The sequence below is a fragment of the Macaca mulatta genome, chromosome 17 (assembly GCF_049350105.2).
Source record: "Macaca mulatta isolate MMU2019108-1 chromosome 17, T2T-MMU8v2.0, whole genome shotgun sequence".
NCBI classification, from domain to species: domain Eukaryota; kingdom Metazoa; phylum Chordata; class Mammalia; order Primates; family Cercopithecidae; genus Macaca; species Macaca mulatta.
Window position 1 is genome coordinate 105,361,923 of NC_133422.1, and position 72,089 is coordinate 105,434,011.

At 44.1% G+C, this 72,089-nt stretch overlaps 1 long non-coding RNA gene across 1 annotated transcript; it reads left to right on the top strand.

The window, feature by feature from the left end:
- Positions 1-1,206: 1,206 nt before the first annotated feature.
- On the top strand, positions 1,207-24,943 carry LOC106994391 (uncharacterized). Its single transcript, XR_001440955.2, has 2 exons — positions 1,207-1,298; positions 24,323-24,943. It is a non-coding gene; the product is annotated as an uncharacterized LOC106994391 (long non-coding RNA).
- Positions 24,944-72,089: the final 47,146 nt, after the last annotated feature.

Below are 72,089 nucleotides of genomic sequence, written 5' to 3' on the forward strand. Positions count from 1 at the left end.
CCTTCCCTTTCTGAGTGCACAGAGCTTTCCAGTGGTGTCTTCTAGGATGTGAAGTTTCAACACTAAACCAGTGACGAAGCTGATTTCCAAATGGCTTTAATGACAGACAATCTGCATACCAATCGACTCGTCTGCGCACATGCAGGCTCAGAACAATGTGGAAAAATATGCAAAAAGGTCTGAGATGTGATGACAATTGCTTCCAGTATACTGACCTTCAGTAAATGAAACAAACAAAGTACAGTTCTCTTTGGATAAGACATTAATGATCATTAAGAATGGGTATGGCTGCATCGTGCAAGTGCTTTGTTAAAAATATTCTTTTCATTTTGTGTCTGTCCCATAATTATAATGGAAGTATTGTGCAAATCAGCCAATAAGCATGTGCGGTAAAATATTTGGGTTTTATATCATCAGTGTGGTTTTTAAAGTGCATTGTCAAGTGGAGTGGCTTTGCCATATCCTTCCTCTGTCACCTCTGACTTCAGCCTCACAGTTTTAAGATGCCGCATGCCGTATAATCATGATGTTAAATATGAATTACAAATTTCTCTTCAAAGAATTAATATGAGAGTGTGTTCAATTATTTGCCTTCTACTTTTAAACTTAACTTCCTTGTAAAGCAACCTTTTCTGATTACCTACTCCACCATGACTCATTTTCCACCGTGACTCATTCTGATTACTTACTCTACCCTGACTCATTCTCCACCCTGACTCATTCTCCACCTTGACTCATTTCATAACCATTTTTACCACCAAATCACTCACTCTGTCACTCTCTTTAAATTACTCAATCGGAATTAGTTAACCTATGCGGTCTAACCCTAGCCAATGGGGGAGTGACAAAGCAGTAGGGACCACGTGCATAAGGAATAAGAACCCCTTTCCCTCCCTTGTCCAGATGTGTACTCACCATTACTCCATCTGTAAGGGTGCACCCTTGCCTTGCTGAGAATTAAAAAGAAAATTTTGTATTCAAGTGCTATTTCTTTTGCGGCACCAAAACTTTACTTATAACAATTTGGGGGCTTGTCCGGGATTACATTCCCCTCCGAGGGTGGTCTCTGGTTCTCTCTTGTGAGGACGTGTACCCCGCCCCACTGTGGTGGCCTCAGGGGTGAGAAATCAAGACCCACCCAGTGAGAACAATAACCCGAGCTCTCAGCAACATGGACAGAAACTGGCCAGCAACCTAGCTTAAAGGATCCTCCATAACAGCCATGCAAGTCTGTGCAGGGACCAAGGAAAAGATACCAAGGGAGCCGGTAAAGTATTTCCTTGGTGGTCGGGACCAAGGTAAGAAAGCCATGAGGGGGTGGTGAAGTACTCCTTGGTTGGGGTGGCTTAGAGGTTAAAAAGAGAAGAGACATCCCCATTGTGGGAGGGGATTGAACCTCACAGAAACCTCCAGTAGTAGAAAAGGCAAGTAATTTCTGGTGGGGGAAATTGAACCTCACCCCAAAAGGCAAGAGATTTCCAGTGGGGAAAGTTGAGCCTCCCCCCAAAAGGCGAGAAATTTCCAGTAAGGGAAATTGAACCTTGAACTTTACCCCAAAACCATCAGGCTGCTTGGGGGAAATACCCCAAGCAAGACAGGGAGCAAGAGGGATAAAGATGGTAACAAAGATATCCCCCCAGATAGCCCCCTAGGTCTCATGCTAAAATACTGGAAGGATAATGAAAGGACTAAACATAGGAAAAAGCAACAAATGATAAAATGCTGTTTTATTTGGACTCAGGGACTCATCCTCAAACCCTCAATCTTCTGGCCAAAGTTTGGTTTGAATGAAGATGTAATGTGTCAGCTTCTAATCTGATATGTTAATGATAAAAGTTCAGTGTCTCAAGAAAAACTAGGCTATGCCCTTTGTTGGAGGCAAGGACCTGCCCTCCTTTTTCCCTTAAAAACAAATAGGGAAGAACCCAATCTAGCACACCAAAATGAAAAGTCAGAGGAGCCAGCTCTCATGCCTAAAGACTCCAGTGCATGGGATCCCCTAGACTATCTTCCTCCATTCAGTGTCCTCAGTCTTTTCCCTCAGACAGCCATTTCCACCTCAGATCCCTTTCCAAATTTCCCCTCTACTCATGCTATCCCTCCTCCTTATAACCCTGAATCTTGGGAATTACTGTCCCACCAGCCTGTTCCCTTCCAAATCTAAATTCCCCTGTCTAAAAGGACTCCAGTGTGAGGTAGAACAATGTAAAAAAGATATTCAGAATTTCCCATTTCCCTCTGTACCTAAGAGGTCAACCCTGACCCTCTTCCCTTTGAAAGAGATACCATAAGCGGGGGGAGGGCCATTAGCTTTGTAAATACTCCCTTAACCAGTTCAGAAGTCCAGAATTTTTAAAAGGAGCTTAAACCACTACTAGATGACCCTTATGGAGTGGCAGACCAAACCAACCAATACTTAGGACCTCAGTTATACACTTAGGTCGAGTTAATGTCCATCTTGGGCATCCTCTTTTCAGGGGAAGAAAGGACTATGATTTGTAGGGTTGCTATGGTAGTTTAGGAATGTGAGCACCCTCCTGGTGAAAAAACTTTCCTACCGCGGACCAGAAATTCCCTGCCCGAGACCCCTGGTGGGACAATAACAATGCAGGTCACCGGGAAAATATGCAGCATCTAAGGGAGATGATAATAAAAGGAATTTGGGAATCAGTACCCCGAACCCAAAATCTTTCTAAAGCATTTGATATACAACAGAAAAAGAATGAAGGGCCTATGAGATTCCTAGACAGACTGAGGGAGCAAATGAGGCAATATGCAGGCCTCAATTTGGGTGATCCGTTTGGGCAAGGAATGTTGAAGCTCCAATTTGTCACTAAAAGTTGGCCAGACATTTCAAAAAAGTTACAAAGGATAGACAATTGGAAAGACCGTCTGCTAAATGAGCTCCTCAGGGAAGCTCAGAAAGTATATGTGAAAAGGGATGAAGAAAAACAGAAACAAAAGACAAAACTTATGTTTTCCACCTTCCAACAGATGGCTCCAAACCCAGGTACTTCTAGACAGAGTTTCCAGGGAGCCAGAAACTATAAAGGGTCCGAATCCTCTTTTAAATGACCCCAGCCTCCATCTGGAGGATCGAGGTCCTCATCTGCCAGGCCCCCTAAAGAGTATGGGGGAGCAGGATTAAAGAATCCCAGAACTAAGAGGAAGGAAGGACAAGATAGGTGCTATAGCTGTGGAAGAACTGGCCACTTCAAGGGAGGATGTCCTGAGCTAAGAAAGGAGAAAGAAGCCCTTCCACTCATGTCTTCTGAGGAAGATAGTGAGGTCAGGGGCTGTCTCTTTTATCTTGAGTCCCACCAGGAGCCCTTGATAAATTTGGAGGTGGGACCTAAATATGAGCTTATCACCTTTTTAGTCGATTCAGGGGCTGCTGACTCCTCTGTTTGTTTCCCCCCGTCTAATGTTGTCTCTTCCTCAGAGGAACTTTTAGTTTCCAGGGTAAAAGGGGAAGGATTTAGAGCAAAAATTATAGAAAGCCCAGAAGTTAGATACCAGGATCATTCAGCTCATATTTAGTTATTGTTAATCCCTGAAGCAGGAACTAATTTACTGGGCAAGGGTTTAATGTTAATATTGGGCATGGGTCTACAAGTCAGCCCAAGAGGATTCCTCACTTCATGAAACCTACTCACCACTGCAGATGAAAAATGTATTAATCCTAATGTCTGGTCCAAAGAAGGAAACTGAGGGAAACTCCAAGTCCCTCTGATCCACATCATGCTAAAAACCCCAGGAGAAGTAACAAGAAGGAAGCAATATCCTATTCCCCTAGAAGGTAGGATGGGGTTGAAACCTATAATCAAAGACTTTATTAAGGACAGGCTTCTCAAGCCCTGTATGTCCCCATATAACACTCCAATACTGCCAGTCAAGAAAACAGATAGGTCATACCTACTAGTACAGGACCTTAGAGCTATCAACCAAATAGTCCAGACTACCCACCCCATTGTCCCCAGTCCTTATACCATTCTTAGCAAGATTCCATATAATCATCAATGGTTTACTGTAATAGATTTGAAGGATGCTTTTTGGGTGTGTCCCCTGGCTGAAAATAGCCGAGATATATTTACTTTTGAATAGGAGGATCTCCACTCAGGGCGGAAACAACAATATTGATGGACAGTCTTGCCCCAAGGGTTCACAGACTGCCCTGATCTTTTTGGTCAAATTTTAGACCAAGTACTAGAAAAAAGTTGTCATCCCAGAACAAATATGCCTTCTTCAGTACGTGGATAACATTCTTATACCTGGTGAAGGTACAGAGAAGGTAACTGACTTCTCTACACATATTCTTAACCATCTGCAGTTTGAGGGGCTATGAGTCTCAAAAAGAAAGCTTCAGTATGTAGAGCTCAAAGTTAAATATTTAGGCCACTTGATAAGTGTAGGCAAGCAAAGAATAGGGCCTAAATGAATTGAGGGAATCGTGTCCCTACCCTTGCCTCAAACTAACAAGAACTCAGGAAATTTTTAGGATTAGTCTGATACTGCCACTTGTGAATTGACTCATATGCACTACACAGTAAACTGTTATATCAAAAACTTGCCCAGGAGAAGCCTAACCGTCTCCTGTGGACTTCTGAGGAAGTTGATCAAGTCAAGGAGCTGAAGGAAAGGCTCATAACTGCCCCTGTTTTAGCCTTACCCTCCCTAGAAAAGCCATTCCACCTTTGTGTTAATGTGGACAGTAGGGTAGCTTTAGGAGTGCTGACTCAAGAACATGGAGGCCACTGGCAGCCTGTAGCCTTCCTATCAAAGGTCTTAGACCCAGTCACTTGTGGATGGCCTCAATGCATCCAGTCCATCGTGGCTACAGCAATACTAGTCCAGGAAAGCAGAAAGTTAATGTTTGGAGGCAAATTGACAGTAAGCATACCTCACCGAGCTAGAACTATCTTAAACCAGAGAGCAGGGAGATGGCTTACTGACTCAAGAATCTTAAAGTATGAGGCCATTCTGTTAGAAAAGGATGATTTAACATTGACCACTGATTATTCACTCAACCCAGCAGGTTTCCTAACAGGGAATCCAAATCTAGGGAGGGAACACACATGTTTAGATTTAATTGATTACCGTACAAAGGTTAGACCAGATCTAGGAGAAACCCCCTTCCTGATGGCATTTATTCATAGATGGTTCCTCCCAGGTAATTGAGGGAGAAAGACACAATGGGTATTCAGTGATTGATGGAGAAACTCTTGTGGAAATAGAATTGGAAGGCCGGGCGCGGTGGCTCACGCTTGTAATCCCAGCACTTTGGGAGGCTGAGATGGGTGGATCATGAGGTCAGGAGTTCGAGACCAGCCTGGCCAACACAGTGAAACCCCATCTCTACTAAAAAAATACAAAAATTAGCTGGGTGTGGTGGTGGGCGCCTGTAATCCCAGTTATTCAGGAGGCTGAGGCAGGAGAATCACTTGAACCCGGGAGGTGAAGGTTGCAGTGATCCGAGATTGTGCCACTGCACTCTAGCTTGGGTGACAGAGCTAAACTCGATCTCAAAAAAAAAAAAAAAAAAAAAAGAAATAGAATCAGGAAAATTGCCCAACAGTTGGTCTGCTCAAATGTGTGAGCTGTTTGCACTCAGTCAACCCTTAAAGTACTTGCAGAACCAGGAAGGAACCATCTATACAGATTCCAGGTATGCCTTTGGAGTGGCCTATACATTTGGGAAAATTTGGACTGAACGAGGTCTTATTAATAGTAAAGGTCAAGACCTCATTCACAAGGAGCTGATCACTCAAGTATTGAATAATCTTCAGTTGCCAGAAAAAATAGCTATTGTCCATGTTCCCGGACACCAGAAAAGCCTTTCTTTTGAAAGTCGAGGAAATAACCTAGCAGATCAGATAGCCAAGCAGGCTGCTGTGTCTTCCGAAATGCGTATTTTTCACTTAACTCCCTGCCTCCCTCCTCTTACCATAATCCCCATTTTCTCTTCCACTGAAAAAGAAAAACTAATAAAAATAGGCGCTAAAAAGAATTCAGAAGGAAAATGGGTACTGCCAGACCAGAGAGAAATGTTGAATAAACCCCTTATGAGGGAATTCTTACCCCAACTACATCAGAGGACCCATTGGGGGCCCCAGGCCATGTGTGATGCAGTTCTCAGAGTTTATGGTTGTATAGGGACTTTGTATGTCTAAGGGACAGAGATGGGGGAGAAATTAAAATGTGGACTGAGTGTTAGCTGCTATAAGGATTTTTGTTGATTTTGTTAGTGTGATTATGTCATTGTGGATACATAAAAACAGTGCTTTAATCTGTTAGCAAGAAAACATTTTACATGAAGTGATAAGACACCTGGGACAGTGCTAAAATATTCCTGATAACAACAAAAGTGTGTGTGTGTGTGTAGAAAAAGCAAGACGGAAAAAAGTGCACAATTATTGAAACTGAAGGATGACTACGTGGTTGTTCATGGTATTCTTCCTTGACTTCCTGCAAGTTAGAACATTTCCATAAATTAACAAAAGGTTAAAATATATAATGTATGCATGGAGTTCTGAAATTATAAAGGGCTTCAAAAACAGAAAAACTTCTTAAATTCCTCCATTGCCCAAGGAATAAATGTCCAATGGTAACAAATTCAGGGAGATAGGGAAGGATGGTGTCTTAGTCTGTTTGTTCTGCTATAACAAAATACCTGAGACTGGGTAATTTAAAAATGACATAAATTTATGTCACATAGTTCTGGAGGTTGGGAAGTCCAAGATCAAGCCACTGGCTTGTTTGGTGTCTTGCAAAGGCTGCTCTAAGCTTCCACGATGGCGCCTTGTTGATGAGTCCTCTGGAGGGGAGGAACCCTGTGTCCTCACGTGGTGAAAGGCAAGAGAGCCAAATGCTGCACAAAGCCTCTTTCATAAGGGCCTTAATCCCATTCATGAGGAAGCACCCTTTTGACCAATCACCTCTTAAAACTCTCACCTCTTAATACTATCACTATCAGTTTCAATACCTGAATTTTTGAGGGGACACATTCAAACCACAGCAGAGAAGGACTCAAGGGAGAAAAGACTATCATCTACCTGATTCAGACCCATGGTTTTCTGTTTGCCCAACCATCTACTTGGGACTCTATCTGAATTCATTCTTATTGGTCAGGTCTTCACTTCCTGCCAGCAGCACAGCAGGAGGACAAAGCAGAGGGTCCTGTCTTCTTGGCTTACTGCCATGCTCCCTCCAGCTGAGGGAGAAGGACCTTATAGAAGTCTTCAGCTTCCCAGCCTTGGTCTCCAGGACAGTGTGGAATGTCAGGGCCTGTGACATTATGACCAGGAAGGTAGCTGCTGGCATCTTGCCTGGGGTGAGCAGAGTTTCCATCCAGTCTGTGACTGGGAAGGAGGAAGGAGGTTGGTAGTGGTCTTAAGGTAACAGATGCCCTCTCTCCCATTGCTTTTTATGGTGACTTCCTCCATCCTGAGGACCCTGAGGACTGAAGGGGTAGATACTAATTAGAACTCTAAGTGCCGGTGGCTAAAAGCCAACAAAATCTGCTCCCATGGAAAGAGGCATAGTGGAAGGATGCTGGAGAGGTCATTGAGTTACAGAGCAAGTGCCAGAACCAACAGATCCAGAGGGTCTAATCACCTCTTAAAGGCCCCTTGAGGAACAGAGCCTTGAAGAACAGAGGCCTATGGCCCCATATCCCCTCCCACTCTCTCCCACCCTCAGAGTTCCATGGTGGTAAAGAACAGGAGACAGATGACCCAGGTTTCAGCATCCTTTCCCCCAAACCTTCTTTCCCAGCATCAGCCCCAATCTCTCTCTGGCAGTGAGACTTTCATCATAAGAGGAGAACATGGCTGCATTTCCATGTTATCATCCTCCCAGCTCGATCTCCTAGACTTTCTAGAGCTTTCTCCATCAGCAAATGACAAAACCCCAAAGGAGTCACTTTGGTTGGCTCCCCTGGATCCTATCACACCCCTGGACTGACTCCTATGTCCAGGGCTCACAGTGGGGCACCTGGTTTGAACTGGGCCAGCAGTGGGGTCCCAGGTGAACAGCCCTCAAATCTTAGCTCCGTGGTAGAGAGAGACAAAGAAGTGGTCCTGAACTTACAACAGTGCCTCCTGAGACCAGGTCAGGACGCTAAGGATGGCTTGACCATCAGGGATCTTTGACTCTATTTTTTAATTGCTGATATGGGGGTATGAAAAGACTTTCCCACTTTAAACATTATTTCTCACCTCGAAATTCTTGTTTGATTCAATTTCAATTAGCTAGGTTTTATGTTTTATTATTATGTTTTCATTTCCCTTAAAATGAGCTCATGGATATTATAATCTGTGACTTCATTGATGCTTGAGAGTTCAGGTCTATTGAGTTTTTATTCTAACAACTAAATGATTGGGAATGATACACTTGACTCAGGCTGTGTTTTCCTCAGAATTTCTTAAACATAGTATTTTATTTTTTGGAGTGGTTTTAGGTTAACAGAAAAATTGATCAATATATTGTGTTTTGTTCATCTTTGGGCTTTTTGTAATATGTCAATTTTTCCATCCCATGAAGAGTTGAGAGGACTTTCCTCTGTCTTTTGTATTGTGTTTCCTCTGTGTTGTTGTTTTGGTTGGCCTTTTGCCTGGTATTCTTTTTCTTTGATTGCTATTGTTTTAATAAGTTTGTGCTATTCCGTGTATTTCTTTTCACCTTGCTTGTATTTGGGCAGGTCTCTCAGATGTTATTATGATAAACAGTGAATGACTATTTGATCCCCTTCCAATCTTCTTTAAGTCATATTTGTTTTCTCCTCACATTCCCATACCCTGTTCTAAGCAAGAGTTTGAGGACTGGGTTGTGTAGGCTGCCTCATTTTCTATGGCCTAAAGAAATGGAGTTGAGGAAAGAGGGTGGAACAAAGAAGGTTCTGTAATAATGTCACATATTTTTGAATTTCTAAGTTCGTAGAACAAATCTCTGCTCCCGAAAAATGTGATAAGAAAAAATAGAGGGTTTCAAACCACTGGGAAGAGATGAGATCATTAGACTCTTCATCTTTATGTAACCAGACTCCTCAGTTAAACATCATTTTCAAAGCACATTTGCACTTGTTTTTGCTTACAAAAACATCCTGTAGATCCTTAATTTGGCACTGTAAATGTGACCAATTGTTTTAAAAACAGAAGTGATGCTGGCTATTATAATGTAAACTGTTTTCTAAATGAAGAACTTAAAGGAATGTAATTAGAGAAGCATAAACAGTGGTTAATATGCTGCTTCTTGAAAAGACATATTACAACTTACAATCTTTCTTTATAAGTGTATGTTGTTACTGTTTAATCAGGCGTGTGAATGTATTCAGCTGTTAAGCAATCCTATTAGCTGGGAAATTGCATTATTATTTGCTCGTCTGTTTATGTTATATTGTTGTTGGCACTCTAAGTTTCTCTTTTTTCTCCAAGTTTCTCTTACTCTGGTCTCTGTAATCTGTATAATTGTCTTTTTTTTTTTTTTTTTTTTTGAGATGGAGTCTCGCTCTGTCGCCCGGGCTGGAGTGCAGTGGCCGGATCTCAGCTCACTGCAAGCTCCACCTCCCGGGTTTACGCCATTCTCCTGCCTCAGCCTCCTGAGTAGCTGGGACTACGGGCACCCGCCACCATGCCGGGCTATTTTTTTGTATTTTTTTAGTAGAGACAGGGTTTCACCGTGTTAGCCAGGATGGTCTCGATCTCCTGACCTCGTGATCCGCCCATCTCGGCCTCCCAAAGCGCTGGGATTACAGGCTTGAGCCACCACGCCCGGCCTAATTGTCTTTTTTAAGTTTTGTCTTTAGAAAATATTGAATACAGATACTGGGAGTGATTAACTGTGTCAGAATCGCAAAGTTCTAGTGCTTTTCAGATTAATCGTAGAGATATTATGCTGCTGTTTTAAAAGACAGAAGGACCTAGATCCATCATGGAGAGCCACAGTAGGGTTGTGGCCAATGGTCCTTCCTGCCCAGGAGAATCCACAAATGCTATCTAGGAAGACCTGCTATTGACCAGACCAAGGCCACTTCAGTGCATGACATCTTCTTGGACTCATCAACCTTGACCTCAGTGGTCAGAGATCTCTCTACTAGTAATTCTAAGTGTTAGCGACAAAAGTGAAGAGGGCAAAATTGGGAATGCTCTCCATTCTGGGGAAGCAACAGTGGAAGATTTGCCTGAGTAAGAAAATCTCCTAAAAGCTTTCTGTGTCCATCCAAACATTCATACATTCATACATGAAACATTCCTACATTCATACATACTTCCTTCCTTTGTTCATTCATTTATTTTCCTTGTTTTCTCATAGAATATGTTTTCTGAGATCAGGTTACCATGTTGCTGTTACAGGAAATCAGATTAATTTTAAATTTCTATATGCAATAAAAGAAAAGCCTTTGACATCTCCCTTTTATTCTCAACAGTAAGTTTAGAAGCTCAGTGATACGGTTTGGCTGTGTCCCCACCAAAATCTCATATTGAATTCCCACGCGTTGTGGGAGGGACTCAGTGGGAGGTAATTGAATTATGGGGGCAGGTCTTTCCCATGCTGTTCTTGTGGTAGTGAATAAGTCTCTTGAGGTCTGATGGTTTTATGAGGGGGAGTTTCCCTGCATGAGCTCTCTCTCCTTTTGCCTGTCACCAGCCATGTAAGACAGGACTTGCTCCTCCTTGCCTTCCACCATGATTGTGAGGCCTCCCCAGCCACGTGGAACTGTGAGTTCATTAAACCTCTTTTTCTGTATAAATTACCAAGTCTCTGGTATGTCTTTATCGGCAGTGTGAAAATGAACTCATACACTCAGTATTAAAACAAGTTACGTGCAGTTGCAGAACTCTAAGAAAGCCGTGACTTACCCAGACAAATCAGTACTGGTGTGTTAACTGAACTCAGTTTGATTTTTCTGGGCTTTGTTTTGTATTGGCCTCTTCTTGTTAAATACAAATAAGAAATTCAATAAAAATGTTAACAAATAGTTTTGACAAAACCAAATATAATACACAAAACATATTGTGATGCAGCTTAAAATTTAAAAAGAAAAAAGAGATTTAAGTACTAATTAAGTGCTAAGAGAACAATCATCAGAACTAGATACAAAACATCTAATATCTTTCGAGAAACATTACTTATGTTACCCAATTCTTCCTTATACATCTTACCGGCTAATTGAGAAAGCAATGCATTAAAATCACATTGAAATGAATTAATATGGTAACTGGAGGCAACGAGAGGTAACTGAGACATAATTGCAAATGCAGAATTTTTTTCAATTTGAAATTGAACATTTAACAACCGATTTGGAATTTTCTATTTTTGAAAATCCGGTAGCTCTTGGAGTGAATAGACCAAGTGACTCCATTTTAATAGGTCTCATCATTAATCTCTGCTTATAAAATTTGCTTCTTTGCCTTTGTGTACCTGAGACTGAAATGCAGGCTGTTCCGGAGTCTCCAGGTAGTCCAGGAGTTCAATGCAAACTTGTCTTACACAAAGAAGTCTGTAAAAATAATCTGGTTGCTATGGTTTCAATGTCCTCTCCAAAACTCATGTTACAGTTTAATTGTCATTGTGATGGTATTAAGAGATGGGACCTCTAAGAGTTAATTAGGCTCTGCCTTCATGAATAAGTTAATGCCGTTATCAAAGGAGTAAGTTTGTTATCGCGAGAATTCAGCCCCTTTCTCTCTCTGTCTTGCACCCTGCCTCGCCATGTGATGCCTTCTGCCGTGTTAGGATGTAGCAAGAAGGCCCTGACCACCTGTGGCCCCAGTCTTGGACCTTCCAGCCTGCAGGACCTTGACAGAAACAAATCTCTCTTCTGTATAAATTACCTAGTCCATAGTGTTCTATTATAGCAGCAAAAACAGACTAAGACACTGGCCTTTTACTTTTGATTTTCTTTCTATTGATTTTTACCAGGTACATCTAATTTCAGCTCTTGGAGATGGCTGATGTGGTCATTGAACTGAAGCTTTGCGGTGAAGAAACTATTAAGCAAATGGGGAGGAAGACCCATACAACTTCACTTTACTGAGGAGCAAAGAACTAATTTTATTCCAAAATCAAACTCATGCCAAAAACAGGCCAATGCAGTCATTTAGGGATAAAGAACCTGGAGTTTCAGGCATGAGGGGAAAGGTGTTGAAGGGTCCAGAACATGCTGCTCCACAAAAAACCCTCTTTGGCATAAGGATTGTTTTGAGCTGAGGGCAACTGAGAATCAACAGATGCAGGAAAAATTCTCTACCCTTTCTTTTGTGCCTAAAAGCGATGCATAAACTTATCTTTGTGAAAACGACATGAATTTTTCCCTCTCCTGAACCAGGATGAAGAGAGCTACCCTTGTCACCACAGATGGAGAGCCAGCACCAAGATGTGTCAGTATAAAAAGACCTTACTAAAATAACCCTTACTTTCATTAGTTCCCTGATATATTTGCTAATCACTTTCCCATAAGTCATCACCCCTTGAAGCCTAAAACCCCTCTCCTTTGTCTAGTCTCTTATTTGAAATGCATTGCCTTTTGTTAAAATGGTATGTAATCTCTCAAGTCTAACTGCTTATTTTTTTTTATTTTTTACTTCTTTTTTTGTGAAGCCCTTGTGCACACAAAATTCAAAAGATTAATACTATTTCTATGCCTTTTCTCCTGTTAATCTGACTTTTGTCAGTTGTGTCCACAGGTTCCAGCCACTGAACAAAAGAAGGTGGAGAAAATGTTTTCCGACCCTACGATGCACACTGTATCTGTGTTTGTGTAGCATCCACCTCTGTATGACAATTTCCCTTGTTGTTTGCCACAGGACACATGAGCTGCAACTGTGAATCGGGAAATAGAACTTTACTCACTTTTGTGGAGCAACTGGGGAATGAAACAACCTTGCATGCCCCTTTGAGGAGTACGCCGTGAGAGCTCAGAGACTACTATTATTGGCTGAGCATTGATGTCAAAATCTTGATTGATGTCCAAATGCTTCTAGTCTCATCCTAGACTCGCGAGGTGTGATCTCCATAGGTCTGTTCCCATCCCCTTCCTCCCCATCACGCCCATTTTCTGCATGCTGGGCAGTGTGCTCTGCTTTATTGATCACCTTAACCCAGCTGTGTGCACTCTTCCACTTGTCCTGAACACAGCACACCCAGGTAGCCTTCTTCTTCAGTGATGTCTGGGTCGTGTGTTGGTATTGTGCACACTCTCATTTTGACTATTTGAACTCTTATAACACATTGTTTAACACATGTGAAAACGTAAGACAAACTTTCAGGTTTCAGTTATTTAACGATAAACCACTATATAAATGTTCATATCTATTCAATATAATATTAAGATAAGCACTTCAAATTCTCAATTAAATATCTTAATCTTGCTTCATCTGTAAAGTCATAACTTTATTAGTTAAAATGCTTATTTGGATAATTTCAGAATTTCACAAAGGTATCAAAAATTGTACAAAGATTTTCTAAATACTCTTCACTTACATTCCCGAAATATTCCTACATTAGCATTCCCTCTCTCTCTCCTCTCCTCTCTTCTCCGTCCTCTCTCTCTCAGTACAATTACTGAACCTGACACTTAGGATCTGAGTTTAGGTAGAGCTTTGGAAAGTTCAAGATCCCTCATCATTTTATCTGGAAATGGCTTTTGCTCAGGTGACACCTTTGACTTCAACTGCTATGTTTGCCTCACTAGTTTTACTTGTGGGATTTTTCAAAAATGCATCATGATAGATAGAGTTAAAATTAATCTTTCTTGACATAAAACATATTGTGTTCTTTGCCATGGGCCTGCTATGTTTAGTATTGCAATGCCAGTGGGTTTATACCACCTACCAGTTTATCTTGTTATAACTCATCTGACTGCTTTATCTCTGTGAAGTAGCTGTTTAGAGCTTAGGTTCTGAAGTCAGATGATTTGAGTCTGACTCCTGGCTTTAGTTCCTGAATCCTGGACAAATACCTTCACCTCCCTGGGCCTTCCCTTCCGCATCTTCCAGATGTGCCTATGGTAATGCTTATCTCATAGGATTTTGTGTATGTGTGAAGATTGAGTCAGACAAATAGGAAGTGTTCAGTATGTTGTCCATTGTAACATTAATCTAAAAAGAACATTGGATAAAATTTGAGTACCTTCTGTTTCTAAAATGTCTATAGCCTTTCTCTTATTTATTTGCAATTTTCTGCTCTTTGAGTTTCTGATAGGCTCTACATTTCTAAGCTTTTATTTAGTCTTGATTAATTTTAGTGAATTTTTTCTTCAATTTACTCAAAATAATGTATTTACCGTAGGAAGTTAGTAGTTAAAGATAATTGTATGTTTGATCTTTACATAATTAAAACTTGAGAATTTTATCTTTTCAGTTCCTATGTAGGTTAGTTGTTCCTCAATATGGCTAATGTGGGTGGTATCTTGGATTGAAATATCTTATTTCCTCAAGTGTACAATCCATTTTAAATAGCAATTTGTGTGGTTGGTAACCATTCACTTGATAGAAACGTTAGGTCTGAATCTGTCTCTCCAAAATTCATGTGTTGGAACTTAATTTCCAGTGGGGTAGTGTATTAACTCATTTTCATACTGCTATAAGGAAATACCCAAGACTGGGTAATTTATAAAGAAAATGAAGTTTAATGGACTCACAGTTCCACATAGCTGGGGAGGCCTCACAATCATTGTGGAATGTGAAGGAGGAGCAAAGGCACATCTTACATGGTGGCAGGCAAGTGAGCATGTGGAGGGGAACTGCCCTTTATAAACCATCAGATCTGAAGGCCCCTTAGGGGCCTTGCAGGAGTTTTAATGTGGACTGATGTAGGCATGAGGATTCTCAGAGCCCCATGGTATGTTTGCCGTGCAGTGAAACTTGAGGACCACAGCCTACCCAACCTCTGATTCTCTGCAGCACCCCCAGGGTCAGGTGGGGACCTGCAAAGTTTGTTCTAAAATTGAGGTGACGAGAGAGGGCTGAGTTCAGAGTGCTATCTCCTTCCACTCCACCTCCACACACTCATCTCCCCTCCACACTCACACTCCTCTGTGCAGTAGTGCAGGCTCCAAGAAATTCACTTGGAAAGAACTCTGCTTAACTTTGCTCTATCTAGTGTTTCCAAACTTAATATCAAATCAGTGCTGTGGTAATATGTGGGCTTATTTTATTAACACATTAAATAAGGATTAGTGGCTATTTCAAAACACCTGCAACAGCTTAACATGTGAAATATGTGGTTTCTGTTGGTGACAGATATGGGTACCGTAGTTTGTTAGTTGCATTTATAATTAAAGGAAGAGCTAAATTTCAAATAAAAATTACCAAAAATAAACATGAGTTTACTTTTTATCCCAAATTCACAGACCCCCTCCCAATCCCACCTTCCTGCCCCCTGCCACACTCTCTGTCCATGGGCCCTGGTTAAGGGAAGCCCAAGTGGGAACAGTACCCAGGGCTTTTTTTTGACCTGGGCTTTTGCAAACACAAGGGATGCATGAATTGGGCATAGTGCTGGTGTGAGAGCTGCACTTTTTGTAGTGACCTGAAACCTGAATTCACCTCGACCTCCAGTTCCTCCTGCCTGGAAGTTGGCGAATGCCCGTTGGATCCACTGGAAGGGATGCATCTCCTCTTGGTTGTCTCTGTCTAGAGCTGTTCCTTAGGGACTTCCTTGCATTGGGCTCCTGCCAGTCTCAGGGACTTCTCGGTATCTCTGTTGACGGCCCAGCAGAGCTCACTCCACTTGTGAAGGCTTTCTCCTGTCGTCCTTCCAGAAGCTCTTTGAATACCGACCATGGCTGAGCACTGCACTGCCTCCCTGCCCAGTTCCCTTTGGGCGTGGCTGATTTTCAACCTCAATACGAAAGAGAAACTTTCGGACGGCATCCGGGCTTTGCTATTTCTGGTGTGGTGTCGGTAAAAGCTGCCTCAGTCTAGCATCTGCAATTTTACTTTTCAATATAAAAAAAGATATGAACTGTTAGTGCAATAGTGCAGAGAATGATATCCAACTTTTATTTTATGTATATATTTTATTTGTGTCTCATAATGGGGTTCAGGACACAATAACCCAAAGCATGGCACTTTGACATTTGAGCAAACAGCAGAAGCAGAAAGGTCTCTCCTCTTCCTCTGCCCTTCTACCCTGAAGCGGGTCATGAGACCCTCACTCAAGAAGCACATACCCTATAACCAAAGAAAAGAACCATTCTTATCTCTGAAGACACAGAGACACAGAGAATAATCTGAACACACTGGCCTTGCTGAGCCATCCCATGCCTCCCAGGTTACTACCGTTAGATCACGCTCCCGAGAAAGCCATAATTCCCCAAGACCGTCCACTCTTCATCAAACCTACCATAAAAAACACGTTTCCCTGTTTCTTTGGGTCTTTATTTCTGAAGACTCCCACGTCACTTACAAATTATATTAAATATGCTTGCACGCTTTCTTCTTGTTATTCTGTCTTATAAGAGCCTCAGGCATAAACCTAGCAAAGAGTGAGAAAATATATATATTTTTATTCCCTACATTTGTATTTACGTTGAAATGCAAAGCCAGGCAAAAATAGAGGGCTATACGAATTCAGCATTATTCTAAATTATTAATTTGGAAAGTACTTTCAAAATCTGGGGGAAAAATTCTAATTACTTTTGGAAGAAAAGGCAGTATTATGTAAGAAAACCACATTTTCTCTCATGTATTACTAAACTAACTACAGATGTCATATCCTTATGCCTTTTTGTAGCTAACATTGTTTCTGAACCCTACGAACTGATGGAAGCAAACAGATCAAGCTAATTCAGTGTTAAGTAAATAGGAGGGTGGTGAGATTTTAAGACAAAGTTACCAGAGCAAGAAAGGATCAGTGCTTCAAACAGGGGTAAAAAAAGTAGGGGAAAGGTAGAATTAAGCACTCTTGCTTTCAAGTTAGAAAATGTTTACATTTGTCTCTAGTGTTTACTTAACTGCTCTCATACCCTAAAAAACTGACATCCTTGAATTTGAAGATCAGTGAACTATAAATAACGCATTTACTGCTTTTTGGAATATCTCTGTGGATTCATTCAGCACTCTCACTATTTATTCATTCATCTATTTATGTATTTATTTAGCTATGGAGTCTCACTCTGTCGCCCAGGCTGGAGTGCAGTGGCACGATCTCGGCTCATTGCAATCTCCACCTCCCGTGTTCAAGCGATTCTCTTGCCTCAGCCTCCCAAGTAGCTGAGACTATGGGCATGTGCCACCATGCCCAGCTAATTTTTGTATTTTTGGTAGAGGCGGCATTTCACCATATTGGCCAGGCTGGTCTGGAACTCCTGACCTCGTGATCCACCCACCTCGGCCTCCTAAAGTGCTTGGATTACAGGTGTGAGCCACTGAGCCCGGCTACTCTTGCTATTTTATTTCTTCTATTGTTTTGCTAAGAATTTTAAAAATTTAAATGTTTACCATATAAAATATCTTACTTCCTTGACATTTTTATACCATACATCTTAGAATATTATAATTTGTAAGTTTATCTTGTAAATTATCCTTTGTTATACAGAGAATCTGACCAACTCACCCATTCCCCTGGTCCAGTTGCCATTTTATTTTCTCTAGGAGATTTCTCTTTGAAGAAATCTCTTGGTAGCTGCCTGTATGATTGGCAAATTGAAGTTGGAATTTTTTTTTTTTTTTTTTTTTTTTTTTTGAGACGGAGTCTCACGCTGTTGCCCAGGCTGGAGTGCAGTGGCGCGATCTCGGCTCACTGCAAGCTCCGCCTCCTGGGTTCACGCCATTCTCCTGCCTCAGCCTCCTGAGTAGCTGGGACTACAGGCGCCCGCCACCGCGCCCGGCTAATTTTTTGTATTTTTAGTAGAGACGGGGTTTCACTTTGGTCTCGATCTCCTGACCTTGTGATCCGCCCGCCTCGGCCTCCCAAAGTGCTGGGATTACAGGCTTGAGCCACCGCGCCCGGCCTGAAGTTGGAATTTTTTATGGTCTGTATTAATGGATCTGATTCTTAGAGATTAATTCCCTTCCTAAGAAAAGTACCCTCTTCATTTCTGCTTTTTGCGAGGGGTCGTTGGCATTTGTTCAACAGTTAATGAGAAATTATTACATAATTATATTTAACTTTTTTCTCAGTTCTTTCTGTGTTTGATATAATGATGAAAAAGAAACTTGAATGGAAAACGCATCAATAAAATAAAAGCATATTGCAATTATATTCTGACCTTGGCTTTTCCTTCTATAACTATATATTTCTCACAGGTTAATTATAGTCTAAAGCATACCGAGCTCCTCATGTATGCTGCTGGAGTGACTGTATGTTGCCTTGCCCTTAGATGAAGCAATGCTTTCATAACCTCTGAAGATACCTGAATGGTCTGAGGTTCTAATGGTTTACATTTTCTTATTGTTCATATGGATAAAAATATGGCTGCATTCCAACTGTCAAGATACATTTGTATGTCGCCTGTAAAACTAGCTCTTCTGTTTAAAGAGCAGATAAAAAGCATATATGCAATTAGTCTAACCTGTTCAGTGGCAAATTACAGAGCAATGATTGTGGTAGGATAATCTTTCAGATTATTCATTCTGAGTTTAAAAATGTTTTGGCTTCTAACAGAAATCTTTTAATTATATGCTAAAGATAACCTCATTACAGTAGTTTGTTTATTCCTCAAAGCATTTATTAGTTTACTTCTTTAAAATTTAAAAGTGACTATAAACCTAGGAAGTAAACATTTTTTAAAAGATCAATTAATGATTTAATAATTTGAATTGTTCTGTAAAGATTAGACATGGCAATTGAAAATAAATGTAGAAATCTCTTCCCTATGGTCATCAAAATTTTTGACATGTATTCATATGCCTACTTATAAAGGAGCTTGACAGTACATAATTGATACCATCTAGCCTTTATTTACAGCAATCAAACATAAGACCTTGACATCATTAACATGCCCTGTGTGCGTGTGTGCACATACTCACATATACATACACTCATATATACACACCCACACATATAACACACATACACGCACATACATATACACACAGACACATAAACACATGTATACTCTTCACAACCTTTCTAGGTGAATCCCCCAATCTAAAATGGCCTCCCTCCATACACCCTCTTCGTTTGTATTATCTCTAGCTTGCCTTTGCTGTTTTTCATTGCCCAGGAGTGCCAAAGGCATCCAATTTCATCTTCATTTGTTTATGGGCTTGTCTATCTCCCCACTGGAACAGTGCCCAGGAGGATAGTGGCTGTTTGTGAATTGTTCACTGCTGTATCCTCAGTACCTAGATCAATGCATGGCTCATGATAGGTGCTAAGAATTTGTTCAGTGAATAAGTGACTGTTCCCATTTGGACTTAGGCTTGTGCAGGGGAAAAAACAGACTGCTTTTCCTCTGCTCTTACCCCACAATCAACACAGAAGACTTCTATGGCCAAATGTGTGCGTTTTTCCCCCCATATACCAAGCAATCAATCTGTTCCACAGCAGATGCCAGCTGGGAGTCCTCCAGCCCAGTCAGTGCTGAGTCTACCGGAGATAGCGTCAGACCCCACGGAGTGAAGGCTCAGTCCCGCAACACTGCCCCCACTTCCGGTGCCAATTGCAAGCCCCAGGTTGTTTCACCTGTCTTCTGACTGACCGGCTATAAATCAGGGATCCCACGGCCTCCTCTTTGGGTTAATTTGCTAGTGCTGCTCATGGAACTCAGGAAAACTCTTATGTTTGCTAGTTTATTACAAAGGATGTTACAAAGACTACAGTTGAAGAGGTGCACAAGACAGGGCGTGGGAGAGGGGCGTGCCACCCTCTAGGCACCTCCACGTGTTCAGCTGTTTAGGAAAATCTCTCAAACCCTGTTCTTCCTCTCCTCTCACATCTCAGCAGCCATCACCGCAGAAGACTTCTATGACCTAATGTGGCAGGGTTGGTTTCCTCACATGGTAAGCAGTGGACGCCAGCTGGGCGCCCTCTAATTCAGTTCTAACACTATCTGCTTGGAGGTAACCTTAGGTCTCACAGGTTGAGGCTCAGTCCCCAAGACGGCCCACCTCAGACACCAGTGGCAAGTCCAGGCTCTGAAACTTCTGACTGACTGGCTATAAATTGGGGATCCCAGAACCCTCTTTGGGTTCAGTTTGTTGGAGTGGCACACAGAACTCAGGAAAACACCAACTTGTGTTTACCAGTTTATTGTACAGGATATTACAAGGATACATCCATCAAGGATACAGATAATGAGATGCAGAGTGAGGAATCGGGGAGGACACAGAGCTTCCACGCCCTCCATGGGCATCACACTCCAGGACTCTCCCCAGGCTCAGCCATCTAGAAGCTCTCTGAACCCTGTCCTCGTGGGTTTTTATGGCAGCTTCATTATGTAGGCATGATTGATTAAACTATTGGCCATTGATGATCAACATAACCTCCAGCTTCTTCCCCTCCCTGGAGATTACGAGGTGGGACTGAAAGTCCTAGCCCTGTAATTATGCCTTTGTCTTTCTGGTGGCCAACCATATCCTGAAGCTATCAGTAAACATCAGCAAACAAAAAGACAGCACTCTGAAGTTTCCAAGGATTTTAGGAGTTGTAGGCCAGGAAAACTGGCAAAGACCAACTATATGTATTTCATAATATCATAGCTTCCTTCTCTGAATTTCTGTAAGACTTTAGCTTCACATGTGAAAATAAGTAATTCAAAATCTAAGCTACTGAAACTTTGAAATATTTTGAGCCCTAAGGAAATGTGATTATGGGATCTGAGTCATGCAAACAGGCAGCTGTAATGTAGGCAGCTGTAATCTTTATTTCTCTGATTATAGATTAGCCTTCTTCCTTACCTACAGTGTTTTGTAAAATGCTGCAAATGACTAAAGAGTGACAAGAAAGACCCCGTCCCTCTTCACTACAGATCTTTGTTATAGATTAACATCCTTCTTACCTTTCTCATACAAAGACTTTGGCTATCACATTGCTTAAAATAAAATGTTAAATATACATTTTTAAATTGGAAACAAAAACTAGCTGTAAAGAAAAGAAAATGTGTCACATGGAGAAAAAAGCAAACTGTACTGATTAAATTTTTGCAACTAATAAACCAGCCTTGCACAGAAAATGTTATAATCCTACTAAACTTCTTTGTTTTCTGCCTAATGAGAAATAAAAACTAAAGTCCTAAGCCTCCCACGTGACTAAACGGACCCCCTCTTAGCCAAGAGGACCCTGGAGAAATCTTTAAAAAAAAACAGCTCTCAGCCATGACAGTATAGGAGGTCAGATGGGCCTCATGATGGACCCTCCTTTGCTAACTGCCATTAGACTTTCTTTTCCTAAGGTTTAAACAAAAACCAGCCCTCTTGAAAGACTCACTTGACTGCTGATTTCAACCAACCACCTGACACTACCCCGGTCTGGTGGACAGAACTGATCAACACTCCTTCCTGATAAGAGACCACCAACCATGGAGTGGTTCTGATCAGTTTAAAGAGGTTGCACAATGAGGGCCTTCAGGTCGTCTGCTTTACCTTTTGATGTATAGGATCTAATTATAATAATACATTTAAGTGATAAGTCTCTACCCCAAAGTGAACGTGGGACACATGTTACTTATATGTTACTCTACTACACATGCCTATGCCTCCCCTTTGTAAATATTCAGAGCTCCTCTTATAACCTGTAGAATATGTATACCTAGTCAATCTGTTCAACATAAGATCCTGTATTATCCTTCCCTCCCTTGAAGTGTCTGCTTCCTGCTTCTGAAAGAGGCTATGCTTCCCAGCCTACAGGATGCCCAGCCTACAGGCTGCAACCCTTTATGAGAAATAAAGCTCTCCTTTCCAAATTTATGAACCTCACGATTCTTCAAATAACACTATATATAAAAGCAAAACAACTTTCAAGTTCTAAGTGCTGACCCCATTTCTCTGGTGTCTTTGTCTTCCAGATGGTCATTCCCAGCTTTTCACCTGAATAAGCTTTTTAAACTGGATTCTGATCATTTCTATGATTTCAGGCTGACACACATAATTCATCACCTCCTTCATCTTACTGCATTCATTCATTCATTTACCATGTCTTCCGGTGAGCTCCCTGAGAACAGGTTCTGTGGTAGGTAAATTTGTGTTCCCTCTGGCACTCAACTCAGAAACTTGACACTGAAAGGTGCTTAAACATATTATTGAAGGAATGCTATTCAAGTCCTGTTTCCTAAGAACATTTCAGTAAAGTCGATTCTGTACAAATGTACATCTACGGACATGTATAGATATTTGCTTGATTATAGCTAGGAGCCAGTATTTTCATTGAAGATTTGTTCTTATAGCACGTGTTCTCATAAAACCAAGTCTGGACACGATCAGTGTCTGTCCTTGTTACAGTTGGAGAAAACTCTTTGCTGCCACAATTTCCTAAATGCTGGTCTTGTTGCACAAGCACGAAAGGGTTTCCTTTGCCACATCCTCACTTCGCACTTCTCAGAGTCAGGTTCTCTGTGTCCCAGGTGCTTAAATCATTTCAGGCTAAAGGAAAATGATAATGAAGACAAACATTCTCCCTCTCATTCACTGCCTCTCTCTTTTGGTGGTTTCTATCTTAACGGATTGATATGGTTTGGCTCTGTGTCCCCACTCAAATCTCAGGTTGAATTATATTTCCCAATGCTGGGGGAAGGGCATAGTGGGAGGTGATTCGATCTTGGGGGCGAATTTCCCCCATGCTGTTCTCATGATCGTGAGTGAGTTCACACCAGAGCTGATGGTTAAAATTGTGTGGCACATCCCCATTCACTGTCTGTCCCTCTCTCCTGCCACAGTGTAAAGCGATGGTTTCAATTAAGTGGAATGAAATAATATTTACTAACTACTTCCCCTTCGCCTTTTGCGATGATCGTAAGTTTCCTGAGGTCTCCCAGGCATGCTTCCTGTTAGGCCTGTGGAACTGTGGGTCAATTAAACCTCTTTTCTTCATGCATTACCCAGGCTCAGTAGTTCTTATAGCTGTGTGAGAACAGACTAATACATAGATCTTAATCCTGGAGATAGACTTTTCCGCATTGTCTTTTTTGGGACAGCACTGGAATAAAAATTTTCAGATTTACATGAGCCAAGAGAAGACAGCAATGCTCTGAATTGTCTTTGGGGAAACAATGGGGAAGACAAAGTCTGTGGAACCCTGTAGCTCACCCCATAAGCTGCTGGCCTGCTGTAAAGACATGGAGGGTGTTAACTGGTTATATGACAAAATACATTTTGATAAATTTGATAGAATTTTATGTCTTGTGCTGTTTTCTAGGATGCACATGGGGAAGACGGACATTTTTGTAATTTTAAGTCCTGTAGGATGATGCACCGTGTAGCTAAAGGTGGTGGTTGTTGTGGTCCCATGTTATGGTCCTAGATTTCCAGGTGGTAATTTAAGTGTAGAGTAACATAATGGTGCCAGTCATTCATTTTATGTTGTGTGCTTTTTCCACTCATACCACAAAGGCAATGTTAAATAATTACAGAGAATTGATTATGAGGCCAAGAAAATGAAAGCCTACTTTTGAGTGATGCTTTAATACAACTTTAGAGTTAAATGTGAAGGCAGGTAGACTTATAGATTCATTCAGAGCACAAGGCCCTGTTACTCCTAAAATCACTGAGTTAATGATCTCAACTTGGGAAGATGGATTTGCTGTTAAAGGTCATGCAAAGAGTGAGGCTAGTGAATATTAGTGATTCTAGGAAAGCGATTCTCAAATATTTCATTAAGTTGCAGCTAACAAAATTGTTAAGGAGAGACCTGAGTAGACAGACTCCTGAATGTCAGGAAGGCAGCTGCAGCCTCACGCCCAACAGTGTTGAACCTTAAGGTCATGGCTGGGAATGTAGACCTGTCCAATGTTCTCGATTTGTCTTCCAGTGAGGGCTCTAGGACTAAATCCTCTTTCATGAGTCATGTGAAAGATGAAATGTGTGGCACTGAGTTCTGCATTCAGAATAAAAAGAATAGAATGTTCTAACATCTGTTACTTTGCTTATTCTTGTGGAACTTAAGAACAACGTGAAAAAGCTATTTGTTAGTTTCAAATAAAATGTATTCATCGCTAATTTATCCTTGTAAAAGGGCACCTGTTCCTAATGCAGGTGCACTGGCCGTGTGCACTCCAGGGTCCCAGCAGCTCTGGCTCCCTGGACACCTGCCCTGGTGGGCATTTACTAAGGGCCTGTTGATCTGGAAAGACAAACCCAACTCAAAGGTGATAAAGGGTGGAGGGAATACCTTTGTGGGTCGTTCTTTTCTGCAACAATATTTCACTCCTTTTGCTTCTTTTCAGGGTATCCTGCAGCAGTTTTTGGTGTTACTGAAGAGCAGCTCTGACTCAGTCTTCGGTTTCTCAGCTTCAGGCTAGACTCTAACGAGCATTAGAAGGCCAGGGAGCCCAGGCTCCGCGTGTCTCTGGGTACCAGGGGGCGGCGCAGCTCCCACACGTGAAGCTCGCGGTCCTCGCAGGGAGCTGCAGATGATGTTCGTTGCACCGCTAGACACGAAATTCCCATCGACGTCCTCCAGGACCTGCACCCTGCGGGTGTCCTGCCCTTCCGCCCACGAGTGCGCCATGTTTCAGCGGAGCGGCCTGCGGGAGAAGCCACGCGTGTTTCTCACGTCGGAGTCGAATGCATTTGTAAATCACTAAGTCAAGTAGGCTGGCTGCCCTGTTCACATTTGTCTCTAAAAGTCTTCATCGCTAAAAGATACCACAATTTGCTGAGGCTTCTGAATCTTAAGTGCTCCTTGTTATAACTTATATTTGTCACTTTAAAATAACAGTTTGTTCAGCAAAAATTAGGGCAAGGGTATATTTATAAAGTGATAATGTCATTGCTATTATTTAGTATCCTCTTCAGAAACCTTTTTTTGCAATATTATTAAATTAAACTGAAATACATAGAAAATATAGGGAGCATTTTATTATCTTGGTATTCAAGGTTGTAAAGTGTGAAAATTTTTGTATCTTACATATATCTATTCTTTTCTCTCTCCTTTCAAGGTTTACACTTACATATTTAATTTACTATTCTAGATAACTTCTAAAATAGTACAGAACAGGAGTAGGAGTGTTGTGGAACAAAAACATCCTTAAACTTAAATTTCTTGACACCACCAGCTGAAGCAGTGTGGCAACAGGAATGACTGGAAAGTTAACAAATTATTTTATTTTTAAAATTTTGATGAGCATTAGAAAGAAATCGATTTGGATAATGAAGGTTGCTTTTTTCTTCAACTAATGTCTCCTTGTAAATATTTATATACTATTGACCAGACGTTGGGGAGAACTGTGTCTGTAAAAAGTCAGGTCGTATCAGTTTGTCTTTATTATGCTGTAGAAGTGAAAACTTAGAAAATTGAAAGCAATTATCTTTCAGAGCATTGGCTGTTTTTTTGAATAGTCTATTAAGTGACAGTTCATTTGCCAGGGGGGTGGGGATTGACAGGATTTGATTTTATGTAGTACAGCATATGAATTATTTAATCATAATTAGAAACCAATAAATTAGATTTTGTGCGACTTTCGGTGTAGAAACAAAGGCAATGCCACCACTCAGGCCTCAGGAGCGGTGCTTCAGTTATCTGAATCCGCCTCTGACTCCTTTAGGTGTGGATTCCCTTTAAAACTAAGGGGCCATCAGGAATCCTGGCCATGCAGAAATGATTCCACGGCAAAGGCCAGAAATTCTTAGGATAAAAACAATTTAACGTTAGTTTTAAAATTCATAAAATCAGAAATTTGAAACAGGTTTCTCCACTGCAAGTTTTCCTAGAAATTATGGCTTATTGTGTGTCTCCAAGAGAAAAGTTCCAAGGTTATTGACCATGCAGCCAGTTTTTATTTTATTCTACTTAGAGAGTTGTTCCAGGGATTAATCCTCGGTAGAAACCAACCTACCAAAGGCCTCCCCCCGATTTTAGGGATTACGACTCCATTGGAGTGTAGGAGTCACCAAGACCTAGGTCAGATTTGTGGACTATGGAAGGCTTCCGGGAGGTGCGGCCCTGGGGGGTGCCTGCGGGTCTGGAGGGTGGGAGCTGGGAAGGGGTGAGGCCTCTGAGGAGCTGCGTGGGACCCACTCCCCGTCATTGTGGATGCACAGTCAGGCCCCTTAGGGAGACAGGGCCCCAACAGCCAGCATCAGCCAAGCTTGGATGACTTGGGGGACTGCACACTGGGGTTGTGCATAAAGGAGAGCTCCTCTCAGGGGTGGGCGCGCCAGGCCAGGGGGTGCCGCGTCTTCATCCAGAAAACGAGGCCGAGACTGCAGGGGCCCTGCTGCAGGGATGCAGGTGCGGCTGGTTGGCAGGACCCCAGGCCGGTCTCCAGTAGACCCAGGGGCAGGAGTGCAGGTGTCCTTCCTTCTGGCTTCCACCGTGGGAAGCAGCAGAGCCCGCCTGCTGGAGATAGGGGCCGCCCGCAGTCCAGCCCCCTGCACCCGCAGCGAAGGCTCCCGGCGAGGAGGACCAAGCCGGGCCCGGAGGCTTGCAGGGCTGCCCGGCCAGCGCCGCCCCGTCTCTTGCCCGGTGCAGGCCCTGGCCTGCTTTTAAAGCACCTCGTCTTTCTCCATGGTGGCCTCTGGCCCCACCCCCAACGGTACAGGCTACACACCCGGGCCTGCAAATGTCCTCCTGCAGGAGCTTGCTCCGGTCCTGGGCTCTTCTGGCTCTGAGGCCACCCCCGCTCCCCCATCCCTGCTCTGCTCTGAGGTGCCAGCCAGAGCCACTCAGGGTCCTCGGTCCGGTTTCCCGTGGGCCCAGGAGCAGGGCCCTGCGGCTACCACCCTCCCCTCCCTGTCTCCATCTCAGAAACTGAAGCCTGGGAGCCCCCTGGGCCACCTGAGTCTGGGAGGTGCTAGCCAATCCCGGGGACAGACCCTGGACCCTTCCTAGTGAGGGGCACTCTGGTCAGTCGTGGGGCAGAGAAGTTTGCTTTTTAACATAAAATATATCCTTTGTCCCTAATATGACAGGCTACCTTCCTGCCTTATTCTATGAAGATGTAGCTCTTTTATTAGCAGAGCTTATTTTGAAAATAGAATAACAATAAATATATAAGCAGTTGGAGAGTAAAATCATTACAGTATTCAAGTCTAAATATATTACAAATGCCAAATTTTATTGGAAAATTGCATATAAAATTCTTATATACATTTTAGTAAGCCTCCATCTTAGTATCTAAAATTTCATCCCACTTTAATTACCAGAAGGCCATGTATTTGACTTTTAGAATCAGTTACATTTTCTTTTAAAATAAGTTCTGCTGTGGTTTGTATGTATCCCCCAAAGCTCATGTGTTGGAAACTTAATCCCCAATGCAACAGTGTTGAGAGGTGGGGCCTAATAACAGGTGATTAGATCTGAGGGCTGTAATGTCTTATGGAGTGAGTGGGTTACTTATTGAGAGGTTGGATTTGTTATGGAAGTGAGTTTGGCTCCTCTTATGCTCTCTCAAACACTCTCTTGCCCTTGCAACTTCCACTATGGGAGGACACAACAAGAAAGTTCTCACAAGATGCCAGCACCTTGATCTTGGACATCCCAGCCTCCACAACCTTAAGAAATAATTTTCTTTTCTTTATAAATTATCTACTCTGTGGCATTCTCTTATAAGAACACAAAATGGACCAAGACAGGTTCCCTTTCTTCTCTGTTGTAAAAAGAAAACTTACTATATTAGTAAGAATGTCTTATGACAAAAACATTATTTTTTTCATTTTTTAGTTTTTAAAATGTATTTTAAATCATAAATAAAAATTGTATATATTTTTATTTATACAATAAATAAAAATGTAGGGGGAGGGACGGCCATCAATACTGCTGTGGTTGCCTGCTATCTAAGCTGTCTGAGCTCCCGTGATCATGGAGGCTGACGAGCCCAAGGTCTGCAGTCGACAACCGGGAGACCCAGGAGAGCCCCTCGCGGTGTAAGTTCCAGGCCAAGCTGTCAGGCTTGAGACCCGGAAAGGGCCGATGTTTCAGTTTGAGTCCAATGGCAGGACAAGACCGATGTTCAGCCGGAGGCAGTGAGAGGCGTTCCCTCTGACCTGGCATGGGCGGGGGGCAGCCTTTTTGTCTCATTCAGGCCTGAACTGGTTGGGTGAGGCCACCCGCATTGTGGAGGGCCATGTGCTTTGCCCAGTCCACAGATTCAAATGTTAGTCTCTTCCGGAAACACCTTCACGGACACACCCAGAGTCATGTTTGACTAAATACGGGGTAGCCTGCGGCCCAGTCAAGATAGCACACAGAATGCAGCACCACCCTCGCCCTCAGGTGTCTATTCTGAAATACGGGTGAACACACTCATAGCGGTGACAGCAGGGAGACGCATCCAGGCATGCCTGTGGTTTCGGCAAGGAGAAAGGGAGTTTTGTCCTCAAATGGTGGTTTTACCTTTTTGATCTCTGGGCACTTGTAACACTCTTAGAACTTAACAAAGACCTCAGCTTCTGTTTTTGTAGGTCATAGCCATATTCATTACATTCAACACAGAGGTTGAGAACTTTTAAAAAATATTTATTGTTTCATTGGAAGACAGCAATAATAAACACATTGCATGTTAACGTAAATGAAATCTCAGTATTATTGCAAAATCAATTTTGACCGCGTAGACTCTCTGAGATCTGTTTCAGAATATTTAGGATCAGCATGAAGGACAAAAATTGGAAAGATTTTTATTTGCCTGATTTTATGATATCTGAATCTGAAAATAAAAGCCTTGAAATGTGTAAAATCTCAGTGAGGGCCACTGAATTTTGATGGGCTTGTCCTGTGGTGACTGTTTCTGACCTTTCCCTACAATATGTAGGGTCATCTTCCCTTCTCAATCACCCTCGATGTCTGAGTGGGCTCCTCAGCCTTTACTCTCCCCAGGTGACATCGAAGCACCCCTCCTGCCTTCCCCAGGAATCCTGCTAGGTGGGTTTGGCCACAATCCCCCGTGGCCCTGAGATTTCTGCTTACTCATTTTCCATCCACTGACCCCACCCTACTCCTTGGCTACAAATTCCCAGTGCTTGTGCTGTCATCAGGGCTGAGCTCATCTCCCTCCACTGTGAGACCCACGGCAGCAGTCCCGGAACCTGCGGCCACTGCCCCTTGAGTAAATTCTGCTTTCCTCCTTCAGCAAGTGTCATTGCATCATTTTTCTCTTTCACCGTAGCTTTAGCTGAGTAATTGGAAGTTTCAAGCCTTCAAAAGCACAAGGAATGCCTGCTGTACCCTTCTTGCAGGGGTGTGTAGAATCAGGTGGGATAATGTGCATCAAAATGTATTTAAGTATTGTGGAAGTAAATGGAGATAACCCAGATGAGAAAAGCAGAGCATATCATTAGGGGCTTGCTGTAGCGAGGGCATCGGCCGCCATCTCAAGAGTTTGACAGGTACTGGAAGGCAGGCAGGGGAGTGGGAGGGATTTATGATGAAGACAGGGGGAGCCTCCTGCAGGCATATGCCCTTAGTGTGGCTGCTGGTCTGAGGACGCCGCAGGCTGTGGCTGAATGAGGCATGCCGTGTGATCGGCGAGGGAGTGTGTTTGGCTTTCTATTCTTGCTCCTGAGTTGGAAGTAGGGACACAAATTAGGGAAATTATTAATCACGTCTGGGCCATCAGGCCGATTGTTACAGAATTATTGTTTCCAATCTGATTTCCTGCAAGTTTGACCTGCATGAGTCGGCTGCTGGGGCTGGGCTTTGTGTCTCCACCCAGGGCTGGCTTCCGGGGCAGCAGCTGCAGGCTGTGTCCCAGCTCTGTTTTTATGTCTGCCCTCGCCACTGTCCATGTGTGCACTTAGTTTCTCCATATGTATTAAAGTAATAATAATAATTCCTAATATGTGACTAAACTGATTTATGGCATTACTGTTCAGTATTTCTAAAAATACAGTATTTTAAAACAAAATTCCAAAATATTACTTGAACTAAGGAGACACATTCCCAGAAACTGCCTTCAGAAAGCAACAGCTGCTCCTATTTAAAGATTTCCCTGAAATCAACTGCCCGGAAAGCTGAGCTGGTTTAACTATGAGGTCCTCCAGGCTCCGGCTCAGTGCAGCGGGTGGGAGCAGGAACAGGTGGCTGGACTCAGTGCCCAGGCCACTCTCTGCCCGGTGCCTGATTCTTCTGTCAGAAGTCACAGAATTGGGAAGGACCCCAAAAAGGGGCTTGTCCAGCCCTCTCCTTGGAAGAGTATGTCTACATTGTTCGTTAAGCAGTTCCACTGAGACCACAATCATCTTACTTGGCAGCTGATCGAGGATTCTAACTTCCAGAAAAGTCAAGTGGGAGGAGAAATTATACGAGGGGCCAAAGGCAGCCATGGGAACAAGGCAAGGAGTCTGCCTGTGGGACTGACGGCTGCACACGAGGACCTTGCGGCTGTTCTGGAACCTTCACTGGCTGAGGCTGAGTCAGAGGTGACTGTACTGTCAGCGGGAGACTTCCCACCAGGCCTGGATTGGCCGACCTCGCAGTAACACACACTCAAAAGCCCTTGGCTACACACTCTCATTCCTGTCCTCTCTTTAAGACTTCCTTTTCTTAGCAGGAGGCGCTGCAAAGGGATTTTGTTATTTTTAGTAGGTTTCTGGGATATGTATTAGTCTGTTCTCATACCGCTAAAAAGAGCTACATGAGACGGGGTAATATATGAAGAAAATGCGTTTAATCACCTCAAAGTGCCATAGGCAGTACAGGAAGCATGGCTGGGAGGCCTCAGGAAACTTACAATTGTGGTAGACTACACATGGGAAGGAAGCAGGTCTTTGCATGGTGGGGCAGGAGACAGAGAGAGAGAGAGAGCAAAAGGGGAAGCGCTACACACTTTCAAACCACCAGATCTCGTGAAAACTCACTATCCTGAGAGCAGCACGGGGAAAACCGCCTCCATGATCTAATCACCTCCCACCAGGTCCCTCCCCCAACACCGAGGATTACAATTCAGTGTGAGATTTGAGTGGGGACACAGAGCCAAACCATATCAGGGTGCAAGTGCATGCATCCTTGTATAGTGGTGAAGTCAGGGTATTTAGAGCATCCATTACTAGAATGACGTATGTTGTACCCATCCAAATATTATTTTTAATACACTTTAGGAAATCTTAAACATATAAAAAAATTGTCCCTTACACTACAATAAAATGCTTTCCCCCACCCCAATCATTTGAGAATAAGTTGAGGTCACGATGTTCCATCCCCCCCAAATGGCCTCAGTGTACATTTTTTATGCATTTTTTATGAGGGGTTTCTCCCACACAGTTACAAAATGCCTATCCAAGTCAGGAAAATAACATTGTTACATTATACATTATGTAATAATAAATTTCAGAACCATTACCACTATCTTATCCTTAGGCCCAGTTTGGCATTAATCCTTAGCCCCAAGTTTAGCATGATGATGTATATACTGATTAATAGAATCAAGTAAATAGCCTTTCCATATGTCTATGATAACTAAATGTAAGATGTAATTTAGAACATTTCTCACATATGAGAGGACTTTAAAAAGTTTATGAAAAAATGGATTTAAGAGATAAAAGTTTAAAATATGATTTTATTTCTCAACATGAGTTCCATCAAGTTCCAGACACTTCTGTAAGCAATGATACCATCATTTAGTCCATCCCTAAAGAACTAAGTGTCCTGGGAATTTAACCATGTCACTGCAGTCTTTTTTACATTATTAACTGGAAAAAAAAAGGGTGCCCTTTACAGATTTTTTAAATATTAGGAAGTAAAGAAGTCAGAATGAGCTTAATCGGGACTGTAAGGTGAATGGTTAAAGATTTACCATTAAAACTCTAGCAAAATCACCCTTACTTGATGAGAAGAATGAGCAGGAGCATTGTTGTGGTGGAGTAGGACTGGTTGGTGAAGTTTTCTCAGGTGTCTCTCTGTTAAAGCTCTGACTAACTCTTTAAAAGCACTCTCACAAGAAGCAGATGTTATCGTTCTCTGGCCCTTCAAGAAGTCAACAAACACTATGCCGTGAGCATCCCAAAACACTGTTGCCACGACCTTTGCTCTTGGCCGGTCTGCTTGTGCTCGGACGGGGCCACTTCTACCCTTGGTAGCCATTTATTTGATTGTGCTTTGTCTTCAGGATGGTATGGGGGAAAGCTGTGTTTCAGCTCCTGTGGCAATTCTTTGAAGAAATGCTTCTGGATGTTGATCCCATTTCTTTAAAATTCCCATTGAAAGCTCTGCTCTCGTCTGCAGCTAATCTGGGAACAATAGTTTTGGCACCTGTGGAGTGGAAAGTTTGCTCAACGTGATTTTTTCAGTCAGAATTGTGGAGCTGAACCCATTCAGATTTCTATAGTGTTGGCTGTTGTTTCTGCTGTTAATCATTGGTCCTGTTTAATTATTACATGAACGAAAACAATTTTTTTTCCTTAAAAATTGACTGCAGAGGGCTTCATCTTCAGAATTATCTCATTACTTCTTAAAACAAGTTATCCGTTCGTAAACTGCTGATTTCTTTGGGAATAGCATCTCCATAAATCTTTTCATAAAGCATCAATGATTTCACCATTCTTCCACCCAAATATTTGAGATTGGGTACAGTGGTTCACACCTGTAATCCCAACACTTTGGGAGGCCAAGGCAGGAGGATTACCTAAGACCATTTTGAGATCATCCTAGGCAACATAGCAAGACCTCACCTCTACAAAGAATAAAATTAAAAATAGCTGGGTGTGATGGGACACACCTGTTGTTCTAGCTACTGGGGAGGCTGAGGTGGGAGGATTACTTGAACCCAGTGGTTTGAGGTTACAGTGAGCTATGATCACGTTATTGCACTCCAGCCTGGGTAAAAGAGTAAGACCCTGTCTCTAAAAAAAAACAAAAAATTTAAAAAGTTGTTTGTTCTTGTTTCTGTCTTAGCAGAATTCATGTTGCTCTGACGGGAGCTCTTTTCAAACTGATGTTTTGTCCTTCTTAGTGACTCAAACTATATCCTGTCCAGACATGTTATAACAAGTCAGTATGAGTTTATTTTAGTGCAAAAAATTGAATTCATGTATAGTTTTTTTTCACAATATGCATTTTTCATGAACTTTTTGAAGACCCCTCACAATGGCAAAACTATACTAGGGATATAACCCTAACACACTGAATGGAAAATAAATAAAAGATGTCCGGTTTTAAGAAAATGTAATAAAGTTGGATATTTCCTCTTAGCTATTCAGAAATGGCCCCAAAGCTGAAAGAATAAGAAACAGAAATGCTTACTGTATTACACAAAATATGAATACATTTGAAGCCCTAATGCTCTGAACAGGAGAAAGAGCTGCTGTAGGCAGTAAATTCCCCTTGTAATGGATGAAGTTGTGGAGGGAAGATACACTGTTTAGTTAAAAAAATAAAATAAAAACGGACAGTGCAGAATGACTTCTATAAAATCGTTAAATTTATGTGTTAAAGAAACAACACACAATATCATAAAATGACATACATGATTTGACTACACCAGGTACAGTCATGTACTGCAGAGCAATGTTTTGGTCAATGGTGGACCACAAACATGGCAATGGTCCCATAAGTTTATAATGAAGCTGGAACATTCCCATTGCCTAGTATTTACCATACTGCACATTTTATTACTATCTTGGAGCATACTCCTTCTCCTTATGAAAAAAAAAGTTAACTGTCGAACTGCCTCATGTGGGTCCTTCAGGAGGTATCCAGAAGAAGGCATTGTTCTCAGAGGAGATGACAGCTCCATGCGTGTCACTGCCCCTGAAGACCTTGCAGTGGGACAGACCTGGAGATGGGAGACAGTGACAGTGATGATCCTGACCTGTGTAGGCCTGGGCTAATGTGTGTGTTTGTGCCAAATTTTTAGCAAAAAAAAAAAAAAAAAAAAAAAAAAAGAAAAATAGAAAAAAGCTTATGGAATAAGGATTTAGAGAAAGAATATTTTTGTACAGCTGCACAATGTGTTTGTGTTTGAAGCTAAGCATTCTCACAATAGTCAAGTTAAAACATTAAGTTTTTAAAGTAAAAAAAGTTACAGTAAGCAAAGGTTAATCTACCATTGAAGAAAGAAAAGTATTTTAAATAATTTTAGTGTAGCCTAAGTGTACAGTGTTTACGAAGTCTACAGGAGTATACGGTATGTCTTAGAACTTCACATTCACTCATATGTCACCCGGAGCAACTTCTAGTTCTGCAAGCTCCATTCATGGTAAGTGCCTGATACAGGTGCGCCATTTTTAATCTTTTAGACTGTATTTTTACTGTACCTTCTCTATGCTTACATACACAAATACTTACTATTGTGTTACAATTGCCTACTATATTCAGTACAGTCACATGCTGTACAGGTTTGTAGTCTAGGCGGAATAGGCTGTAACATCTAGCCTAGGGGTGTGGTGGCCTGTACCATCTAGGTTTGTGTAGGCATACTCTATGATGTACAAGACAAAATCGACTAACAATGCATTTCTCAGAATGTATTACCACATGACTGTGTTTTCTATGAGAATGCAGCATATAACTGCATAAAAGATCTGAAAAGTCCACACCACTTGATAAGAGGGTACCTGTGGGAAGCAGAGGCAGGCACTGGGAAGACACACGTATTCAAGGAGAACTTTAGCTTTATCTAGTATGTTTTGGTTTTTTTTGAATTACCTTAAAATGCACTTGCAGTGCTTCTGTCACTGAAAGGCTAATTTAATAACAATCTCTCCTTTTGTCAAGCAGTAGAGATCAAAACAGGACAAATTCCTGTCCTTTCATGTATCTCCAACTGACATCAACTTGTAGCAACAGCATTGAAGATGGTCTGAATGGGAACTATTACAACTCTGGGAGAAACAGAAGATAATCTTCTTATCACCAGGGAAATATTTCCTACGGCCACACCAGCGTACGATCAACTCAGGACTTCAGTGAAGGTGAGATGCAGACTGGATCCAGAGGAACTCTGATAAAAATTTGAAACACGTGGTGTTCTGGGGACACCGGCACACACTTTCTCAAATGAGGACTTCCATCATTAAAATGAAACTGGAACTGCAATCTCTACTCATTCCCATTCCTATCAGCTCTGTTTTTCTTTATTATTGCTATGTCATGTGTGTTTAAAATAGAGGTTTCCTTAGCCCTAGCTGCTCACCAACCTGCTGTGATCTGACTTCTGCCTTTGGAATTGCTCCTGCCACATCCATCAAAGGCATGGCAGTTGCCAAACTTCAGAGCCATTTTTCAGACCTTTTAAGTATTCTCTTAGACGCTGGTTCTGCTGAGAGTTCCTCCTTTGCTCTATGAGGCTAGCATCTCTGACTCTCCTCCCTTGCTCTATGAGGCTAGCATCTCTGGCTCTCTTCTTATTTCTCTATGAATTCCTTGGCCTCTTTTACCTGCTATTCTTTTCTTCTGCCTGTTTCTTAAGTATTGATGTCCATCGAGCTCAGTTCTGGGTCCCTGTGTGAGTTGCCAAAATGGCCCGAATTCTGCCTCTACCCACCCCACCCAAAGCCCTCACAGTGTGACTTTGTAGGGTGGAGTCTGTTTCCTCATTCCTAGAATCAGGGCTGGTGCAGAGGAACTGATTCTGTACTAGGTCTGCACCAAGGCCTTGCATGCATCATCTCTGTCTTAGAGTCTGCCTAGCAGCAATGGAGCAAGCCTGAGCTTATTGGCGAGCTGTGCAATTGCAGGGTCAGATGCTATTTGATCTTGCAATCCATGTCCCAACCAATTGCCAGCAGCCCTAGAAATACAGTTACCTAGTTGACCAGCAGCGGAACCTAGACCTTTGAGAGAGCCCAACCAGGACCCATAAAACCATCCAGCCGAGTCCAGCCCAAACAGCTGACCCACAGATTTATGTGCCAAATCAATGCTTGTTTATTATGTAGCAAAAAGCCAACTGTTACCTCCGCTTCTCAATTTTGGGGGACCTCCTTACTCACAGGCATGACTTCAGCTTCTATGACCTAATGATTCTAACACAGTGCCAACAAATGTTTTGATGGGGTGAAGACCCATGACAGGCTGTTTCCGAATCCTCCCGTGCTCTGCTGGAGGCTGCACACCTACATTCAGTCTTGTGTCTTTGTCCCACATCGCCACGATGGGCCTCGAGCAGTCCCTGCCACCGGCTGCCCAGCTCTGTGGAACTCCCTGGGTGTGTGGGCACAGCATGGCTGCAGGGCTCACTGCCCTCAGCTGTTGGGACTGCCATCCTGGGTCGCCACTCTCTCCAGAGAGTGCCTGCCATCCCCACGCTCCAGCCATGGTTATAGGACAGAACTCCCTGTCTTCGTGGGCAAAGCCTCCGTGGACTTGCTGCTTTGTGCCATCGAATTGCAGCAGTGTGGCTGGAGCAGTTGGTGGCCCTGATGCCTGGTGCACAGAGAACACATCTGGGATGTGCTGAAGGATGCTGCCTACAGGGTTCTCAGCCTGCCCGTGGAGACTGTCTTCCTAGCCTGGCACCCATGCCATTGTTGGATCAAGAATGTCATTGGGCACCATCTCCTCTGGACAGATGCTCTCCAGCCCAGGCAGCCAGGAGGACACTGATAAGCTCATGACACTGATAGACATGGCATAAAGGCTGACTTTAACCTCTTCTTCCTCTTTGTCATGGGGTAGAAAAATGAGCTGCTCCAACACCCAGCTGGACCAATTTTAGGTCTTAACCGTAGCCTCTAAAGGAGGCCTAAAGCCCTCCCAAATGTGGTGGTTGTAACAATTGAGACCGTTTTGTAGATGCTGCTCCTAAATCCTTTATCTCTTTCCTCCTTTTCTCTCCCCATTGGCAAATGACAACTATGGCCACAAGAGAAAGCCCAATTCATTTAAGTAAAGTAATTGATTTTGACATCTGAAAACTAACAGCTATTAGAAATTTTAGAATAAATTACTGAGTAGACCAAATGAATTTAAATCAATCATCTAAGGTTTAATGTTTAAAGGGGCTTTAATTTTATATATCCAGTTGCGCCTTGATTATTCAGTTTTGAAGTTCCATGCATCAAAGTTTTAATCTCAGAATGAACACTAGACTCTCTGGGCTTCCCCTGCAGACCGGCATGTGCTTAGGGAACGCAGGTGATCCAGGAGGCAGCCAGACTTAAGTCATCCAAGGCTCCCCAGCTGCCATGCCAGCCGCTGTCATAGTTCCCGTGCGGGGATCGCCCTCTGCGTCGTCACAGACAACTTTTGTGGAGAGCTCCTGTGTGCTGGCCAGTTCTCTATGCCTCTGTGTCTTCCTCACAGTGGGCTACACTGGGTCTAAATCTCAACTTTCTTGCAAAGAAGTCACACTTCTCAAATACAGGCTATGTTAAGTGAATGATCATTTGGGCAGCCATGTTTACTGGAAATGCTCTTGCTATCGCAGGCTCATTCTTGTTGTCTTAAGATAGATTTATTCATCGTTAACAGCTGTTTCACCAATGAGTGTCTGTTTGCTGAATGACAAATCCTACAGTCACATGACTTCATGCTGGATAACGCCAGGCACTGGTGCGTTTGGAAGGTGAAGTGGCTCTTTCTGTAGGCCCAGCTCTGGCCTTTCCCTTGTAGCCAGTGAGCTATGGTGGTGGAGACACCTGTCCCCAGGAAGCAGCTCACTCCTGTCCTACAACCTTGAGGCGGGCGGGCAGGCACTACCGCCAGCTGTCCTAGTCCTGATGTGAGTCAGTGACTTAGAATCCAGAGTCTTCCCAACAGCCAGTGGAAACATCCTGTCACATGTGGTCTTTATTTCAGAACTTGGGCTTGCAGTGCCATCCTGCGCCCTGAGACACCTTTGCTGTGGTCGAATCCGTGGAAGCACACCAGCTTACCCAAGTACCTCGGTCGATTGCTCAGCAACTCTTACTTGTGATCAGAGCTGATGGGGCGAGCGACTTATTCTTGGAGAGAATTAGCTCCTGGAAGGTCTGGCTTGGGGTTGGTGCCGCATCCCACGGCCTTAGCTCGAGGATGGAGGAAGGGGCTGGCTGGGGAGTGTGGAGGGATGGAGAGCTGTCCCCAAGCTTCACACCACTACTCACCACTGGGCAATCTAGTGAACTTCCATGGATCTATCCACAGTTACGGGGTCTCAGGGCACAGGACTCTGCACCAAAAGCCCAAGGTTTGAAATGAAAATAACATGTACCCTACTCCTCCAGGGGAATGTGTGTAGAACAACCTGGGACCAGCCAGAGAAACATGGTGGGTGGGTTCCTGGCTTGGTGCCCCTTCCCCACTCCTCTCCCAATAATCCAGTCCTGTGAGGACACCCCACGCTCCTGACCACCCCAGGCTTGCACCTTCGAAGACCTAGCCTGACCCTCGTCTGAGTCGTTGGGCCTTGCTGGAGAGATCGGGGCTGAGCAAGCACAGGCCTGCTGGGGCCTCTGGATCCTCTCACTGGGATGATGGCCAGGCTGCCTCCTACAGGAACTGCTGGTATCTCTTCCATGACCAGAGACCACTGCTGGGGATGCCCAAGCCTCCCCGTCACATCCCCCCAACTTCTGGTGCAAACTCTCTGAGAGATACATGCAGGACAGTGCTTGGACCCAGGCCCACACTAGCTTCCTACCAGTCGCTGCACCCCAGATCAGCTCATCCACTGAGCCACAGGTGGGGTAACTTTGCCCCAGCCCAGGGGGGTCCCTGACAGGGAGAGTGACTGCATGTGTGTGAAGAGTGGCAGGTCCCGCAGACCAAGGACATCCTCTTGCAGGAGGAATGGCCTAGAGTTGGGGGAGGTAACAGCATTCCCCCAGTACCTCCTCAAGCTGTCGTGTCTGCCTTACAAGCTCTGGGGGGGTTGAATACTCCTCGAGCCCCATGTGCATGATTACGCAGAAGCTCAGAATGTGCCCTTATTTGGAAATAGGGTCTTATACGTGTGCTCAGCTAAGGATCTTGAGATTAAACCATCCTAGATGTAGGGTGGGCCCTAGTCTAATGACTGTTGTTCCCGTAAGAAGAGGGGACGACACCACAGGAGGAGGCCATGAAGGCAGAGGCTGAAATTGGAGGGAAACAGCCACGGACCAGGGAACTCCTGGGGACAGCAGACCGCGGCAGAGGCCAGGAAGGACCATCCCTGGAGCCCGTGGAGGGAGTGCGGCCATGCAATACCTTCACACAGACTCTGACCTTCAGAACCCTGAGAAAAAACTGCTTTGTTACAGCTGCTCTGGGACGGTAAAAGACAAGCCAAGGCAGAAACAAGGGGGAGAAGATAGAGAGAAATGAAAAGAGAGATAGAAACAGAGAGAGAAAGAGAGGAGAGAGAAACAAAGAGAGAAGAGAGAGAGAAAAACAGACAGAGAGAGAGAGGAGAGGAAGGAGAGAGGGTGGGAGAGGGAGAGAGAGAGATACAGAGACAGACAGAGAGAGAGAGGAGAGAGAGAGACAGAGAGAGAGGTTAGGAAGGAGAGAATAACAGAGAAGAGAGACAGACAGAGAGAGAGAGAGAGGAAATAGGGAGAGAGAAGGAGAGAGAAGAAAGGGTGGGAGAGGAGAGAGAGAAGAGGAGGAGAGGGTCCTCTCCCCTGGCAGTGCGCGTACAGGGCAGCGGGCGGCTGGAATCGGGAGGTGCTCCTGCTCACAGTCACCTCCGTGTGCCAAGGTCCTCACTAAGGTATCTGCAAGGGGCACTGTGCTCCCTAATCGCGTCCAACAATCTGTTCCATGAAACCGCTTTGCCTCTGAATAGTGAGTCACAATATGGAGTCACAATTTGTATTAAAGTTATGACATTTGATTTCACAGTATTTGGAAGTCAATAGACTCCTCCTTGGAGGTGATTGAGGATTTCCCCACCATAAGCCTCTAGCTCCAATACTATGCTCATCGCATCCTAGAGGTGACTTTATAGGTGGCAAAAGAGAAGAGAACAACGGGGAAGAACGGCTTTTTCTGGAAGCAGTCCCCGAGCCTGTGCAACCTCCTGTTGCCCTGAGCCAGGAGGAGGCAGGCCCCGCCACATGGGGCGGGCTGAACAAGGGCTCCTGCCACCGCCAGAGGAGCCCACGAGAGGGGGCAGCTCTCAGGGTCCATGGATGGATTTCAGGGCATTTAAAGTAATTTTTAAACTGTTGTTTTTATTAATATCAAGTGGCATTTTAATATGACTGAAACCATTAGTGAAAAGGTACCATGCTTATAATTGATCACAAAATCACTTGTGTGGGCTGTTTCATGTCTTAATTCTTCTCCCGGACAAGCTTGTCGTGGTCTGTTCCTCTTTGTCTCTCCCACTTAACTTCAACAAAGGAACCTGAGGTGGTCTTCTCCCCTGGAAGTCCTCTCCGTACCCCCAACTCCTGGCTAGACTCAGCCTTGGAGTGGAAAAAAATATCTGTTAAGTTGGACTGAATAAACATCAAAAATCAGACATAAGTCATAATTTAAAAAAAAAAAAATACCAGGTGTGGTAGCTCATGCCTATAATCCCAGCACTTTGGGAGGCTGAGGTGGGAGGATCACTAGAGCCCGGGAGTTGGAGGCTGTAGTGAGCTATGATCATGCCACTGCACTCCAGCCTGGACAACAGAGTGAGATCTCACCTCAAAAAAATTAATTAATCAATTAATTAAATTAAAAACAATCTAGTAAAACAGTGAAGAATCAGTTTCAGAATGTAAAAGGATTATGGTAAAAAGTATTAAGAGACTAAGTGGTTCTAAGCATACATGTAAAAGTAGACTCCATAAAGGACCAAAGAGACATTGAAGGAAAATTTTAATTGCCTAAATTACGTTTATAAACAAACACACACTGGAGGAGTAATGACAGATGACAGTATAACAACACAGGAAGAATGCTTACAGAGCAATAAAAGACAAATATATTAGTAGGAAAATGAGGAAAGGACAGGAACAGCTAATACACAAAAAGCATAGAAAATAAACATCCTATAAGCCTATGGAAAACATTATTTCTCACAAATAATCAAACAAATGAAATGAAAATAGTGTATCTTCCCCAATTGAGGTAGCAAATATCAGACAATGACTTGCATGTTGTTGACGAGAGGGCAATTCATGCCCAGGGAACGTGTACCTCACATGACCTTTCAGAGAACAGTTTGGCAGTATCTCCAAAGTCTGGCTCATGACATCCACTTCTAGGAACTTATCCTAAGGAGTTACAAAGATGTTTACTCAGATTTGTCTATTGTTATCTCATTAAGATTATTCAAGTCTGTGAGAAGTTGAAAACAACCTATATATTCATCCATAAAATATGTCAAACATAAACGATGGTACCTCCGTAAGACGAAGACTGTAACAATTTTAGAAAATCTATATTTTAATCCTTATAAACAGATATTTATTTGTATGGAAATATTAATCATATGAGTAATGAAAGGCAGATTACAAAACTGTGTACAGCATGATTCTATTTTTAGGTAGAAATTCTGTACACCTATGCAAAGTATTAACAATCGTCTTATCTGTGTAGGTAGGCTTATGAATGCTTTCATTTTCTACTTGGACTTTACTGTATTTTTCACTTTTTAACTTATAAATAGATAAACACTATTACTTACAAATAGTTCAGAACTATTATTAAAAATTAAGCTGTGATAGTGTAGTTGTAAATGAAATAGTAAACAAAGTTACTATATTTTAATGAAATTTAAGGAGGTGACTGAACTAATATTGAAAATATCCAAAAACACTTTTGTTGACACACTAATGAGCACGTATGTTTTGCAAAGCAGCTTCGTAGGGTATGCAGTGGTCAGATTCGACTCCCACATTCTCCAGAATGAACAGTGCCCTGGCTTGAAAACTTCCCCTGCCATTCTTTCACCTCTCCGCAGAAGACACGATTATCAGGTGATTTAGAGCTCTGCCAATTTGGGTAGTTTTGAATAAAGATTATTCTCTTTGCTTACATTATTCAGATGATTGATTAACTTCAAATTCTAACATAATTATCTCTCGACTACTTAATTTTCTAGAATGGGATCTCTCAACGGATGACCTTTCAGCTGGAGAATTCTGTCGTGGGGCCGTCCTGTGCCCTGGCGGGCGCTCAGCACCCTCGCTGGCCTCTATTCGATGCCAGGAGCCCTTCTGCACTCATTGTGGCAACCAAAGATGCTTGCAGACATTGCCAAAGGTGTCTGGAGGGGCAAAATCCCCCCAGTTAAGAACCACTGCTCTAAAAGCAGCATTGTTTTTCACAATTAGGGAAGCAGACTTGTCCATTTCTTCACCTAATTTGTACTCCATTTTCAAAATCACTCCTAATTTTGTAATACTTTTATGTTTAGACATATAATACATGAAATATTACATCAGTAGAATCAGATGGAGAGGTCCATGACCTCTTTGATAGAATATTATTAAGAAATAAGTTTCAGCCTGCAATTATAAAATGGGGTAAAATTATTCATTCATGGTATTCAAAATGAATTTTTTTTTTCTTGGTAAAAAGTATTCCAACTAAATTTTAAAATGATGACCTGGGTTTTTTGTTTTTTGTTTGTTTGTTTGTTTGTTTTTGTTTCTGTTTTTTTGAGATGGAGTCTCGCTCTGTCACCCAGGCTGGAGTGTGGTGGCACAATCTTGGCTCACTGCAACCTCTGCCTCCCAGGTTCAAGGTATTCTCCTGCCTCAGCCTCCTGAGTAGCTGGGACTACAGGCGTATGCCACCATGCCAGGCTAATTTTTTTTGTATTTTTTTTTTTTTTCAGTAGAGATGGGGTTTCACTCTCTTGGCCAGGCTGGTCTTGAACTCCTGACCTCAGGTGGACAACTTGGGTTTTTATACAGCCCAGAGGAACATCTCCTACTCTTGGTCTGAACATGAACTGCAGCTGAAACAGTGTTCCTTTTCTCCAGGTGAAAGAATGGTTGAAAGAAGAACCTGAGAGTTGAGTAATGAGGCTCTGACGGGCAGCTAAGGACATTTCTGGCGGTGAGCACAAAAATGCCCAAGGCAGGAGTCGGAGAAACATCCTTAAGAGATACCAGATTATTCTTTTCTGTCAAGGTAACCCCGCTGTGGTTTTATTCCTGTCCACCCAATAACTTCGCAGCAGTCAGTGCATGTGGAAAGGCCCTGCTGCACCCTTGGTTCCCGCCTGGCAACATGCTCCTTTGTGGTGTGATGGTTTACTCTGGGTTTTGTTTTAATCGTCATCTTACTCTATTTGTGTCTCTCTCTGACTTGTAGGTTTTCACATGTGCTGACTTAAAGGAAGACAACAGGCTGTAGACAAGGGGTTGCAGGCTCCAGTGCTCTAAGGCCCAGTGAGGTTGGGAAGTGAGGGGAGCAGCCGAGGCAGTTGGGAGGGCTTGTGGGGGCAGCTCTGGGGACTGTGGAATTCATGCACAAGTGTGCATCCCATATCGACAGATGGCCCTATTTTTAAAGACAAGTCAGAAATTCATATTTTATGTGAACTTTTCCTATTTTTAAATGTGGCTAACCAATTTAAAAGAGATTTAAAACATTCTGCAGCTCAAACACATTTCTGCAAGCCAGGCACAGCCCCCACACCGGGTCAGAGGACCATCTGTTCATTAGGAAGCCTGCGTGGAACCTGTTTCCACACCTGGTAATAACCCTTCAGATGGAAACACTTTGCATTTAGATGTGGTGAGCATCTTGCCAAACCCCACTTCTGAAAATTCTGTAAACTCTTCCCACCTCCCTAAAGATGCCTGGTGTGGAGCTCACCAGCCTGTCTGGCAGACGAGATAATTAACTCGAGGAAGGCTCTGCACGCAGGTCTCCTGGGCTGAAAGAGCACTGTGGATGGAAAGCCCAGGGGCTCTGGGACTGGAGGGATCAGGGCGGATTTTTTGCAGGTGCATGCTAGGGTGCTTTATCTTCGTGTGATAGGAAATGGAAGAAGAAACGGAGGGCAGCTCTAATAACAGGCAGGAAGCCAAGGAAATGCTGCAGCTCAGATGGGATTTTTGCAGGTCTCACTCCTCTCCTTACCTCTTTGCATTTGGAATTCCCAGAGACACTTTGCAAGGACTAGCATTGATATATCGGTTGGGTAATTATTGATACTCAAATGCAAACCTGGAGATCTTCAGAGAAGGAAACGAGTACATAAAATCATCCACAGCTTGGAGCTCGGACGCGGATCAGCGCCAGACCTTGGCTGAGATGCACGGAACTGCGTTTAGGCTGCGTTGGTGGTGAAGTGCCTCCATCTCCCGGCAAAACGCAGCTTCACTCCTTACGCTGAGGTAATTTTTGACTGAAATGTGTGGTCTTAACTAATTCTATTCGGTTTCATGTAACTTACCTTTGTCCATAAATGGTGGTAGCAAAGCTCCCCAAAGATGAATTTATAAAAGCTTCTGAATATCTGACCTATTACATTTAGAAATAGAGTCACATTCCAAGACACTGGGGACTAAGGACTTCAACATGTGAATTGGAGGGGATGCAATTCAACCCATAATGACGGTATAATTATTATTGGCATAGAAGAGAAACCTAATCCTTGCCCCATTGATCAGTTGCTCCAAAAAATTTTTGGAGCAGTGACAATTTGTAATTTTTTAAAACTTCCCTAGCAACGCATCACAAAACACTCCTGCAGGGCAGTTTGACCTATCAACAAAACTAATTAAAATGATCTGTGTTTTAGAAAATTAGCAGTGCTTATTTGAGATACCTTGGAGACAGGAATCGCTCCAGCTCACCATGGAAATCCTACTGGATATCACTGGCCTGGAAACAGCTTAATGTTTCTGAGCAAGAAAACAGACATGAACATTAGGTTTACACAGATTCCTTGAGCTGCACCTTTGGAGAGACTTGTATCTATCTAGGTCTAGAGAGAGTTAACATAGAAATGAGCTGAGACAGCCACGGGGCCCCTGTGATCTGGACAGTGCTGTGACTCCCATCTAGACAGCCCTAGGCAATGGTGTCCAAACAGAGGAGAGACCCAAGGCTTGGGTCATCCATGAGTGACTGGCCTTTCTCGTTTGGATCAAAAGCTGTAAGCACTGCTGTATCTAGGAGATGTTCAGGCTGAGGCTGATCTCCTGGGCCTCTCCCTGCACCCACAGCTGTCTGGTTGCACACTCTACAGATTCAGGTATTTGACCTCCAGAAATGAAGGTGCAAGACAGTGGTGGAGAATGTGGGCTGACTCCTCACATCTGTTTACCCACATAGAGCCGCATAAGCCAGTGGTTTTGGGCCCTGTGTATGTGCGTGTGTGTGTGTTTGAGAACTTATGTATTCCTATGAACTTTTATTTCAAGATAACGAAAGAAAGATGATTCCTTACCTGTTTCTCATCACCAACCTGTTGACAATCCCTGACATTTTACCCTACGTAATTGCTTCTTTGCTAATTCTCCCTATCTTCCTAGAAAGGACAGTTCATTCACTCATTTGTCAAGTATTTATTGAGGTTTTCTGTATGCAAAGCATTATGACAGAAACTATGGATGCGAAAAGGGTGATTAAGTCATAGACTCTGCTTTTAATGAATTGATAATCTCCTAAAGGAAGTTACCCAAAAGACTATGAATACAAGCAAAAATATACACCTGCAGATAACGGTATGCTCTGCAGTTGTGTAAGATTCTATAAATATCAATTAGATTGAGGTAGCAGATAGCATTGTCCAGATCTCCCATGTCCTCACTGATTGTTCACCTAATTGATCAACCAATTACTGTGAAAGAGATGTGAAAATCTCCAACTATAAGTGCGAGTTCATCTATTTCTTCCTTTACTTTTTTTAATGTTTGCTTCATGTATTTGGAAAGTCTTAAGCATCTGCACATTTATGACGGTCATGTCTTCTTGATAAGTGACTTTCACTGCTACGAAACATCTCTATGTCTGACACTACTCATCGTCTTGTGGTCTATTACCTGAGCCACTGCAGATTTCTAACACCATCCGCAGGGTAGATCTTTTAATGTCTTGTCACTATCAACCTAGTCATGTTACTGTACGGGCAATGTATGTATTGCAGACGGTGTGGACTTAGATTGGGCGTTGGAAGCACCACTGTGGGAATTTGGAAAATTGAAATTAGAGACCCTTTGATGAAAAGGCAGCATTTCAAGTCACTGGGTAGATGGGCTTGTGGTGGGTTGGAGAGTGCAGGAAGAGAAGTATTATAGGAAGGGCCCTGGGGAGGTCCCAATATGTAAGAGACGGGCAAATGCAAGGAATGCCACTGAAATCAGGGAGGCAAGAACTTCAAGAAGAAAGAAGCGGCTGATGGTGTAAAATACACACAAGAGTTTTGGTAGAATGAGGACTGGGGAAAAGTCAGTTTTGACACAGCTCATTGTTCCTAGTCTATTATCTGAGCCACTCCAGATTTCTGACGGCATCCATATGGTCTATCTTTTAATATCTTTTAATTGTTCTACTAAGCTCCTTCTGCATTTTTTCGTGATTGCTATAAAGTTAGCAATATCAGTTTGTAAATTCCTACTGTCTACTTAGTTATTATTGTGCCACTTTATGTAAAATATAAAACAACTTTGTCATCACGTATTTTTATTTATTTCTGGCAGTCATCCTCTGGCCATGAGATAAGTCAGCCTTGGATGACATTAACCTCACAAGCAGAGGGAGAAATAGGTCCATCAGGGTCTACAGTAACCTAATGGAACTGCTGAACCAACCTGAACTAAGTCTAGACATTTTTTTTTTTTTTAGACAGGGTCTCTCTCTGAGACTACAGGCACACGCCACCATACCCTGCTGAGTTTTGTATTTTTTGTAGAGATGGGCTTTCACCATGTTGCCCAGGCTGGTCTCAGACTCCTGGGCTCTAGCAATCTGCTCACCTTGGCCACCCAAAGTGCTGGGATTACAGGCGTGAGCTGCCCCATCCAGCCAGTTTAGACTTCTTGTTGGTAAGATAATAAATATCTTATTGCTTAAACCACTTATAGTCAGGGTTTTTCACGAATTGCAGCCAAAGCTGCTGTAACTGACAGTGCGGGGTCACTCAGTACTGAGAATACTAGACGCACTAACTCAGACACAGCACAGTGACCGGAGGGGCACATCACAGGGAAAGGGTTGGGAAGGCAGGGCACGGAGGGGCAGGCCACCGTGCTCACAGCGACCCCCCTTCTACCTAGGACTCTTAGCACTTTGTTCATAACGTTTAAGCATAACAGTGTTTTTTTGGAGTGTAAGATGCTCTTTTTCACCCTTTTAGCTCTAAGTAGTTCAAGAGAAAATAGGCATACTTTTGCTCTGTAACACTTCGCTTCACAAGATTTTGGAAGACAGCAGGGTATAAACAAGCCTTCTCCTATTTAGTCTTTGTCCTAAAAGCCACAGGTGGACCAGGCATGGTGGCTCATGCCTGTAACCCCAGCACTTTGGGAGGCCAAGGTGGGCAGATCACTTGAGTCCAGGAGTCTGAGACCAGCCTGGCCAACATGGTGAAACCCTGTCTCTACTAAAAAATACAAAAATTAGCTGGGCATGGTGGTGGGTGCCTGTAATCCCAGCTACTTGGGAGGCTGAGGCAGGAGAATTTCTTGAACCTGGGAGGCAGAGGTTGCAGTGAGCTGAGATCGTGCCACTGCACTCTAGCCTGGGCAACAAGGCAAGACTCCGTCTAAAAAAAAAAAAAAGCCACAGGTGGATGATTTTGCCTTATTTCTTCTGATGCTGAGCTCATCTGCTGTCTTGTCTGTGAGCATGTGGTCTGTAAGGTAAATAAAGACACCATCTTGTCTTATATCTCACCACCCTTCACCAGCCCATGTTAAAAGCAAGGCATACTCCCTCCTCTTCCTCACTTGTCAGTCATGCCTAAACTCCATGATGTGTGACTTCTAATGCATTATGGAATGGAAACCACACTCTTTAAGAGCACTAATCACTTCTCAATTTGCCAATCCAATTGGCTTCTCTTCCCAGTCCTCATTCTGCTTAAACCCTTCTCCATATTGTACACCATCAGCCTCTCCTTTCTTCTCAACATTCTCTCCTCCCTGATTTCCATGACATTCCCTGCAGTTGCCCATCTCTTAAATGTTGGGACCTCCCCTGGGTCCTTCTTGTAATAGTTTTCTTTCTGCACTCCCCACGTCCCATAAGCCCATCTATCCCAATGACTTGAAATATGAATACCACCTTTTCATCAAGGGGTCTCTCATTTCAATTTTCCAAATTCCCATCGTGGAGTTTTTCAACTCCCAATCAAACATCTTCATTTGTTTACCCTGAGAGACTTCAAGCATAATGTGTCCCAAGCTGAACGTCTGTCTAGGAAAACATTATCTACTCCCTCTCTTGCTCTCCCTCCCACATCTGTTTTTCCCCCCCAATTCCCTCTCCTCTTACCTACTTGTCCAAACTCGAAATTCATAACTCTAAATTTCTACTCTCTTTTTTCCCCAAATCCACCTGCTCACTGAGGCCTTTTGATTGTGTTTATGATATTGTCCCACACTTTGCATCCTTGGTTGTGGGGCACACGGGGACCTGGGCTGGGCTCGGGGAGAGGAGAGTTAAGCCCCGGAGGTTGGGGCAGCGGCACAGCTGTCTCTCTCCACAGTGGCCAAGAGACTCGGTCCCTAGGATGAGAAGGAATCACATCTGTGCCCAATCCAGGTGGAATTTGTCATCTGAGGCTGCCTTTCCACCAAGAGGCTCAGAAGCGGCCTGGGTCTCTGTCACCTGAGGGTGTGGTTGAACACTGAACATCCTGGCAATCAGTCCCTGTTTGCCTGGACACCTAAATGGCTGAACCCATTCAGAGTCCAGGTTCACAGGGGAAGTGAGGCTGTGGCTGGGACCCATCCAGCCCAGTGTTAGGCACCCAGCAAACAGGAGGAGGGGCTGGCACCAGCGGGGTTCATCAGGCTCTAGCATCAGTGTCCTTTCCTCTAAAGAAAGGTCACGTGGAACTCACCCTCAGCAGATAAGACAGGCCCTGAGGATGAAATGGGTGTGGAGCACGCGCCCCCTCAGGAATCTGACCTGCTCTGACACAGAACAGGTGGTCAGTGAATGCATGCTAAAGGCACGACTGAGGGCGGTGTCCTACCCTGCCAATGTGCCTGCAGCCAAACAGTCTCTCCTCTAGTTTCCAGAACTTTCCAGTAAAATACACATGAGCCTCCACGGATGCGCACAGTGGTGAAAATGTTCTGTTACATGACTGCACAGTCAGCAGTGTTCATGACTGTATACATCTGTTGAAACTCATCAATTTATGTTCTTAAAGTTGGTATGTGTATGTAAATGATATATCAGTCAAATTGATCCCCCCCAGAATAAAAGAGCCTGATGTTTATGACATTTGGAAGCTGAAAAGAAGTAAACATTATAATACTTTTAATTAGCAACAGTAAAAACAGGGAAAAAAAAGTCTTAGTGGCTATAAACAAATATGTCTGAGTTGTCATGAAGTGTGGGATTCACACCCTATCTCCCTTCCTTCCACTCCATGTTCAAATGACAGTATTGAACGTATTGAAAGTATTGTCACCTAAATCTTGAGCAAGTCCGCCCCCTTTGGCATCTCCACTGTGGCCTCCCTGTGGGAACACGACCCCCTGCGTGGCCTCACTTGGTCCCTCTGTGTTGCGCTGCTCTCCAGTGCACCGTCCCATGCCATGAGTGTGCAGTGTCTGGAGGATGTGCGTGTCTCTGGAGCTTCTGTGCTCATCATGGATGACAGCACAGACTCCATGTCATGTGAAGACCCACGGTCAGCCTCTTTCTGCCCTCCAGGCCCATCCTCTGCACACGCCCTCCCCTGGGGAAAGCCCTGAGGCCCTGGGGCCAGATGGCCGGGCAGTGAACCACCTTGTGGGCTCTTTTCCTCATCTTCAAAACGGGTACCATGGTAACAAGTGACAGCAGCAACAACAACAAGAAGAAAAACACATCAGGGTTTCGAGAGGGCCACGTGAATTGATATGAGCATGTTCAATTTACAATAGTGTCAGTATCTTCTGTGAGTTCAATATTGTGGGCCAGTGTTGTTTCTTATGATTTCTTGCCTCACAGTTTAAACTTCAGCAATTATAGAAATACTTGTTTGCTCCAGCACACACATACACACATGTACACATACACACCATGCACATACACACCTCACACACACCACACACACATATACACATACGCCACATACACATGAACACACATACACCACATATACACACATACACAGCATGCACACACACACATCATGCACATACACACATATACACATCATGCACATAGACACACATGCACATATACCACATACGTGTGTACACATGCACCATATATACACGTATATGCAGCATGCACATGCACATACACACATACACATCATGTGCATACACACATGCACCACATACACGTGTACACATGCACTATGTATACACACATACGCAGCACACACATGAACACACACCATGAACATGCACACACATATACACATCATGTGCATAGACACACGCCCATTCACCACATACACGTGTACACATGCACCTCATATACACACATATGCAGCATGCACACACACATACCCCCAGCCTCACCTCTGCTCCTCTGTCCCCTGGCCAGATACTGCCCCCTTGGCTGCCTGAGTCCTGGCCGCCCACAGCTCAGGACTCCTTCACAAGATGCTCCTCTGCCTCTCTCCGAGCTGAGTTAGGGACCCCTTTGCGCTCCGGGAATAACGTGAGTCTTCTCTGCACGGCCCCTGCACACTGGATAACATGATGCGTGTTGATGGAATCCTGGCACTTGGACAGGGGCGTGCATGCAGGTCCTGGAGAGGCAGGGGCACAGATTGGGTCCTCTGCAGGGAGCCCCCTCCATGAACAAACGTGGGCTCTGTTACACTCCCGAGGCCCCCCAGCACTCCCTGCATCTACATCTGCAGCCAGGCCAGCCCCAGTAGGGCCCACGAGGAGGGGCCATGCCAAAGGGACCACGTGACTCTTCCTATCTGCACAATGGGAGCGGGGAGCCCATGTGGGGGTGGACAGTGAGGGCGTGGGGTGATGGTGGGTGATGCTGGGCCAGGCTGAACCCATGGGTGTGTGCTCACTATGTGGCGATTGCAGACTCCGCATTCTAGTTTAAGCCAGAAAGGGCTAAGGGGCTTGCTTGGCTAAAACATGGGCCTAGGGGTGCCCCATCCTAAATGAAGTCAGCATGTGACCTGCCTTGGGATGCTCTGGAAGAAGCTGCAGCTCACAGCAGTGAGGAGAGAGGATGCTGTGAAAGAAGCTGCAGCTCACAGCAGCGAGGGGAGAGTGGACCAGCAGAGAGGATTGCCATGCAAGACCTGCTCATCCTAGGAGAGTCTGGAAACCCTACATGACTGTGAGAACAAACCTGGGAGGGGATCTGCACTGTTGAAGAACCCTTCTCTGCAGGCCAGGCCTCACAGTCAGAGCCACAGCCACCGTCGGAAAGCTAAAGGCAGCGAGCGTCATCAGAACCTGGTGTCAGGGTGAGGTGGTGCCCGCAGGCACAGCAGAGGCCAAGTGGCAGCCAGAAGAGGGCGGCTCCCAGGGCCCCGTGGCCTTGGCTGGTGATGGTGGTGTTCCTAGGAGGGAAATGGAGGGAAGCCTACTCAATTCCTTCTTGACCTGCATAAACAGAGAAGTTCTAGACCAAGTGAATGAAAGCGAATCTGAATCATAAAAACAGAGTGTTGCTGCCCCTAAATCCATTCCGACTTGAGCCAGCTGACAGACCCAGAGGCCTCGAAAGAAGAAGCCTGAGGAAGTACCCCGCTTTGCTGCCCAGAGTTTATACGGTTACTGTTTCTCCCAGACTCCCCCGAAGGGACAGCTTTCACCCACGTCGCTGTGCATGGGAAAGGAAATAATCAGAACTTTCCAGGACTATTGGACTCTGCTTCTGAACTGACTCTGATTCCAGAAGACTTGAAATGTCTGTGGCCCCCAATCAGAGTAGGGGCTTATGGAGGTCAGGTGGTCAGTGGAGTCTTAGCTCAAGTCTGTCTCCCAGTGGGCCCAGTAGGTCCCCATCTTGTGGCTCCTTCCCCGGGTCTGGGGAGCATCAGTGAAACAGACACACTCAGCAGCCGACAGAACCCCTTCTTACCCCGGCTGTTCCCAGCATAACATAGTACACAAACTATGCCTCAAAAGCACTGGGGAATAGAAGAGGAATCTAAAGAGTAATGATACTATTGAACATGGTGTGGGCACCAGGGGTCTGCTCACTGGGTTTGTATTTGTAGCTGGTGGTGTGGTTCTGACCACTGGCCATGGCTCTGGCCTGTCCTGCTGTCCCGCTCTTGCTCAAAGGGACCACGTGCAACAGGGGCACCTCCTGGGCCTCTGCAGACTTGGTTCCGGTGGGACAGCTGTCCCGTCATAAGCTGCAGCTGTCGCAGCTGCTCTCACTCCCACATCCCTGGCACATGACCCTTCCATTCATGTTTTAGGATTCTTCGCTAAGACCCCGAATAGCCCCTGGTCAACTTAGGTCACCTTAGAACAGCTGATGCACTTTCTTCCTCAAGTATGTGTTGAGAGAAGATTCGGAGACATGACTTCATTGGTGCTTCTGTTTTCTCTATTTACTGGATCTTTTTGTTTTGATGTGGGGGTGTCACCCCATATTTTTAGAACAAAGTCCACATGACAATGACTCACCCCTTTTAAGCTCCCCTTGTGGCAGCACAGGGCTCAGCCATCTTTCACTTCATCTCACTGCCTTAAGAGTAAGCAGAAATTTGAAACTGAAAGATGGTGAGTATAACAGTTTATTTGCTATTTCCTTCTTGGTCCATAAAATGGAAACCAGTGCATTGAATCTCTTCACTTGTCCAATCACCTGTATTTATGCAACTTCATTTCATATTAAATATGAAATAAATGATCCAAGATGCCCCCAGATGATTCTATAGTCAAATACAGAAATTGTCTTGCTGACTCTTGCATTACAATAAACTGAAGACCAGGAAGTAGTGAATTGCCTCAGATTACATAAAATATGACATAATATTATTAAGGCACTTAGTTTAAACGAGAAATAAGAAAAGTGAGAACTGAAAAGGGAAGTGCAAGGCACAATGGGAGTAAAACATGGGCCAGTGAGGGCACAGCCAGGCCACCTTGCCCACCCTCTAATCCACAGCCCCACAGGCTGGGCCACCTCACCCAGGGTCTTGTCCACAGCTCTGGCTCCACACCTGGCATGCAGTAGATCCTCAATCAGGACTCGTTAAATTATCACTTGGTAAACAGACAGCAGAGCACAAGCCCAGCCACCACTTTGGTTTCTTTTGTTCATGAATTGACTGTACATCAAATAGAAAATAAAATCTGTTATCTATCTACAAGAAAATACGAATTCATTGTCAAAAGCTGGTTGTAAACATAGAAATGAGGTGAGAAAATGCAAAGTATGACCTGATGAATCTAAGCTCTGTGTCTGTATCTTCTCTACTTTGTTATTTAAAATATGAGTTTCACCATTTTGGGAGGCCAAGGTGGGTGGATCACCTGAGGTTGGGAGTTCAAGACCAGCCTGACCAACATTGAAAAACCCTATCTCTACTAAAAATACAAAAAACAATTAGCTGGGTGTGGTGGCAGGCACCTGTAATCCCAGCTCTTCAGGAGGCTTAGGCAGGAGAATCGCTTGAACCTGGGAAGCGGAGGTTGCAGTGAGCCAAGATTGCACCATTGCATTCCAGCCTGGGCAACAAGAGCAAAACTCTGTCCCAAAAGAAAAAAAGAGTTTCTGAAAAGTCTTCAGCTTTCTCTCTTTCTTAGGAATATGATTTGTGCTTCACAATATGTACAGTTAGGGAGATCCAGGTAAACATGCTGATGCTGGAATGAGAGTGAGACTCAGAAAAGTGGAGTCCTGTGGTTCTCACTCTTCATCAGAAAAAGAGGACAGTGTATTTATTTTTAAAATCATTAAGTTCCTAATAAAATTGAGAGGACTGAGGGTCTTTTTATTTCCCTTTAGATAAAATTAATTTTAAGGTTCTTTCTAGAGTGGCAAAGTGATTGTAGGGGAACAGACTGGCTCTCATGTGAGTCAGGGAGGACAGCAGACAAGTGACCAGGCAGTGCCCTGGGGGAAGTCAGGATGCAGAGAGTCACTCCCTGAAAACCTGGAAAGAGGATCTAGGGCAGATCTCCTGTGGGCTAGCTCTGCTACCGTGGGCTAGGCTCCGGCACTGTGACCTAGCTCTGGCATCTTGCCACCTCAGCTTGCTCCATGCACACTCTCAAACTGCAGAAGGCACGGCTAGCCTGGTGGGAGAGATGGCGTGTTAGTGGAAGGCGTCTACATGAAGACTAGTAGTGATAAGTCCACATGCAGCAATGTCCAATCCATAAAAAGGATATACAAGTCCATCAGTGACCACATCCTTGTCAAAACATTTTCAGCAGAAGTAGAAATGATGTAGCTGTAGGGACATCCTTCACAATATCAGCTCCTAGAGGCATCATGGAGAAATGTCATTAAATGCCACCTACAGAAATATGATGGAAAACAGCTATGGGTCTGTAAGCAAATCAACCAGCCCCATGTAAACTTAAGCCTAAATATTCCAGGGAAAGCAACTGCAGAAAATCCTTTCGAAAGAAAGAAGGTTTCACCACACAGCCCTGGGGTTTGTCTACCCTCTTCGCCTCCCTCTTGGGGAACTCTCACCAATGAGGGCCCTGCCGCATGTGGAGGACCTGGGACTTGAATGGCCTCATTCCTTAAGCTGTGTTCTCTTCTCAGGTTTCCCATTCCACTTGGTCTCTGTGAGTGTTTTTGTTTGTTTGTTTGTTTGTTTGTTTTGTCAGATGGAGTCTCGCTCTGTCGGCCAGGCTGGAGTGTAGTGGCATGATCTTGGCTCACTGCAACCACCACCTCCCAGGTTCAAGCAATTCTACCACTCAGCTTCCTGAGTAGCTAGGACTACAGGCATGCACCACCACGTCTGGCTAATTTTTGTATTTTTAGTAGTAATGGGATTTCTCCATGTTGGCCAGGCTGGTCTTGAACTACTGACCTCAGGTGATCCGCCCACCTCAGCCTCCCAAAGTGCTGGGATTACAGGCATGAGCCACTGTGCCCGACCCTCTGTGAGTAGTTTCACCCATGCATGGCCTCAAGAGTCATCTCTCTGCAACTGACTCCCAGCCCCATGTGCCGTTGGGCACAACACTGCAGCATCCCGGTGTTTGCGAGTTTAATGACTGCAGGTGCATAATGTGAGTAGAATAATGCTGCCCAGTCTAGTCCACAGTCAAGTTCAGATGGCCTCGCTGCCATGACGTGGGCTTCCAGAGCAAAGGGGTCCATGTGGAATTACTGGGTGCCAGGCCAGCCATGGGCAAGGATGGCACGATGTTTGGAGCCAGCCACCATACCCATTTCTAAGGCAGGGCTGCATCAGAATTCTCACCAATTTTGATAAAGTTGGCAATTTTAAGTACAACTCTATGGAACGAGCAGAGTTGCAGTTTGTCTTGGTCTCTGCACCTGACTTCAGCTCGTGGGTTGCTGCATCTTGGTTGACACAGCTGCCCCTGACACTTCTGCAGAGGCTGTGAGGACCCGGAGCTTCTCCACATCTTCTTGTGACATCGAGCTGCCCAAGGGGACGAGGCTGGGCTGCCTGGTTCTTTGACCCAAAGAGCACTGGTGATGAAGGGACCATGAGAGAAACTGAACTCGCTTTGGTCCTGTCCCCGGGAGATAGAGGCGGAAGGGCGGGATTACAGGGGTGCGCATGCATGTGTGTGCGTGTGTGTGCAGATGTGTGCGTTTTGTGCGCACCTGTTCGTGTGTGTGGAGTAGGGGTGGCAGGGTGCAAAGAGGCTGAGGTTGTGGGAAAACCAAAGGACACTCAGGGGAGGGGTTTTGGAGCTGGGGCGGGGCCACACCAGCACTGACCTCTAACTGCACATTTGACCAGACCTGCCCTTGGTGGGCGGCCAGCCATCCAGTTCAGAATTGGGGTGCACAGTGGCGAAGGGGGGGGGGATTCCTGAGCAATTTAATTATGCCTGGGGTGCCCTCTGGTGGCTCACCTTTTATTCTGACTCCAAGTTCCCAGAACTTGGAAACTCACTCACTTAGAAAACTGGGGCAATTTGGGGGGACTTGGACATTTGTTGTGGCTATGAATGAAGGAAGCCTCTAACAAGATCCTACTCACTGGAAACACAACCTACAGAGGAAGCAAACAGATTTCTGTCGGCAACGATGGGAACTGGGGAAGCAAAGTGTGTTCAGTTTGCTAAACATTCCTCAGCCAGCCTGGGTTATAAAACAAGGTCACAGTCCTTTTGTTATTAAAGTAAGGGTGACCTTGAGCCCTCATCTCTCGATTTTGGAAATGTCTGACTTTCATCCTCAGGGTCTACCTTCTGCAATATGTCCAGACACCTCAGGCCAAAAAATCAGTCTCCTGGATAAAAACCAGGAAACGTCATCACCCATCAGAGGCCTCATTCTCACGGTCATCGCTCTGTCAGGTCGTCTGTCCTGCTGTACAGGAGACCTTAAAGACCAGGCACCTCTCTGCCCACTCAGGCCATGAGCAAGGTCACCACAGAGCCCTCCGAGAGCAAGGGAGGCTGTCTCCTAACAGCTTCCATGATGCCAGGGCTCACAGTGGCCCAGCTCTTCTTCATGTATCTATGCAGTTCATGTGTGTGTGCACACATGCATGCATGTGCAGACACATGCACCCATTCACACACATGCATGTATGCACACACAGGCATATGCACTCACTCACACACATGCATGCATGCACACATAGACATATGCACCCACTCACATGCATGTATGCACACACAGGCATATGCACACATATTCACACACACCCCTACATCTCTCTTGCCCACAAGAAGAAATTAGGGGAAGAGCATAGAGAGAATTTTTGAGAATTTCTGACAGAGAGGGGTTGCATCTCTTCCCTGTCTACCCCTTTTGCCTTCAGGAGGTCTCTGCCTGGTGAGAAGCCAGGAGGGTGGGGACTGTAGCGCAGCTGGCAGACAGCTGGTCAGTGCTGCTGGAGCACTTGTTTTGAAAATGTAAGTTTTTCTCAGGACATTTGAAGAATTAGAAAACATTTTGAGCATAATACAAGATTTGCATTTGTCTCTGTGTGATTTCATCCACTAGAAGCACTAGGTGAAAGTGGGAATACAAAACACACACGTGCTTGGACCTCAAGCGTTCGCCAGCCCCCTCAGCCCGCTGCAGGTGTTATGAGCCACCCCACCCTGTCTGTGTTACAACTGACAGGGTCAGGACACACTACCCACACACTGGGGCGCCTTGCACACTGGACATTTCAAGTTGGATGTTTTCAGGTGGCAGATGCAGGAAGGATTTTCTGACCTTCCCTAGAAGCAGATCGTGAGACTCTCATGTAGAGGGGCCTCCCTATGTCTGGAGGGACACCAAGGGAAATCTGGAGGAACATGCTTTGCTTTCCACAGTTTGCTACACTCAGCACAGACTTTTTTAGTCCCATCACATTTTCCCATGACTTCCCACTCTTCACCAAAGCTAGGATCTTCAGTTACCTATGAAGGCTCATGAGTCATGTAAAACTTACATGAAACCAGTGTTTCTGCTTTTCTCTTGGCGATCTGTCTTTTGTTACAGGGGCCCAGCTGATGAACCTAAGGTGGTTAGAAGAAACAGGTATTTTTCTTCCCCTACACAGCTTTCCATGTGATAGCCGGTAACTGCCCCCATACTTCACAATGGTCACAGGCAGCCACTCCAACCGGCCACTTCCACAGGAAAATGTCAGGGCTTTTCATGGTAAAGTGGTATTTTTCTCTAGTTCTTATGTATTTCTTAACCATTTAATGTGTTTAAAGCTGTTCATGGTTTTTATTGGGCTCATTTTATTCCATTTATTTATTTATTATATGAATAAGTGTTTTTTTTAGTGGTGATTTCTTAGATTTCGGTGCAGCCATCACCCGAGCAGTGTGCACTGTACCCAATGTGTAGTCTTTTATCCCTTACTCTCTTCCTACCTCTTCCCCTGAGCCCCCAAAGTCCATTGTATCATTCCTAGGCCTTTGCATCCTCAGAGCTTCGTTCTCACTTACGAGTGAGAACATACGATGTTCGGTTTTTTATTCCTGAGTTACTTCACTTAGAATAATGGTCTCCAATACCATCCAGGTTGCTGCAAATGCCATTATTTCGTTCCTTTCTATGGCTGAGGAGTATTCCATGTTATACATATACCATATTTTCTATATCCACTCGTTGATTGATGGGCATTTCGGCTGGTTCCATATTTTTGCAATTACGAATTGTGCTGCTATAAACATGCATGTGCAAGTATCTTTTTTGTATAATGACTTCTTTTCCTCTGGGTAGATACCCAGGAGTAGGATTGCTGGATCAAATGGTATATCTACTTTTAGTTCCTTAAGGAATCTCCACACTGTTTTCCATAGTGGTTTTGCTAGTTTACATTCCCACCAACGGTGTATAAGTGTTCCCTTTTACATCCACACCAGCATCTATTTTAAAAAAATTTTTTATTATATCAATTCTTGCAGGAGTAAGATAGTGTCACATTGTGGTTTTTATTTGCATTTCTCTGATAATTAGTGATGTTGAGCATTTTTTCACATATTTGCTGGTCATTTTTATATCTTCTTTTGTGAATTGTCTATTCACATCCTTAGCCCACTTTTTGATGGGATTGTTTGTTTTTTCTTGCTAATTTGTTTGAGTTCCTTGTAGATTATGGATATTAGTCCCTGTCAGAAATATAGATTGTAAAGATATCTTTCCACTCTGGGGGTTGTTTGTTTAAATCTGCTGATTATTTCTTTTTATGTGCAGAAGCTTTTTAGTTTAATTAAGTCCCATCTATTTATCTTTGCTTTTGTTGCATTTGCTTTTTGGTACTTTAACATAAAGTCTTTGCCTAAGTCAATGTCTAGAAGAGTTTTTTCAATGTTATCTTCTAGAATTTTTATGGTTTCAGGTCTTAGATTTAAGTCTTTGATTTATCTTGAGTTGATTTTTTATAACATGGGAGATGAGGATCCAGTTTCATTCTCCTACATGTGGCATTATTTCAGCACCATTTGTTGAATAGGGTGTCCTTTCCCTACTTTATGTTTTTGTTTGTTTCGTTGAAGATCAGTTAGCTGTAAGTAGTTGGCTTTATCTCTGTGTTCTCTATTCTGTTCCTTCCATCTATATGCTTATTTTTACCCCAGTACCATGCTGTTTTGGTGACTACACCCTTATAGTATAATTTGAAGTCAGGTAATGTAATGCCTCCAGATTTGTTCTTTTTGCTTAGTCTTGCTTTGGCTGTGTAGGCTCTTTTTTTGGTTCTATATAAATTTTAGGATTGTTTTTTCTAGTTCTGTGAAGAATGGTGGTGGTATTTTGATGGAAATTGCATTGAGATTGTAGATTGCTTTTGGTAGTATGGTCATTTTCACAACATTGATTCTACACATCCATGAGCATGGGATGTGTTTCCATTTGTTTGTGTCACCTATGATTGCTTTCAGCAGTGTTTTGTAGTTTTCTTTGTAGAAGTCTTTCAACTCCTTGATTAGGTATATTGCAAAGTATTTTGTTTGTAGCTATTGTAAAAGGGGTTGAGTTCTTGATTTAATTCTCAGCTTGGTTGCTGTTGGTGAATAGCAGAGCTACTGACCTAAAGCTTTACTGAATTCATTTACCAGTTCTAGGGCTTTTTGGATGAGTCTTTAGGGTTTTCTAGGTATATAATCATGTCATCAGCAAACAGTGAGAGTCTGACTTCCGCTTTACTGATTTGGATGCCCTTTATTTCTTTCTCTTGTCTGATTGCTCTGGCTAGGACTTCTAGTACTATGTTGAAGAGAAGTGGTGAAAGTGGGCACCCTAGTCTTGTTCCAATTCTCAGGGGGAATGCCTTCAACTTTTCCCCATTCAGTGTAATGCTGGTTGTGGGTTTGTCACAGATGGCTTTTATTACCTTAAGGTATTTCCCCTCTATGCTATTTTTTCTGAGGGTTTTAATCACAAAGGGATGCTGGATTTTGTCAAATGCTTTTCCTGCATCTATTGAGATGATCATGTGATTTTTGTTTTTAATTGCGTTTATGTGGTGATTGGCATTTGACTTGCATATGTTAAACCATCCCTGCATCCCTGGTAGGAAACTCACTTGATCATGGTGGGTTATCTTTTTGATATGCTATTGGATTCAGTTAGCTAGTATTTTGTTAAGGGTTTTTGTATCTATGTTCATCAGGGATGTTGGTCTGTAGTTTTCTATTTTTGTTATGTCCTTTTCTGGCTTTGGTATTAGGGTGATACTGGCTTCATAGAATGACTTAGAGAGGATTCCCTCTTTCTTTTTCTTTTGGAATAGTGTCAATGGGATTGGTACTAATTCTTCTTTTAATATCTGATAGAATTCAGCTGTGAATTTGTCTGGTTCTGGATTTTTTTTATTGGTAACTTTTTAATTACCATTTCAATCTCACTGCACATTACTGGGCTGTTCAGAGTTTCTATTTCTTCCTGGTTTAATCTGGGAGGGTTGTATATTTCCAGGAGTTTATCCATCTCCTCTAGGTTTTGTAGTTTATGTGCATAAAGGTGTTCATAGTAACCTTGAATGATCTTTTGTATTTCTGTGTTATCACTTGTAACATCTCCCATTTCACTTCTAACTGAGCTTATTTGGATCTTCTCTCTTCTTGATTAATCTCACTAATGGTCTATAAATTTCATTTATCATTTTAAAGAACTATCTTTTGTTTCATTTATCTTTTGTACTTTTTGGTTTCAATTTCATTTAGATCTGCTCCGATCTTCATTATTTATTTTCTTCTTCTGGGTTTGGGTTTGGTTTATTCTTGTTTCTCTAGTTCCTTGAGGTGTGACCTTTGATTGTATATTTGTGTTCTTTCAGATTTCTTCACATAGGCATTTAATGCTATGAGCTTTCATCTTAGTGAAAGATAGGACTAGCTGGATTTCCTAGGCTGACTAAGAATCCCTAAGCCTAGCTGGGAAGGTGACCGCATCCACCTTTAAACATAGGGCTTGCAACTTAGTTCACACCCGACCAATCAGATAGTAAAGAGAGCTCACTAAAATGCTAATTAGGCAAAAACAGGAGGTAAAGAAATAGCCAATCATCTATTGCCTGAGAGCACAGTGGGAGGGACAATGATTGGGATATAAACCCAGGCATTCAAGCCGGCAATGGCTACCCTCTTTGGATCCCCTCCCTTTGTATGGGAGCTCTGTTTTCACTCTATTAAATCTTGCAACTGCACACTCTTCTGGTCCGTGTTTGTTACGGCTCAAGCTGAGCTTTTGCTCACTGTCCATCACTGCTGTTTGCTGTCATTGCAGACCCACCGCTGACTTGCATCCCTCTAGATCTGGCAGGGTGTCTGCTGTGCTCCTGATCCAGCGAGGTGCCCATTGCCGCTCCTGATCGGGCTAAAGGCTTACCATTGTTCCTGCATGGCTAAGTGCCCGGGTTCATCCTAATCGAGCTGAACACCAGTCACCGGGTTCCATGGTTCTCTTCCATGACCCACAGCTTCTAATAGAGCTATAACACTCACCGCATGGCCCAAGATTCCATTCCTTGGAATCTGTGAGGCCAAGAACCCTAGGTCAGAGAACAAGAGGCTTGCCACCATCTTGGAAGTGGCCCACACCATCTTGGAAGCTCTGGGAGCAAGGACCCCCTGGTAACATTAGCACTGCTTTTGCTGTATCCCAGAGGTTTTGATAGGTTGTGTCACTGTTATCGTACAGTTCAAATAATTTTTAAATTTCCTTCTTGATTTCATTGCTGACCCAAAGATCATTCAGGAGATTATTTAATTTCCATGTATTTGCATGGTTTTGAGGGTTCCTTTTGGAGTTGATTTCCAATTTTATTTCACTGTGGTCTGAGAAAGTACTTGATATAATTTCAATTTTCTTAACTTTGCTGATACTTGTTTTGTGGCCTATCATACGGTCTATCTTGGAGAATGTTCTATGTGTGATGAACAGAAAGTATATCCTGCAGTTGTTGGGTAGAATGTTCTGTAAATATCTGTTAAGTTATTTGTTCTAGGCTATAGTTTAAGTCCATTGTTTCTTTGTTGACTTTCTGTCTTGATGATTTGTTTAGTGCTGGCATTGGAGTACTGAAGTCTCCCACTATTATTGTGTTGCTGTCTCATTTCTTAGGTTTAGTAGTAACTATTTAGGAACTCCAGTGTTAGGTGCATGTATTTTTAGGATTGTGATATTTTCCTGTTGGACTAATCCTTTTATCATTATATAATGTCCCTTTGTCTTTTTAATCTGCTGTTGCTTTAAAATTTTGTCTGATATAAGAATAGCTACTCTTGCTTGCTTTTGGTGTCCATTTGCATGGAATATCTTTTTCCACCCATTTACCTTACATTTATATGAATCCTGATGGGTTGGGTGAGTCTCTTGAAGACAGCAGATACTTGGTTGGTGACTTCTTATCCATTCTGCTATTCTGTATCTTTTAAGGGAGAATTTAGGCCATTTACATCCAATGTTAGTATTGAGATGCAAGGTACTATTCTATTCATTATGCTATTTGTTGCCTGAATATCTTATTTTTTTCTTTTTTGCATTGTGTTATTGTTTTATAGGTCCTGTGAGATTTATGCTTTAAGGAGATTCTATTTTGGTGTATTTCAAGGATTTGTTTTTAGATTTAGAGCTCCTTTTAGCAGTTCTTGTAGTGCTGATTTGGTAGTGGTGAATTCTCTCAGCATTTGTTTGTGTGAAAAAGACTGTGTTTTTCCTGAACCTATCAGATTAACAGCAGATTTCTCAGCAGAAATCCTACAAACTACAAGGAATTGGGATTCTATCTTTAGCCTCCTTAAAAAACAATTATCAGCCAAGAATTTTGTATCCAGTGAAACTAAGCTTCATGTGTTTTACTTTCCAGAGTTTTAAAAATATTTTATAATAATGAGTATTGAGAGGGAAAAAGACAAATGTGGTTGATCTAAGGGTCTGATGAGGCCCAGTGTCTGCGCTGTGTCTTAGTGGCCAAATCAGGGTGCAGCGTGCATGTCTACTGTGTGGTGTTTGTGGAGAAAGAGAGAGGGAATCCCTCCTTAGAGGAAGAATAACTGTTTAAACCTTTTCGTGTTTGGGGGATTTTTTTTGCATGTGAATGTACTAATATAAATTAAATGTGAAAAAGAATGACTAGGAATGTAGCACTTAATCTCCTCTTGGCCACACGTTATTTTCAGACTTGTCACACCATCTCTGGGCACTGGCCATCACCAGCCACAAGAACACCATGTGGCTGTGTCAGTCAGTCAGTTAACGGGCATTTGTCAAGTGTCTGCATATCCAGGCTTACATGCTACTGCACCCTTTATTTATGGAAAAATGCATCACAAATCTCATCTCAGAGAACACAGTCATGAAGCAAGAATGTGTCATGCAGACTTGGAAACCCTGTTCCCATTTGCTAGTAATGCCGAAGTTCTAATCCAAGTGAGGAAGTGTATATCCCAGCTTGTGTGCGGGTCCCTGGATTCTGTTGCTGGTCATGTGGGGCCTGACTCAGAGGGGAAGGCCATGGTGTGAGTGCCCTGGGAATACAGCTCACCTCTCAGAGAAGCCAGGTGGGCTCTTAAATTAGAAAGGCTGGCTGGGTTCATCCTTACCCTGGAACCAAATAAAAGTGGCAGCATTCACTCACTGTCCCCAGCCTGCAAGTGGCTGCCCTAGTCTTCTGGTCACTTTAGCATAGAGCTTGCCCCTATAAGGCACCTCCTTGAACTGCATTGACCCCACAGGCCTACCATACCTGCACTTGTGAGGCTGGGTCACAACTAGTCTGTACCCCACGGTTTAGAGCAGGCGGCGGTCACAGCTCCATCTCTCCCCAAGGTTTATAGCAGGTGGTGGTCACTACTCCTTCTCTCCCCGGGGTTTACAGTAGGCTGTGGTCACTGCTCCCTTTCTCCCAGGCTTTAGGGCAGGCGGTGGTCATGCTCCGTCTCTCCCAGGGGCTTAGAGCAGGCAGTGGTCACTGTTTCATCTCTCCCCAAGGTTTACAGCGGGCGGCAATCATGGCTTCATCTCTCCCCAGGCTTTAGAGCAGACGGTGGTCAGAGCTTCATCTCTCCCCGGGGTTTAGAGCAGGTGGTGGTCACTGTTCCATCTCTCCCCAGGGTTTACAGCGGGCGGCAATCATGGCTTCATCTCTCCCCAGGCTTTAGAGCAGGCGGTGGTCACGGCTTCATCTCTCCCCGGGGTTTAGAGTGGGCGGCAATCATAGCTTCATCTCTCCCTGGGGTTTAGAGCAGGCGGTAATCACGGCTTCATCTCTCCCCGGGGTTTAGAGCAGCTGGCGATCATGACTTCATCTCTCACCAGGATTTAGAGCAGGTGGTGGTCACTGTTCCATCTCTTCTGGGGCTTAGGGCAGGCAGTGGTTCACAGCTCCATCTCTCCCTGGGGTTTAGAGCAGACGGTGGTCACTGCTCCATTCCTCCCCACAGTTTAGAGCAGGCAGTGGTGGTCACTGCCTCGTGGTCCATCTCTCCTCGTTGGTAGGGCTTTGCAGGCTGCAGGCTGCCTGTTGTCTGGTTCAGCAGAAGTGCACCAGGCTTGATGATGCCAAGCATCCCTGTTGAGGGTGAAGCTCTGCCCCATCTCTGCTCACTCTGTTTTCCTAAAGATCAAGTTGCCCTACTTTTATTTCTAATTGAGTCAATTAGAAAATCAACGTGTTTTTCTAGTTGTCTGGATGACCAAGTAGGGTACCTAAGAAGCAAATCTATAAGTAATAAGTATCTAAAGTTGTGCTTTATAGATGACCTTTTGAATGACCTGTTTATTACTCTAAATAATGAATCAGATACTGGTTTCCCCTGTAGAAACATCCATCCTATCCTAAACAAAATGGAACTCCTGACTATATTCCTGGTCTCCTACCCACTTGGGGATGTAACTCAAGTGTGCCAGGCCTCTGAGCCCAAGCTAAGTCATTATATCCCCTGTGACCTGCACATATACATTCACATGGCCTGAAGCAACTAAAGAACCACAAAAGAAGTGAAAATAGTCAGTTGCTACCTTAACTAATGATATCCCACCATTGTGATTTGTTCCTGCCCCACCCTAACCAATCAATTGACCGTGTGACATTCCTTCTCCTGGACAATGAGTCTCAGGAGCTCCCCACTGAGCACCTTGTGACCCTCGCCCCGCCTGCAAGAGAAAAACCTCTTTTAACTGTAATTTTCCACTACCTATCCAAATCCTATAAAACTGCCCCACTCCATCTCCCTTTGCTGACTCCTTTCTCAGACTCAGTCTGCCTGTATCTAGGTGATTAAAAAGCTTTATTGCTCACACAAACCCTGTTTGGTGGTCTCTTCACATGGACGTGCATAACAAAGTGTGGGTCACTCTAACAATATTTATGTAATCAACTTTTGGTTAAATCCCTTCCTTAAAGATTTGAATCTTGGTCTAGAATATCACTCTGGAATGTCATATTTATTGTATCATGTAAATGTCCGATTTAACATCCTATAACCCCACAGCATGTTGGGTACACATGCGGCACAAGTTACCTCATACTCTGAACAAGAAATGGGTCAGGAAGAATGCTAGCTTTGTCCTTGCAGATTTTTGCAATTATTCCTCGTCCATAATGCGTATGTGTAGGGAAACTGGCAGGATGTAGAAATGAATAAAAAGAGAAAACATCTTTTTTCCTTGCTTTATATGACCAGCAATCAGTGCCACTGATGTAGCAAGTGCCATGTAAACATCAGTTATTTTATTCATGTCAATGATCCTGTGTGCTAGAAATTACCTCATTTTATTTATGGGGTGACAGAGGCGCAGAAAGATTAAATAATGTACTGGTGTCTTACATCTTTTGCAGGCACCAGAGCCAGGATTTAAACTCACCCAGAGCCTGTGCTTTCCCTGTGTGCCGCAAAGCCCACGCACAGCAGTCCACTCTCCTCCAGGTCCCTCACATCCATTCTTCTGGGCAAGGCCTGAGAGCAGAGGCCCTGAAGCCCAGGGCCCAGGCCCCTCAGGGAAGCTTCTGGTGTAAATAAAAAATAAAATGCTAAGCCCCTAACCATCTGAATGAACCCCTCTTCTTGGAATGCCAAGGGCATTCCAAAGTTAATCTGAAAAACAAGTTCAGGCTATGATGGGAAGCAGGGATTGGACATGCCTCAATATACCTTCCTCCCTGTTGGAATTCAGGCACAGCTGACCAGCATTAACATCAGCACAGACTTTAAGTCTGATAAGAAGCATTTACAATCTATTCTCTGTGAAGCCTGCTACCTGGAGGCTTCATCTGCATGATAAAACCTTGTGCTCCATAATCTCTTATTATAACCCAGAAAATCCCTTCTATTGATTCCAGGTCTTTAGATAAAAACTCTTTCAACCAATTGCCAATCAGAAATTCTTTGAGTCTATCTGTGACCTGGAAGCCCCTGCTTCAAGTTGTCCCACCTTTTCTGACCCAACCAATGTTCACCTTACAAGTATTGATTGATGTCTTAAGTCTCCCTAAAATGTATAAAACCAAGGTGTAGCCCGACTACCTTGGGCACATGTTCTCATGATCTCCTGGGGCTGTGTCACGAGTCATTTTTCCCTCATATTTGTTAAGAATAAACCTCTTCAAATATTTTACAGAGCTTGATTCTTTTTGTCCACACTGTGCAAAGAGAACAAGACAGGGATGGGAGATTTTGGTTCCATCTGGGTGGCCAAGGCTCCTGGTTTTCTAACCACATGAAGGACCAAGCTGGCATGGCCCGTCACAGTACCCACATCCTCCTGCCTTCTGGAAGCTGCTCCTTTTCCTTCAGGGCTGAGCAGGGACCCAAACCCCTTTTCTCACTGTCCTGGAGGCTCCAGCTCCTGGTCACATTCCTGTTCTCAGCCTTGAAACATGGAGGGCTCATCTCATCTTCTTAGAAAGTAAAACATGTGGCAGCCTCAGTAAGTCCATGCAGTTTTCTTCAGGGCAGCCTACATGGCAGTCCTGGCATGGTCTCCTCTACCTCAAAGCAGGAAAGAGACTCTCATGGGTAAGAGAAAGCCCATGGCAGAAATGCAAAGGCGGCCACCTAGCTGAGGAGGAGAAAACACTGATTCTTCCAGATGAGTCTGCGGTGGCGGAAAACAATGCCGGGGTGGCTTCCCTGCTGCAGTGCTTAGTTCTCAGGGGGGATCTCCTGCTCATTGATTTCTAACATTGCCTTCCAGTTACATCATGGAAAACAGGAAGAAAGAGGAAAAACAGGAAAGGAAGAACAAAATGCACTGAAGCAAGAAGAAGAAAGAGTAGAATGAAACATTTAAGCAGAGAGGAAGAGAAAGATAGCAATCACAGAAAGAACCAAGGAATTTATAAATCAGGCTGCATGAAAATTGTTTATCAAAACACTGTCCAGGACTTTTTGTTAAAAATAAACATAAAGCAATTAGCTAGTCACGGAAAGACAAGTACTGTGGAACTCCACTCATTGTTAGAGTCGGTGGCTAGGCAGACATGAGCAGGGCAGGAGAGGGCCCACCCCACCAGGAATGTCTAGAGACCATCAGGTGATACTCAGGCGGTGGTTCAACTGTTTCTCTAAAATAGTAATTGGTTGCAGTCCCGCCAGGGAAAGGTGGTCTCCCAATAGCTGGAAAACACTTGAAACTGATCAGCAGCTTTCTATAAGATCTCAGGAGTGGGGCGAGGTGGCTTAGGCATGTGCACTAAGAGGCAAAATGGAGTTTTAACTGGTGCGTGACCTTCCTCCAGAAACACGAGACTGGTAAGGGCAAAATACTTCAAGTGAGCATGTGCACAACTTCAGTAAACACACTGCGCCTGCGGCCCCCTCCCAAGCGCTGGCAGGTCACTGCGCATGCGGGCAGCCCACCCCAAGGAAATATCAAGGGAGGGGAAACCGAAACCCTGAACTATGCCAAAGTATCAAACCCAGGGTGGGGGGTTGGACCCCGCACTTGGATCTCTCAAGTCACCCACTTCACCGTCTTCCAAGTGTACTTTACTTCCCTTAATTCCTGCTCTAAAGCTTTGTAATAATCTCTCAGTCCTGCTCTCTGTTCCTGTAGAGAATCTCTGTTCCTGCAGACCGTACGGATTCCCTGCTGCTAACAGTATTCGCCCCTGGATTAATCAAATTCAGAGAGGCAGAAAGTGGAATGGTGGATGCCAGGGGCTGGGGAGGGCAATGGGGAGTGAGTGGTTATTTAAGGGGGACAGAGTTCGGTTTCGCAAGATGAAAACGTTCTATTGATTCTGCAAAAATGTGAATACACCGAAATGCCTAAAAATGGTTAAAATGGTAATTGTTATGTGTCTTTTACCACAATTTAAAAACGTAAAAAAGAAGACTGAGTAAATAAACGTATAACGCGTTCTTCAGGTCCACAGACAGCGGCGTGGCCTTGGCCTCTGTGCCTACCTTTCCAGGACAGAGCCCCGTTCGGTGTTTCTGGTTCTGTGCTGCGTGGAGAACTTGGCACCCCAGTCCTATCCACGGAAGAGGAGCTCTCCGAAGCCTCCGGGAGAGAACGCTGGGGAGTCAAGGCCAGTCCCAGCACAGCAGCTGGGGCCAGCTTGGAGGCAGGGACTGTTTTATTCGATGGAAAGCGAACGTGGTATCCAAGGGGAAGAGCCCTTGCAGGCGCGGGAAGGGAGGCCGCTCTCCCCGGGGCCGGCGGGGTCAGAGGCGGAGCTTCTGCGGGAGCTCAGAGGGGCCCCAGACACCCCCCCCCCCATTCACCCCCTCCACAGGCTCTGGGGCAGGCGGTCCTCGTGGGAGACCTGTCTACAGTGTTCCGGTTAAGAAGTCAGGGCTAGGGGACAGGCCCCACGCGGTGGCTCACGCCTGTAATCCCAGCACTTCGGAAGGCTGAGGCGGGCGAATAACGAGGTCAGAAGATCGAGACCATCCTGGCTAACACGGTGAAACCCCGTCTCTACTAAAAATACAAAAAATTAGCCGGGCGAGGTGGCGGCCCCTGTAGTCCCAGCTCCTCGGGAGGCTGAGGCAGGAGAATGGCGGGAACCCGGGGGGCGGAGCTTGCAGTGAGCCGAGATCGCACCACTGCACTCCAGCCTGGGCGACAGAGCGAGACTCCGTCTCAAATAAAGAAAAAAAAAAGTCAAGGACAGAGGAAAAAGCAAACTGTGCCTGTAAACCAGGACGACCTTCATCCCCACACGAAGGACGCCGCCTCGGTCCCCTTGGGTGAAAGCTGCCGCTGCTGAGCGCCCGGGTGAGATCCGGGTTCACGGGCTGACCCAGCGTTAGGAGGCGCCGGGCTGATCGCTACCCGCAAAGCTGCTGAGGTCGGAGCCCGGACACTGGAGACGCAGCGCGGAGCCTGGCCGCCGGCCGTGAACAAAGCGGTGCGCAGGGGACCCAGGTTCACAGCGCAGGTGCGCGGCTCCCCGGCGGCTCTGCCGTCCTAGCCCACGCGGTCCCGGGCAGCTGCTTTGCGCCGAGTCCCGGAGACGTGGCTGCGGGTCCGGACAGCGCTGCCGCCCGTTAGAGGCAGTGGACCTGCCCCCCAGGGCGGGGAACAGGAGGACTCTGATCCCATGAGAACCCAGAGAGTTCCATGTCCGAGGAGGTACCCGGAATGTTCTGAAACCTGCAGTTATGACAGCTCCGTATCATGTACTAGACGAAATTATTACAGCTCCAACCTCTTTTTTACATTTTCTATTAAGTTTTAATACCGGTTTCTCGCGCCTATGAGCAAAAAGACAAGTGTTACAGCTAGCAATCATTTGTGCAATTTCATTGATTGGTTCCACCGCTGCTCTTGCTGCTGGTGACCAATAGGGGGTGTTAATTGTTAGTTATAATCGATACTCTGCTCATTGACGATAGCAAATCCTAAAAGCTCAAGTTTCAACTCAATTCTTAAAACGAAGATTTAACTAACTCCTTGAATCTTATAGGACTTTTATCACTCTCAGGGCTTCCAGTTATACTGGTTTTAGTCTCAAAACTAGTTGACCTAAATGTCTACAAATAAACTTTAAAGGATATGGATGTCGTTTTCAGCCAACTTTTAACTGGAAGTATAGCATATATATAGAAAAGTTCACAAGTCATAAATGTTCAGCTGGATATATTTTTTACAAAGGCTCACACATCCATGGGGCCAGGCCTCCGGATAGGACATAGAATCTCACCAGGGGACTCCCTCACACACTTCCCAGCTCTTATCCCACCTCAGACAGTAGCCATCTTCCGACTTGTTCCAGCGTAGATGAACCTTGCCTGTTCTAAGCTTTATATAAATGAATTATATAATGTATCTGGATTCTTTTGCTCAGTGTTTGCTCGTCAGACTGTCCCTATTCTGAGTGCAGCCATATTATGGGGGTGTAGTGTGTGCGTACTGCCCTGCAATGCAGCACTCCACTGTATGCATACACCAGGAGGGTCATCTCCAAACAGCCGCTCCCAAGCATCGGGGCTGCTTTGGGCTTGGGGCAGTGATGAAGGATGCTGTTATGAACCTTCTCGTGCATGTCTTTAGGCACACACATATGCATTTCTGACTGGCACGTATTTAGGAGTAGAATTGCTGGGCCATAGAGTGTGCACATACTAAACTTCAGAAGATGCTGCCAAACAGGTTTCCAAAATGGTTGTACGAATTTACACTCCCACGGGCTGCATATGAGAGCTCCGTTGCTCACATTTGCTACCATAAATGTATTTTTATTGCATGGAATTATTATAGTACTTGATGTATAGCTTTTCCAGGGTTTTCCAAAGAGGATAATCTTAGCCAGATACTAGCAAAAGAGTAATTAAGATGTAAGAACTATGTAAATTGTAAGCACTCAGAATATGTATTTACCACGCAGGATTCTCACAGAAATCTTAAGATGCTGTTCAAATTAGGAAGATCTATTCTTGATGCATGGAAGGTGTTGTGGATAAAATTCTTTTGCTTTATTTCTGCACAGAGTAATCTCATAGTACGTTTAAATTGCTGCAGCAATTTATCCCCAAGTCCTAACTGACTGTCAATGTTGGGATGACAAAGAGTCTAACCTTACGCATCTGAACCAAGTCCTCATTTTCTCAGAGCTCAACAGGAGGCTGCACCCAGTGTCCCTGTCATGTCTCATCCTCTCAGAGGTGGCCTATGTATACCCATTCCAACATTGTTTCAATTCTGTCCTCAAATGAAGCCAGAAGGTGATGGAGCTGTGGGAGGGGAGAGTGTAAGGTTGACAGTGTCTAAGCAAGCAGGACTTGACACAGATGACAAGGCTGTCTTTTCTATTCAGGTTCAGCTCATGAGCACTGGAGAGTTACAGAAACTTCTAGAATCAGCAGAATGGTTAAATTCACTCTTCTTTAATACAAATGAAGAATGTCTTTCCTGGACTTCAAGAGTCACACTTCTCCTAGGCCAGCTTCCTCTGAGAATTCCAGATGTTCTCTGAGTAGAGGTGAATCTTCTGCCAGGTCTTCTGAAAGAGACCCCACCTCTCATCACGGGCTGCTCCTGACCTCTGCCCCATGTGATAAATGAGCCAATTAACACTAAACTGGAGATTCTCAGGAGTTTTAGGCTGGTTTTCCCAAGCCAAGTGTTACTCTTCAAATGTTCTCCATTCATCTTGTAGACAGGGCCATGTTTGCAGGATTCCCAGCTTGAATGCAGGCCCACAAAGATCTGATCGAGCAGAGCCAGGTTCTAGCAGGTGCTACCTAGATGAGTTGATTAGAGCATGCTTTTTGGAACCAAAATAAGAAATGAATTGTTCCTATTGTTTTAAAGTTAGTTGTAATGAAGATTTCATTTAATTTTGTTGTGGTAAAATGTCCATAATCTGAAATTTACCATTTAACCATTCTTAGGTGCACAGTTCAGTGGTATTAAGTGCATTTACATTGTTTCTTGCACAACCATCACTATACTGTCTTCCTTCTCCACAACTTTTTCTTCTTCCCAGACTAAAACCCTGTCCTCATTCAGCACTGACTCCGCCTTCCCCCTCTCTCCAGACCCTGGCAGCCCTCATTCTACTTTCTGTC